Source organism: Orbicella faveolata, unplaced genomic scaffold, assembly GCF_042242905.1.
Source record: "Orbicella faveolata isolate gen_17 unplaced genomic scaffold, um_ofav_v1 contig_1, whole genome shotgun sequence".
NCBI classification, from domain to species: Eukaryota; Metazoa; Cnidaria; class Anthozoa; order Scleractinia; family Merulinidae; genus Orbicella; species Orbicella faveolata.
Genome location: NW_028301536.1, coordinates 11,781,724 through 11,853,812, shown reverse-complemented (window position 1 = coordinate 11,853,812; position 72,089 = coordinate 11,781,724). Strand labels below are relative to the sequence as shown.

Here is a 72,089-nt window from a genome sequence, read left to right as displayed (position 1 = left end):
TCAAACCATAGTTAGTGGAGGTTCCCCTCCACAAACTATGCTCAAACTGAAGATGTTTTACATGTATCTATAGAGAACTTGCAGATATTCATTGGGTGGACATGTATACATCAATCTAGTAATTTTAAACAAGCAATAAACAAACACAAAGAAGTTTTTGCATGTTAATCACGAACGTTTTTTTCAAGTGTACTATACACACTGTATTTGTAGGACAGAGGTTGGTAGGTGTAGGCCAAGCACTCAACAACCACACAAGCCTCAAGCAACCCTGTTTTTCTTTTCTCAACCAAACTTCTTTGATTCATCTTAGCAACGCAGCGGTCACAGAGAGTACATTATTCGCCCTCTAAAGTAATACCAACCTTGCACAGTATTTCCAATTTCTGATGAAGGAAAGGGGATATGACTAGTGACAAACTTTACATCACCATCCTCAGAGTTTACATCTGAAAAGCAAATGAACTGTAACTGTAAACTATTACAATCTACAACGAAAACCAACTTTTGGATTTTCCCTTCTGGCTAGCCATACCAATGATGTACTAGCCTGACAATCATTATCACTACCGCACTACCCCCTCCCCACCCCCATCCCCGTCCCCATAGTTACATTATGATGTTGCTATCAACAACAATCAATGTTTGGGTACACCATGGCCTAAAAGTTCATGTGCTGGATTCTGGGTTGAGTACTCTGGGTTGAAGCCCTGGCCTGAATCACTGCATTCTAATCTAAAGGTTGTTCGTGCCCACTGTATCTGCGCATCCTTACTGCGCGCGTAATTCACGTTGCAACATCACGCCATTTCATACATCAGGCACCTGCACTAGGGAAGAAATATAAGCAAGTGTAGGGCTTGGTAAAAGTTCCATTAACTTCACCTGCAGTTTACCCTTTTACATGGTCAGTGAACCAGTCTTTTCTTTATACAGATCATTTCCTTCATTGATTTTCTCCATTTTAACAAGAAACAGACAAAATCTATATGCAAGAAGTAAAAAATATTTTGCCTTATCTGTATTTGTGGGACCGAAGTTTCTTCAAACATGGATGGGCAAGACTAGTATGGATTCTTTTCCGAGGCCTATCCTAACTCAAGGAATGAGTCAACTGCAAAGGTTTACTGTACTTCATAGACTTTGCTGTGTTGAATTGAGTATGTTTACCTGATCTAAATGTCACTAAATGTAGCTTCTTTTACTAGATTCCCTATAGTTGTAAGCTAAGATTGTCCTAAAATAATGAAAGCCTCTAAAAACGCATGGTCTTCAATGTGCCTTAGCTAAAAAATGGACCCGGTGATGACTCTCCCCCCTCCCCCCCCCCCTCCCCCCTCCCGTTTTATTGCCTTTTTGGCAAAAGTTGGTCTTTAACTAACTGCATGGCAAGTTTTAAAAAAATTTTGGGCACAAACGTCCTTAAGCAACACCCTTACACCTGTAGGTGTATGCACAGGGGAACAGCAAGTCAAATGCTGAGGTGCAGCATTAAAGATAAAACAATATTAATCAGCCCTGTCAAAATGTGTTAATGTAATTTTACTGAATTGAAGTCCTGGACAGAATCTCTAAGTTCTAATCTTAAGCAACACACCTTACACCTGTAGGTGTATAGACTGGAGAATGGCAAATCAAATACTTAAAGGTGCCGCATTAGAAATACATGTAAATATTAATCAGCCCTGTCAAAATGTGTAAAATAATGTACAGGAATGTAATTTTACTGACTACTGGGTGACATTAAATTATTTACTAACAACTTCACACAGTCCACAGTGTAAATATACTGTACAACTGAACATTATGATCCCAACTCAGAGCAAGAATTAAACCACCCCTCAGAAGTTAAAAAAAACAACAACAACTTGAATCTACACTGGACAACAGGACGAGTAGGATAACTTTTGGCTGAAAATGCCAACTTACAAATTTGTGGTTTTCATTGGTAATTTCATAGTACTCTGGATTCGTAACAACAACATTAATGTTTTGAAACATTTCTATTTCTCATGGTTTAGCTATGAAAGCATTGCCAGCTGTAAAAATGCACTTAATTAAAGCAAAAAAAGTCTAGTTATGTACTGTACCAGTATGTTGTGTGACAGAATACAGTTTGACTCCCCCTGATTCACCAACCACTAAAGATGGAGGACCTAAATTGTACAAAAAGGAAAAAAGTGTTATTCATTGCAGGCATGATAATATCTAACAATCTGACGCAAAAAACAAAAAAAGAATGACAGCAGCTCAAAGGACTAGACAATACAAGCCCTCTTAGCTGCTCTTATGATCTAACAAACAAGTATATAATTGGCATCTGTCAGTCTTAGAGACTATGGAGTGGTGCTTTGGATAGAGGTTGTGGTACAGCCCCATGTGTGGCTGGACAAACCAATGCAGGAATAGCAGTCCTTCCCACAGCAACTGCAGACAAAGACTGGTGGTGGTCTCCCTCCCTGTCTTCGACCTTTCCTTTTCTGCCTCTTCTCCTTGGACTGCTGGGCAGGCATTGCTTCAAGGCTGGAGAGGCCTTTCTGCACTGCACTGATGCTCAGGGCCTTAAGGTGCCTTTTGCAGACGTCCTTAAAACGCAGCTGTGACCTGCCTCTAGGGTAATTCTTGGGGATGCAGCCATCATCCGTGTACACTATACTGTACATGTACATTGCCCAGCCAGCGCATACCTGTCCTGCCAGGTAATATTTAGTATATTATAGCATATATAGTATACATAACGCATGTGGAAAGCATTAAGAAGGAATCCACCAGAAGTTCGAGTAACAAGTGGACAAAAACTTTGTACCAAGATTATTTGTAAACAATGTATTGCAAACTTCAGTGCGACAGTTTTAAATGTCTTCTCAAAAGAAATCACTTTTAACAACATCAAACATCAAAAACAAAGTTTGAAGTTCCTACGAAAAACACTTGAAAGTACTGGTGAAATGAAACTGATGATAGGATTGGAAACCCATTTGGATTGCCTTAAAAACAGTAAAACACCCTTTGATAACTCTTTTTAAACCTGCTGCAAACGCTTTTAAAAACCCTATGGAAACTCTTTAGAAGCCCGGTTTCAGAAGTTTGAAACCCTTTGAAAACACTTCAGAAACCCTTTAGAAACCCTTTGCAAACTCTTTAGAAACCCTTTGCAAAATCTTTGGAAACCCTCTGCAAACTCTTTAGAAACCCTCTGGAAACCCTTTAGAAACTCTTTAGAAACCCTTTGGAAACCCACTTTTATACAAATTGCCATGTTTCATAACGTGCTTTCATATTGAGGGTCACATTTTACCTGTGTTTATACAATTTCTCTGAACTTCAAAATCATTTAATTTATTTCCTCGAGTTCCCATGGGAAATTGTTTTTGGTGTTATTTCAGACAACTATTTATATCTTAAATAAACTTTTTGAATATGCAAAAAGGACTGAAATATACTTAAGTTATTCTGGTACAAGGTTTTTGTCCACTTAAAACTGAAAGTACTCGATTTCCTATCGGATTTTGTCTAAGCTTTCACTCTGCCAGGCTCAAAGGGTCCAGCACTCACTGCCATACAGGAGGGTGCTCACGATGTAGGCTTTGAAGACCTGTATTATAGTGTGTACCACCAGTTTCTTGTTTGACCATACTCTCTTTGTCAGCCTGGACAACGTGTTGGAGGCCTTATCAATTCATTTGTTGAGCTCCATGTCAACAGTAATGGAATCTGAGATTGTTGAGCCCAGATCCACAGATCAGATCCACATCTTGTCTCATGACTTACGTCTTCTTCAGGCTGATGGATAGCCTGAACTCTTGACATGCACTGCTGAAGTGGTTCATCTTGGGGCTGAAGATCTCTAGCAGAGTGGGCAGTAACTGCTGCGCAGTCAGCAAATAGAAAGTCATGCAGGCATTTCAGCTGGCCTTTAGACCTTGCTCTTAGTCTGAAGAAGTTGAAGAGCTTTCCGTTTGACCTGGCCAGCCCAGAGGTAGAAACCTGCTGTGGCACATCCAGAGGCACGTTTCTGCAAAACAGCAGAGAAGATACCAAACAGGAGGGGCGCTAGGACACAGCCCTGTTTCACTCCACTTTGGGTGTCAAAGGCATCTGATGTTGAACTGTCAACCACCATAGTGCCCTTCATGTCTTCATGGAAAGACCTGATGATTTTCAGGAGTCTCAATGGACATCCAGTCTTGAGGAGTATCTTGAAGAGTGCATCCCTGTCAACAAGATCAAAGACCTTTCTTAAGATCGCTACAAAGAGTGGCTGCCTCTGTTCCCTGCATTTCTCCTGTAGCTGTCTGATGGAAAAGACTAGGTCAATGGTGGACCTATCTGCATGGAATCCACACTCCATTTCGGGGTAAACTTTTGCTACAAGTACTGTCCTTAGAGCCTCATCAGTGCAACCCAAGTGAAGAGCTTCCCAATAATACTGAGGATAGTTGTTGCAATTGTTCATGTCATCCTTGTTAAAGCACAGTATGAAATTTTTGCCATTCCAGATGTCTACTGTAAATTAACATGAATCCTGGGTACCGGTACTTCATATAATAAATGGCGGATGTAAAGTAAAATCTGCTCTGGATTTCAAAATAATGTTTGAGTGGTTAATTGTTAAAGTGATGCAAGATATATATCATTCTCATTTTTCAGACTTTGTTTGCACAGATATTCTCAAAATGCTGTTGGCTTGTTCACTCTCTAAGTAAACACATGTCACCTGTTGCATCCTTATTGCTGACAAAACACAATTTTGCAATAACTGTCTAATTTCTCGTGCGCTGACTGGCTAATTTTATCACCAATAAGAGTACAGATGGATAAAATTTTAATTTATGCAAGCTTTCAGCTGCCAAACTGTCAACTTTTTAACCAATGAGATTTTATGGACTTTTTTAAGTAGCCAATCAAAAAGCGAGAAAAGCTATTGACAATGTTTGCGTCATTTTGATTAAAATTCACTTTGTTTATGGTAAGTTTATGGAATCTTTTCCCCTCATTTGTTCCCAGCATTTAACCATTTTGTGGTCTTGTTATTGTAAAAAAAAACAAGTTTTTTATGCATCTGTCCTCTTATTGATGATCAATTTTGTCATAGCATTGTCAAAGTTTACTGTGGAACCACTCACCTGCGGCTCGTGGTTCCTCAGCTACTTTGACAATGTTATGACACAATTTATCATCAATAAGAGGACAGACATATAAAAAACTGATCTCAATTTGTTAATTTTGAAAAGCAGCTAAGAGGTCTTGGAAAACAAAATAAACCAAGAAATACATGTGGAAATGTCTTTCAAGGAATTACAGTGTACTTATTAGACGCTAGTAAGATTGCAACATACATGCACAAGTAATTAACCTACAGAAATGAAAGCTATGGACATCTCATAACTAACTGATTAGAAATGCTTCACTTCTGTTTTAAATTTTATACTAACATGTAAATGTTCAATTATCAAAAGTACCTTTCTTTGAAGTGTTTTCATCCAGCACAAATGCAATGTCTTGAATGGTCATAGATGACTTCATCACAGAAACTAATTCAAGGGTGATTGTTAGATTTTCTACCTGTAGAGGAAGATATTTGGAATAAAATATCACGCACTAATGCTCACAGTGCAAGGGTTGACCTATGACACCACCCACTCACCCTCACTCCACTACTACAGTAGTACAAGAAAAGCAACACAGAAGCACAAAATACATGTACCAGCACAGCATTGCTTCACCAATATTCTACTCTGCTTTCATTATTAATAAATCATCAACAAGCAAAGCAATTTATATGATCTACATACAGATGTACATGTATATCACGTTACACTACAGTACCTAGTAAAAAGAGAAGCATTTGGTTACCTTTCTACATTTCCATAAAATAATCAATCCTGATGAGATAGCTACCGATACAAATTCCCTTACAAATGCAGTCTTTAAAGAGAAGTGTGTTCCTAGAGCCTCTGGAAGATTGACAACAGCTCTAAACAGAATAAGGACCACAAAAAGATGTACAGTAGTGAGTGTCTATTTTTCATCTTCTGCTCAGCTACATGTAAATTGTACATGTATACAACATACACCAGTTACACATGGAAAAAGTTTTATCCAACTTGCAGTCAAAACTTGATCATCCAGTTTTAATGTGTCAATATGGTTCAGCCTTTTCTCTATTAAGGTTACTTCCCACCTTTAAGGGCACAAAAAATCATTGTTTTTTTTTTTCATTCTTTGACAAAATCTCAAAAAGTGGGCAAGTTATTTAGAAAAAAAGGTATTTTCAAATAAAGTTTATAAACCTAGAAGATGTCATAATCGCTAAATGGATGAAACTGCAAGGGGAAATTTTGATGGCAAACACTCATCTTGGGGCTCATGTTTTATGTTATCTGGTATTTGCTCTTTTGCCTTTGGCTACTTTGCCCGTTTCAGTGTCTTTCTCTTCAATGCTACAGCTAGATAGAAAACATGCTTCAATACGATGCTTTTCCCAGGAAATCATGATCCATTGTCATTGACGCTAGGAGGTCCTGTTGTTCCATTGGTTTGCGGTTTCATAAGGCAAGATAATCTCCTGGTGAGGCGCGAGTTGTTTACAAATCTTAACAAGCTAAAATCTCGCATTTAATTTTGGGAGGAATACCTCCACTCTGAACAAATTTATAGGGTATGCAGAATTGACGGATTTTCACGAAATTTTGCCAGAACATTCCAGGGATAATGACAAACGAAAGTGCATCAGTAAATTTTGATATTTAACATATTTTTCCCGTGGTGTCCATTTATGCAACACGTCTTGTATATTTTTAGCTACTCCAACTTAAGATCCGGATATCTAGACAACCAATCAGAATATCGAAAAAGCCAGACACACTTTTGCTGATTGATGCCTTGTGAATAAGACTATGCAGCCATTTCGCTTGTGTGGAAGCATCTAATGGCCGATAAATTCAATGGAAGAACCTTCAGTCATTTCACGCCTTACCGGCTCCTGGCACTTCCTAAAAGAAAAACTCACTTAAATTGTATTTTTACCATAAACTACATGTAAGCTTTCTTCTGATATATAATTTGTTGGGGTTTTATTGAAACTGGCACACGTGAGATTTTTTTCCCAAAGTACACCCGCGAAGGTGGGAAGTAACCTTAAATTATATGTACTCATGAAGTACGACTCACTATAATTTGTGCAAAAGCAAGTTTCTTATGTACAGCCAAGAGAACAAAAGCAATTCTTAAGAAAAGTCTACAGTAACCTAAAAATGGTTACACTAGTATGGTACCATGCAGTTAAATATTAAATATTTTTTATCAACAGAATTCAGATTTCCAGCTGTGCGTCATAATACACGTTTTAAACAATGCCTGTGAGTCCTATTTCAACTCCAAGTTTACAAACTGAATAATAGCATTACAAAGAACATTTGCGTGAGCCTCGAACTTACAGTGTAGTGCAAATTAACTTACTTAAACTTGCCATCATTAACTGTATTCCTCTGAACATCTTGAGCTGTTATCTCCTTTGCAGTAAAACCAAGTGAGCTCATGACATCCCAAGCCCTGATTTCCAAACAACACTTTCCTTTCCCAGATTGAGATATCCCCAATAAGGACATCCCTCCATTTTCATGTGTTACAAATGCAGTGCTTACTCCCTCCTCCAGTGATAAAGGTGGGATCTCCCTCTGAGGTAAACAAAAATAATTTAAGATTAATAATATTTAGATTAAATATTAATTACAAAGTTGACTCCCATGCAAAAACAAGCAAAAACAGTCAATTTAAGGTGGCTCGTAAGTGCACACTGTAATAACAAATCAAAATGCAAAATAAATTCATAGGGGATATTAATACATAGGCTTGATTTCTGCCGCTCTCTCGTGTCTGGTCTACATTCCTCCCAGAGAAGAACGCCTAGACGCGTGAGCGGCAAAGCATGTCTGTGACATATACTCCTGATTTAATTCATGGGGCACTCCTGGTCACCGGAAATGTCATCTGATTACAACCTGGACAGGCCCACATGACACCTACAACTTGAATCATTTGTACATTTTCTGTTCTCATTTTTAAGACTTTGTTCTTCCAACCTAGTTTGTTCCACATTACTGCTGTGGAAGGGCACTATATGTGTAGACACTGTGTTCTGAAGAAGCAGCAGTGTTTGACTGTGTTGTAGCAAACTGGTCATGTCAAAGGTCACATGCTGGTCTGCATGGTTTCCATCATTAAGTTGTAATTTGCCATGTAAGTTTTGCTAGTCAGGTTTGCTTTACCCACACTTAAGCTCATCTAAAAATTTAATTTTGCCTGGCTTCACCAGAGACTGGAGTCGCTATCCTTAAAGAAGGCTATAGATCTATTTGAATGACTGTTTTGTCTCTTGAGCTCATTGTTTAGGTTCATCCCTCGCTTTGTTGACTTTGTTATCTGACGTTCCAGAACTCAAGATTCAAATGTTCTCAATCTTCTTGGCTGAATAAGGAACGCATCTTGGCCATTGACCAACTATTCCATCATTCCTCGTTGTGAATTTTTATACTTTCGACCTTAAACTTCTCTTAAGTTCTCTTGCAGGACATTTATCAAATACACATCGTCCGCCATCCTGGACCGCCATTGAACTGACAAGTCAGATAATTTATGCCCAACAAAATTCTGCGGGCAGTTATCTGACTGGCTAAGACTAACAAAAGAGTCCTCACGCGTACAATCGGGCCTTCTGGGGAGGAGCGTGGGCTCCTTTCCCTAACAGCAGCTTGTAAGATCAAGCCTAGATATTACATGGTGGCGGGAAGATATGACTTTTATGTTTGAGTGGCAAGAACAATATCTTACGAGTGAGCGCTCTGAACGAGTGAGATATTGTTCTTGCCACGAGAACACAAAATTCATATATCTTCAAGCTAACATGTAATGTTCTTTTTATAATATAGACTGATCACGATTTTCCGAAGATTTCCAACCAATTTCTGAAGATTTCAGAAGATTCTCCAAAACTTGTCCAAAGGTCACACAAACGTTGCCGAACATTTTCCGATAATGTCCAAAGATTTCCAAAGATTGCCAAAGACTTTTGAGGAAGACCCAAAGATGTTTCGATCGAGACAAACTTGATATCAATGAAATCATCGATCTTCTTCACTAGTGAGGATATGGAAAATATGCCACCTGAGTCCTGGACGTGTTTTCAAATGAATTTTACAAGTGGTGTATTTTCCAGTAAAACATTCATGTCTATATAATAAAGGAAAATAATAGATTCTGTGTTGCTGTGTATCTGTTTAATAATTGATCTCAGATGACATCAAAATGTGGTAAGTGCAAAAACAGTGGCACACAAGGTAATAGCCAAGTGTGTCACTGAATGTTCTTAGTACCACATTTTGAGGTCTTCTGTGACAAACAGACAAAATGCACCATGGAATCTACTTGATGTTAATCTGAGTAATGTTTTATGCCAATATCTGTAAAGTTATGTACCCAATCAATTTTTGTAAAGTATGGAATTTAAAAAATAATATCATTTGTAAAATTGTATGTTCATGTATGTCTAATTTAGTTAGCGACATTCCCTAATTTTTAAACATGAATGTGTTGTGAAAAATATTTGGAGGATAATAAACACATTTAGCTTCCATTTGGTATGAAAGTATGAACTGATATTTGTCCTTGGACATTATCTGTTCCTCAAAGCTCACAGTTTTTCTTGAGCTATGTTCTTGGAAAACTGTTCACTTCTCAGAACAGATAACGACCTTGGACAAATATCCAAACATGTGTTTGTAGTGTGTTTTTTTTTCTGTAAGTTTTTTATTCTTTAATTTGTAATTTATTGGTGTTTAATGAATTTCATATGTAATCATTTTTAAAAAATGGAATCTACTTGTTCTATTTAATAACAAAACAAAAAAATGTTATGTAGATGTCCTCCACCAGATCATAAGTGAGAACCAATTAAAATGCCAGTTAGAATACGTAATTATATATTTCTGACCGGATTCGCAAAAACATAGCCATAGAATTTTACTTGTCACTGATAACCTTGATCCAATTCTGTCCTAGAACTAGCTTTCCACGAGGCTTATCGTAGCTCAAATAACAGCAAATAACTCTCCTGTATGCCTTTTGAGGCCAGGAAGACTAAATTCACCATCTTTTTGTTGAATCATGAATTGTACAATTAAATTAAGAGTGCTTTCAACATAAAATTGGAGTCTAAATCAACACGAACGTACAGATATCAAAACCGCGGCGGAGAGCTAATCTATCGCTTCCTAAAGGCCTGCATCGTCCTAAATGGACTGAACAAGAGCTTCCTACATCGAGAATTGATTGATCTTCAAACAAACTAGGCCATAGTTAGCAGTAAGCGAACACTCAACATGTTCTCATTATGTCAATTATCGCTGAAAGCCACACAAATAAATTTCTTCCAGGCTAGCGAATCACAGACAGTTCTGCTAGTTAGCTACGCTGAGAACGCCTAAAATTGATAAAACAAGGAAATTCTACTCATGATCAGCACTTGAACTCATGTTCTTCTCTCTGCTCGTGGCCATGTTTTGCTCGCAAATAGCAATGTCCCGGATGTACTTCAATTTTGTCAAGTGCAGAATGGCACATCCAGATTTCAACAGATTTTTTTTCTTTAGCTACATCAAAGTTCAGAGCAAATGACGCCAACAGCAGCTAGAAATGTCTAGTCCATTGCACGTCTAAGTCCTAAATTGATGTGGCTAAAGATTTTTGCTGTCTATAGCAAGCACAACATTATCACCACAGGGCAAACGGCCTACTGTTACGGGACTAAATGTGACCCGAACAGTTTACACATCTCCTCAGGCCTGCCTCACGTACGATAATGGATGACGCTTACTAGCAAATCATTAGAAGTGGGCCTTCATTGGACTTAATGATGTCCTCGGGCAGACTTCCTTTAGACAGCAAATACAGAATGCTAATCGGTCGCTCCTTGTCAGAGTCACAGCGTGAACTGAATTCAGACGAGTGTAGCCTAGGCTAAACTTAATGCAAATTGAAAAGGGGTTGGAGGGGGTGGTCGATAAATAATGAAAAAAATACCTAAATTAAACATGCGGCAAGGAGTTTCTACATTTCACGCTAGGTAAGATTTACAAGCTGCTGTCATAGCGAAAGCGGGAAAAAAAAATGAAAAAAACAGATAAATCAAAAACACTTGATTCAGTCTTTAACACCATTTTCATAAATCCAGACATATATTTCAACTGCATGACCCAGAATGGTCGAAAAACGAGCATGTCTAATTTCTGTTGATCTTTCTAAAGTATTTAGAGTCAAACTAGGGAATTCCCTGCGCAGTTTAGGACATTCTGTGCCAATATATGTCTGAATTTATGAAAACCGTGTTGAAGACTTTGCACCAAAATAGCGGGCATGTTTTTGGAAAATCGGTTAGATATTAAACAGGACTTAAATCTATAAAACTCTTCATCTCAGGTCTGGTGCCCTTACTAGTGATTCAACAAAACCCTGAACACTTTGAAATAGTTGTCATTTATCTGAGAGGCATCCTTTAGACCACACCATGGCTACCGACCCAGGGCTGTCAATAAGGGCCGTAACCAGTAACACCTGTTACGGCTGAGTCTGTTTGATGGACCCTTGATGTTACGGGTGAACTGGCCTATAATTAATACAATTCACACATCAATAAAGTAACAAGTTTGCTGCGGGTGTGAAGATCAAGGCTACAGGTGAATTAAAATTCAATGACAGCCCTGGCTACCACAGACATCAATTTTAACGTTGGCATGCACTAGTGAACATGTAACTTTGATTAGTCCCCACATCAAGTCCCTTGATCTAGTTTCTACTAGGGGACTAGTTGCAAAGGACTAGTCCCTTTTAGTATCACCCAACTAGTGTACTAATGCAAATCCTGCATTTTAATTGGCTACACTACTAGAAGGCTATTAGTAATAGTCCATGAGTAGCAAAATTTGTGCACTCAAGTGTAAAGCTTTCTTTCGTTTTATTCTCAAGTAAATATTTCTTCAACTTGCATCAGCTAACTTTATTATTGCCTTTTCTGTCCGACTAGTTAGGTGATACTAAAACAACTAGACCCCTTGCCCTCAAGGGCCACGGGTCAATAGCCCATTTGGCATTGCCTCATGGGCTATTGGCCTGTGGCCCTTGCAGACTACGGGTCTAATTGTTAAGTAGCATTCACATGCAGGGGGTAACCTGAAAACACTGACGCCTGGTCCACGGACCCCCACTACGGACCCACTCTATGGACCACCCCCCAAAATATAATAAAAATAACAAATAAATATTTCAGTTACAGGTTGTCTAATAGATTACTCGTGACAGCGAAATTTCGAACGTTACATTGTGCAAATGTAACAGACCCAGATTCAGGCTCGGGTGCAATTTAAATCATTACACATTGCCATTTCCTTTGCTGTGGCAAGGAAGTATACGAAAGACGCATACAGGGAAGCCTTCGGAAAGCCTCGAAATTTGTGTTCTTTCCCCTCTGCCATTTTGTTCAGCCCATTCTCCCATGGGTTTATGAACTCGTTCCAGGCTTCACAATTTGCTCAGCGGAATAACAGTTACAACAACAATTAACAGCCTAAAAATATATCTTCCAAAGCCAGATTGAGCCACGAATGGAAGGTAAGAACTTTCCTCCTTACCATTGGCATCTCCTTATGCTGAAAACAGCTTTCAGGCATTTTTTTTTTTTGAGAGGCAGGGACGGGGACGGCGTGTTAAAAACCCAAGTCTGTTACATTTGCACGGTGTAACACTCGAAAAAGCACCGACATGAGTCTGAATCTATTAGACAACCCATAAGTGAAATCTTTATTTATCATTTTTACACTATTTTAGGGTGGTACATAGAGGGGGTCTGTAGGAGTAGTCCATGGACCGGTCCGTAGGGTAGTCTGCGGACCCGGTCCGTTGTGGGGGTCCGCGGACCGGGGCTCAGTGTTTTCGGGTCACCCACACGCGGGGACTAATGGCAGCATTTTTTCACTTTGTTGCTTTCCCAATGTGAAACCGAAATTATTAAGCTTAAATTAACAATGCGGCATTGAAATAAGTCAGAAGTACGGTATCATGGTAGCACTCCAAGCTGTTTCTTCGACATAAATGCCATCTTTGCAATCGCTTTGTTACTATGTCTTGATCATTTTCTAGCTGAGAATGAACTGTTTTAGCTTGTCCACTAAAGCAGCATGTATATGAAACAATTTCTTTAGGTGATATATAATCACAATTGGTTATTGCTCCCAGGGTTTCTCACCTTCAGAGCGTGAATTTCTGTTTTCCTGTCCGTGTATTCAAGGCCAGCCACAAGCCCTTGGCTGTTTTCCGTTGTAAAAGCACGCACAGAGTGTCTTGCTTTTAACGTCTGAAACCACATTTTCATTTCCAATAGCACTAAAAACTAGAGGGTCATGTCTCCAAAAAGAAAACACAGTAAACTTTCAAATCATTCCGCCGCCATTACGAGAAACTTTGTAACCAAGCTCGGAGAGACCGGAGAGACCGGAGCCCGCGGAGGTTGGCTAGGTGGGGCATGGGGCGGATGTGGGGCGCTCCTTTGACATTTTTTCTCGTGTTTCTTCAAAAAGAGTCTTCCTAATTCCTGACCGGAGTGCATAAAACAGACCTTATTAAACGCATGGAGCAGGTTTAGACCAAAATCACTCCAGAACTATACTATTTAGTTGATTTTTTGTCGTGGGGAAAGAATAGATAAATGCACTCAGTTGGTGTTGCACATACCATATGGCCTATACTGATAATGAAATATCTAGGATAAGTAAGGAAGCAAGAAAATATTTTTAAAATCAGTAGGTTAGCAAGAAAGCAAACTGGGAGGTGGGTAAGAAAACAAACAAGTAAGCGGGAAACACAGGCAGACTGACTGTACAGGCTGGCTAGCTTGCTGGCTGGTGAGTTGCTGGCTGGATAACTGGCTGGCTGGCTGGCTGGCTGGCTGGCTGGCTGGCTGGCTGGCTGGCTGGCTGGCTGGCTGGCTGGCTGGTTGACAGTGAGTCACGCAGGCAGGTAGATAGCCTGCGAGGTAGGTTTGTAGGTGGGTAAAAGAAAAGTATACCGTTCTATGATAATCCAATTACGGCTAAGCCTGTCCAGATTGCCTCGGCAACTTTTGAGCAACTTTAGGCGTTTGCAGCAACTTTTTGCGTTTCTAGCAACTTCGAGAAAGTTTTGCCTTTCTGAACAACTTTTGAGCAAAATATAGGTTTAGAGCACATATCAAGCACGAAAAAGTCAACGATTTCATAGAAAACTTCAATTTATGCCGATTTCTTGAATATTTATCTACCTTTCGAAGATTGAACACACAGCCCGTCATAGCCTTGACAACGTTTCTCATGCCTATTGTTTTATTCTGTTAGACTTTAGAGTATCCTTAAATTTCGCCCATATTTAAGCTAAGATTCAAGCTATTTTCCTTGATCGATGTTAGCAATTATTTTGAAGAACGAAAAACAAAGCTTTCAATTAACTTTTATATAAAAATATCATAAAATTTAGATAGCAACTTTTTGGATTTTTGGCAAATTTTTAGCAACTTTTTTGCATTCCAGGGAGCAACTTTCCAGCGATTTACGAGCACAATCCGGAGAGGCCTAATTACGGCCGCGCAGGAGACTGGGCGCTCGTGGAGATGATTAGACCGATTAGACAATATTAACCCACGTCATAAAAGTAATCTGTCAGATCTTTTCTCTCTTCGGTGAGCTAAGGAAGAGCTTGCTCTCATGATTGATCGATATTATCAAAACATGCATCACGCCAATGCTTGGAGCCAAAGGTTAGTTAGCATATAGCTGACACCACCACATGAAAGATCACGTTGAGAGTAGTCATTTGACCAAGTTTGAAGCTTTTAGAGTAAACAGAGACCAAGTTATAGACCTTGAAACATGGTTCAACATCCATACAACGGTCTCTTAGTTGAGCCAGAAACTGCAAGGGAACGCATACGATAAACGCTACCAACGTAGGATCTACAAGAGATCTGATCAGCCAAAAATATATGGATATATATAACGCAGAACCGATAAAGTAGGATCGCAACAGTGGATAGCTGTTTCGTCCTTCTTGGGACTCGTCAGCACTGTGTAGCGAAGATATGTAAGGCCAGCCCAAGAGCCAGCGCACATAAATTGCAAAATGACCCGTTTTTTATGCTGTCACCAGAGGTTTTTGAGAAAGACCTCAGCTGATCTAACAGTTCATTGACAGATATCGAAGATCCAAAGGGATAATGAAGGCTATCAATCAAGTAGCTAGGGGATTCACCTTAAGCGACTTATAAATTATTAATAAAACCTTAAAAATATTGCGATAATTGACTGCATCGCATGGAAGCCAATGAAGGCCAATCAAAACAGGGGTAATCTTAGATTCAACCCGTGCAGGTGTGTTCTGAACATACTGAAATCTATCGCAATACGAAATCGACTCAGTCAAAAGTCAGTTGACTCGCTTTCGTATTTTTTTCTCTCTCTCTCTCGGAGCAGGTGGTCTCAAAGGATTGACCGCGGCGAAATATTCAGGTGTAAAACCGCGCGGGAGACTGGGCTTTACCGCCACGCGCAGGTAATCAGGCAATATTTACCTACGTCATAAAAGAAATCTTTCAGACGGCCATTTCAGACAGAGAGAGACAAATCTTATCCTTGGAGAGAAATTCGAATTGCTGGAAAAATGTATCAAGCTAAACAATCCACGCGAACCGCGAAAGCGCAAGGTAAGTCAGCATACGTTTATATGGCGGTTGTATTTTCTGGTCTTGGTCAGAGGAATTTGTGCATCGAACAAATAATTTTGAACAAGACAAAAGTCTGCCTAACACATGCCTGCGACACTGAGGGATTGTGTGCATCTGTTTCATTAGTCTCTGAAGTGATTTTTGAAAGTTCTGGAGTAGTTAAATTATATATCCTACTATTTGTTGTTGTTGTGTTTTGTTTTCCCGCGTTGTTTTGATAATCCTTCTTATAGATTAAAAAGAACTACTTATATCTTTTAAAAGAAAAATAAAAGAACTTATAACAAAAAAAAAATCGCGACAAACGCAGAAGTACTGGCTGCTAACGAGATTACAATATCCATAAAATTCGACAAGAAAAGAAACAGAAGATAATACGTTTTGCTCAATTTTCCGAAAACCGAGCGGCCATTATCTTTGTTTTGCTACGTGGGCGAACTTGAAACCATAACAACGCACCATGGCAACAATTACTCTTCGCGCAGTCCAGAACCCAGACTTCCGCAGAATACTTATACAGTAGCCAACCTCCTTTCAGACAGCCCCCCAGTTGCGTCCTCACATGATCGATGCCTCGTTCAAAATAAAAAAAATGCAATTGTTCGCAACCATTCCGTTTTCTCAAAATGAAGAGAAGAGGTTCTCAGAGAGTCCTCAGTAAGCCTAAACTCGAACCGCGAGTGCCAGTCGGAGCGTTAGAGACTGGAAGAAATACAGACTGCCGAGAGTGAAGCTGTATTACACATGCGAATCTTTAAAGTACGTTAAAGCCGCCCTAAAAAAAACTCAGTACTCGTAAGCCGGCATCATAATCCAGTGATACGTACTTATGGCGTGAGCACAGTCACCTTCGTTTCACCAAAGAAATTGTTCTCGTGCTAGAAGGCCGACTAAGCGGACGGAAAAAGAAGATTTTACCACGATCATGGGCCGAGCCCGTCAGCCACTGAGTACATGCATGTACTTGATGATTGCTCACTCTTACATTAGAGTTGCTAAACAATAAATTAACAAGAAAAAAAACTCTCTATCAACGTGTCCTAAAAACTGTCACTCTTACACGCGATTATCGTTCGTGTAACTTACAAATTCAAAATGTCTCTGAGCGCGCGCCAATCGCGCGTTATGCCACTTCCGACACTTACGTTAAGAATTTGAATAAAAGATAAACTGAACTTTATTGTTTGTGTCTTGTGTTTTAATTTGTGGCGGCCATTTTGAATTTTAAATAAGCGGTCCGAAAGCGCAAGCTCTGGCAACGAAAAATTAGGTAGTTTCGACGGCCGGGAAAATAAGCAAATGCTCGGAGGAACCGATCAGTCACCGAGAATAATTATGTGGCAAAGGAGAAAACCTCTGACTAGCTTTCGGCGTATCTCTCCGCCAACTTTTGTGAACAGAAGTAAGATGTGAAAAAAACCGCCCGAAAAAAGGGACTAGCCGTTCGTGACGCGTGCAGTGCTCCAACATGGCGGACCAGTGGCGTCTTCTTGCTGCAGAAGAATTGTTATGTGAGACTCGAGGAAAGAATTAAATAACAGAATGGTGAGTACAAAAATTCGCTACTTCACTTTTAAAACACTGTCCCGTCAGTCAGGCAGTGAAAACACTTTTTCCCGGCTAAAACTAGGTTGCTTGAGAACTAGAGTGAACTACAGTGCACTACGTTGAAGCGCACGAGACAAACTGAGTGCCATGTACCAAGACTTGAAGCCAGTAGGTACACAGTCATTTGGTCATATGATTAAAAAAGCAGAACTGAAAGAGGGAAGCCACCTACTGGAGGCTAACTTGGGCTAGAATAACGACCCCACCAGCTGTGCACGTTTCTCGTTCTGACAAATCTGTTTGGCTGAGAATACAATACAAGTACAGCTCTGCAGTTTTGTTTGTACAAATATTTAATAAATGGCCGCTTGTCGATGAAAAAGAGAGTCCGCCGATGCGTGTTTTGCAGGTAAACATGACAAGTTGGACTTCCTCTCTTTCGCATAAAAACGTACATCGGACTCAAACAATATCTCTAGCTTTTAAATACCAGGTTTAAGACTGATAAATGTTTGAGAACATATTGAAGTTTAGCTAGAAATAGGGAGTATAAGAAACCAGGATGCGGCGCCGAGGACAACGTCCATTATAAAAAAATGAGTTTATATTTTTACCTGCGAATCTCGCGATACTCTAAAGTCATTTTCCTTTGTTTCTTCGTGTCAAAATTATCACGGAATTGAATCTGGGACAGGGCGAAATATTTAAAAAACATTTAAAAAAATAGCCGTCGTGGTTCACGGTCTCAGGACAACGCAGAATTTGGTCATTTCACGTTGTTGTTTTGCAAAGGACGGCAAAGAAATGTAGCAAGAATTATAACGCACGTGCAGAACCATTGTTTTGCTCATTAAACCTTTTGTTTAGCGACGTTCCCGTTGCCGTCGTGGTTTTCTTAAAGTCCCTAATATGTGAAGACAGCAAACATAATCAGCAAAGTTACGGTAGCACTTTCTTTAATCAACCCCAATAACAAATTCGATTTTGTTGTTTGAGTTCTCAAAACTCCTTGCCGATTTCATTTCGTAATCTGAAATTTCAATTTGTTGAAGAACCACACATGATGTCAATAGCCTATTAGCGTTGGGGAAAATTGTTGAAGCATCTCAGCAAAAAAAGAAAAAAAAACTGGGAAAAAAGTCTTTCACTTGAAAGTGCACGCGCTGCACAATGTAAATTAGATACTTGTACCACAGATCACCCAAGTATGAGAGTTTGTATGGAGAAATGTCGCTAAAATATAAGAGTTTCTATGGAGATCAGGAGTTGACATTAAATTCGTTCAATGTATGGATAATTTACCAAATAAAGACTCTTGAACATTCAATGATGTCATTTTTTCTCATCCTGGAGAGTTAAAACGAGATTTGAGCGAATTTTGATATGTTTATCCTACGGTGTTAAAATAGGAGACAAGGTAGGAAACTTTGGCCAGTTTGACGACAAAACACCCTTCGAAAACGAGTCAAATTTGCACACAAAAATAGCATTTACTCACAATATTTCTCCCTGAACTCACGATGTAAGGCCTGTAGTTTCTCTCTGCAGTCCAATGAAGTACACATTCAGTTTTCACCGTGTTAGCTGGGCAAAAACTTGAAATATGACGGCCAAAATAGCGGTAATTTATGCTTGACGCGGCTAAGTTGATCAGTTTGCTGTCGTCACCGCTCGGTCGAGACTGGGAACGTGGTCAATTTCTCACCTCACGGGTGGAGGGCAAGAAATTTTTAATCTAAGACTTACAAACTTATGGCGTTTCGTTGCGGACAAAAATCCCCCTAACAAAAAGAAGTGACTAATGAGAAATAAACAGTGAGAAATAAAAAAATGAGGTCGATTAAATAAATTTTACTTCAAAAAAATAGTAATGGTCCACGATTAAAATAGATGTAGTTTTAAGTCTAAAAACTGAGCCGAGTTTCGAAAAAATATGGCTGACGCAAAAATTGCAGTCAACCGGAAAAATTACCTTCGAAAGAAAAAAAAACAGTCAAGAGGAAGTGGAAACTGATTTGCCCCTCAAATGGATGTAAGGGGCATGTCCTTATATTGAACGAATTTAATGTCAACTCCTGATGTCCATACAAACTCTTATACTTTAGCACAGTTCTCTATACAAACTCTTATATTACGCTTGGGTGACCTGTGCTTGTACGTGGCAGATTTTACTTCCAAAAACTTCTGCAAACTCACCAAACAAGTAGAAATAGTAAGAAACTATCGACAACATGCTCTGAGAAACTCACAAATTAATTCGACGCAAGAATAGAGAGTTTTTTTGCATAAGCCTTATTTTTAAGTCAGAAGAAATGCAAAAGCTTAAGCGAACAACTAGTGCTAGCAGATATTATACATTCACAGCGAGATTTGAAGTCCTGTTTTCAATCCTGAAAAACTCACCTTTTCCCATTGCCTCACTCACACAAAAATGCACCAGAAATGTTACAGCTTCATACAGAAGGGAGTTTCGTGGAATCTCTTTGGAAATCCAGGCCCGAATGTAAAAGAGGAATCTGCTCGTTTTAGTAGACCCTAGTCTACTTTTTGCTCGGACCCGCTCGCTTCACCGCCCAGCCTTTTTCCGCCCTCAAGCGTCCCGCCGCATGCCTCGATCATTACTGATTATATATGCATGTCGGATGAACGGATACGAGTTTTATTATCCAGAGAGGCATTGTAACTTCGACGGGGACGCTCGAGACGTCAGGGAATAAATTCTAAAAAGGTTTGGACGTTCACTCACGAATTCTGTACCAATGCTTGACTTTCAACAAGACCACTAAACTTTCTAGAGAAACTGTCTTTGACGTAAAAGCCTCAGCTGTTTCGTCATGACCCTAGCCTCGCGAAATGAGAAATGGCAATAGGACTTCGTGTCGTCAAATTTGGTCTATAATCGTACGAGTGATGACAAATCGGACGACCGCGCGGCGGTAGTCCGATTTGTTTATCAATCTTATGATTGCAGGCCGAATTGAACAACACAAAGTCTTATAACCAGTTAATCATAAAAATTACATTTCCAAGAAATCACTACTGTCTTCTGAAATATTCTTATTGTTCAAGGGAAAACAATTCTCCATTTTGAAGAAAGCCCCAGATTAGGACCGTACACCGTTTCCCAATGGTGATCGAAACCAAGGTTGTGATTAGTTGATTTAAACTACAACTTTGAACGTGATTGGCTTACTGAACTGTTCGATAACAACTTGCAAGTGAATTAGTGGAAAATAGGAGTTTTTTTGAACCAATCACAATCGAGGAAATTGTAATTTTTATGATAAACTTTGAAATTGCCGCCTTTTGGGGGAAGACGTAACAGGCACCCGATTTTATTGACTAGATTCTTAAAGTAAGAGTTTTCCACGAGCCTTGTAACCGCTCGGCTAAGGAGGCAGGTGGTTCTGTAGACGAGGATGGTTTTCGCACAGAGAGCGTTTCAGTCATGGAAGTAAAACAAACCGTTTTGAGAGTATATGGCAATATTTCCGTATATCAAACTGCCTAGTATAGACATAACTCAACCTCGTTCCCAGGGTCTTTTCCCGCCCCACCCCCAAGCCAGGGAAAAGACCCTGGGAACGAGGTTGGACATAACTTTGTGAGCTTCAAATCATGGCTATTGAGGTTCTTTAAAGGTGATCTTACACGAGCCGATTTTTAACTACGATTTTTAATCCATGTTACAAGAGACAACTTTTGACGCAACTTTGTTGCGGCAACGGTCGGCAATGGTATGTTATAGTACATGAGACGATTATAACGCAACATGCAAAATTCGGGCAATAATGTTGCAAGTTTCTGAATTGCTTTCAAAAACCTGCAACATGTTGCCGCAACGAAATGTTGCGTTAAAAGTCACACTGTGCGCCATGTTACACGACATCGATTTTTAACACAACATTGTTGCGTTAAAAATCGAAAGTGAATTTTACTAACCTGACGAGGAAAATGTTCTTCAAGAGAACAAATATTTTGGAAAACACAAGCAACGGCAGTGCAGCATACTAACGATAATATGTAACTCTTATGTTATGACATTAAATTAAATTGTCTTATTTTTGTTTGGATCATGCTCTAATGCGCCTGCCATTTTTACAATCTGTAGGACCATCTATATCTCTTCTCCACTTAACGTTATCGTTTAAAATTATGCGACTGCAAAAAGAACGAGAGGTGAGTCTTGAGAGATCTTTTACCCCAATATAGTAATATATAGATTTAGCCAATGCTAAAAGCGAAGCTCCTGGGTCGGGTTGTTCAAAGCCCGATGAAGCTAACCCAGGATAAGCAAAAATTTTGATTTGAGTTTTGTAATTTTACAGTGAGATTTTCTGCTTATGTTGTTTGGCCTTCTGTTTTGAGTTTGAATAATTTCAAAATACACAAAACATAAGCAGTGAAAAACGTTTGTATGGAAGAATACTTCGGTTAACTTTTAATCCTGGGTTGGCGTTAACCAGCTTCCGAACAACCTGGTCCTGATTACGGCAAGTCACAAGCAAGTTACCTTACACGAGCCCGCGATCCAATCTAAAACCAGCAGTTGGTCAGCGGTCAACGTCGAAAAAAACACGTGATCTCGATGAGCTCTAAACTTGAGCCCGCGATATGGTCATGTGATACTGGTTAGCGAATATCTTAATTTGACAGGTGTCAATTGACCTTAACATTCATGTCCAATATCAAAGAGGGACGCTACAAACCGAGGCTGCAAGTCTCTGTCAACCCCTTAGGTGGAGTATGTCCGCCATTTTGCGCGACTCCGCCGCCGTCGTGCGTACGCGCCCACGAGTAATACCGCTAGCCAAGATAACCACGAGAAAATCAATTCATGGGTTTCCTTTTCTTTCCTATATGAGTATGGGGCTCCGCTATATGAGTACGGAGCTCCGCTATAAATCAAATCAAGAAAACAATCAAATGTTTTGTTCGTAACTGGCAAACCTTTTTTCAGGACGTTAGTCCGAGTTAACTGCTATTGTTTCTCTCGCTAGTTCTCCCTTTTCACCCTTTTATTAGTGTGCATTTCTACTGGCAGGTGGCTCCTGCCTGTCATCCACCTCAATTTATGAGACGGGACAAGCTAAAATTCACTGATTGAAATATTTCGTTAGCAATGTAAGAATCATAAAGATGATTTTGATAATATTTGTTGATATAGCCTACTTCAAACCTAACAAAGGTTTGTTTTAAATTGTAGGAGCTTTTAGAATCTAACGCTTCTCTCATGAGGTAAGTAATTATCAGACATGGTTAATCGAGGAGAAACGGATAGTTCATACTCCCTTCCATTAATCCTCCAACTACAATAAGAATAGTAGAAATAACACATGAAACGAATGTAATGATACTCACCATAGGTGTACTTTAAGAGATCATTTGGCCAGTTTGTTTCACATGTACATAGCTTTAGTTGTTCTTCCTTGTGAGCTTTAAATCAGTAAAAGTGTTTGTTTTTAAATATTGGATGAAAAATCTCTATTTAGACATTTCAGCGCACAGCTTCCATGTAAATTTTAATTTTAAAATCATTTGAATTTTGACAAATCCGATGGGCATACCAAACTAATAGAAGATTATTGATGTCATGTGACGTGATGTAACGTGACGTGATGTGATATGAAGTGCGTTATCAAGTTAGCATCGTATTATTTTAAGTCTACCACTATTTTGATTAGAAAAGAAACAAGATATAAATAAAGGAAAAATACAAGTTTCTAGACGTTTTACAGTGATTGCTTTCATTTGAGTTGAGTCACGTTATAGAATATTCATCAACGTTATGGTTTTCCTTTTTTAGCGAATTGACGAACAGCAAGAGACTCGAGACGGTAAGTGAAATTGAGGCCCCGTCCACACGTATCCGGATATTTTTGAATCCGCAACTCTTTCTCTCCGAATTCAAAAATTTCCCCGTCCACAAGTAGCGTATTCGAATCGAATTCGCCTGTCCACAGGTATCCGATGGTATCCGCATTCACTTTAGAGAAACTAGGCCTATACGTTGTGCCGCCATATTGGTTTATTGTTCGGTGGGAGACTGGACACGATTTTGCTACGTCATCGGATTCGAAAATATCCGGATTCACCGTCCACACGTTATTGGATTCGTTGCGGATTTATTTTTTTCCACTCTGGAGAGCGGATTAAAAGACATCCGGATTCGCTGCCGAATTCGAATTCGCCGGATGCGTGTGGACGGAAGCCGGTATCCGGAAAGAAAATGTTACTGATTCAAAAATATCCGGTTACGTGTGGACGGGGCCTTAATCCACAGTATATTTACACTGTTCATGGTTGAATCCAATACCAAAATGATCATTCAATTCAAATTGCTTATCTCCAAGGGGATAATTAATGAACAGACTGAAAAGCTTCTTGACGACGTGGATCAGGGGGTACTAGCCTGACCATAACCTTGAACAGCCAATTCGTAAAAGACAAACGGTCGAAATTCCATTCAGCGACCACCACCTAGGTGGTTGCTTGCGGGAGGTGGTCACCTACGAGAGTTTAGACCATATTGGGTCAAAATTTTGTCTCATTAGCAGATGGTAACCGCAGAGACTTACCCTACACATCAATGCACTTCTATATCCATGTAATAAACATAAACTTGACGTTTCGTATGTTTAATATACCACACAAACTATTTAACTCTTTAATTTGTAGCCACATAAACTAATTCAGCTTCCAAAATTATTTAAAAGCCAATTTCGAGTAAAAAATCCAGTACTTCCCATTAAAAATTCCTGTCTCTTGTACTCATGTGTACTGCCCAGGAACGCGAAAATGTTACAACACCTTATTATCCAATTTCCGCTCTATTATCCTTCAAGTCACGTACGGGAGGTTAAGAGGGAATATCCACTAAGACCGAGCCATATTGAAAACATGTGGCACATGATGAAAAATTAAAACTTTTCATATTTCGCCCAGCGATAGCCTATGATAAGCCCCCCCGGGGGGGACTCCCATATGGAATGGACGGGGATGCTCGTCGTCTCGCTTAGGGGTGTAAATTTCGAATTTGGTCTCGCTTAGGGTGTTCTGGGCAAAATGTCATTATTTTTAGCCGTCAAGGTCTCGTTAAGGGTTGCACGCGAAGAAATAACAAAACAGAAAGAATTTTGATTCTTTATATTTACTCAATTCATATAAACAAATTCGCCATCATTAAAAGTCACTGTACTTTTTATCTGTCTGTTTTATAAACTGGTCTCTTTTAGGAGTCTGCATAAGCTTCGGCCACGCCCAGATTGGTCTCTTTTAGGGGTTAAATTCAAAATTTCCGACGAGCATCCCCGTCCACTCCATATGGGAGTCCCCCCCCCCCCCGGGGATAAGCCTAGGAACGTGGTGGATTTTTTTCTTCTTGAAGTAGTTTTTACGCCCGCCAAAAAGTCACAAATTCGTTACGGCCCCACGTCTGGTCGAAAACACGCAAAATTTATAAGTGACTCATACCTTATCATGAGCCTAACTCTGTTCAATCCGCATCACAATAGCATTCCGCAGTTTGAGCCTGGAAATTTATTGTTGAGGGGTTTACTAATGGGATGTTGGAAGAACACGAGAAAAGCTTGTAAATCACGAGCCGTTAGGCGAGTGATTTACGAGCTCTTGAAGTTTATTGCGTCAGTAAACCCATAGAAAGAGTGGTCTATCGCTTTTATGAAATAGCTGTCGAAAAAGTCTGTCAATGATGTCCTCTACTAACTATGATGAGAGGGAAATTTATTGTACTTTGGTGATCAAGTTGCTTATTCTCATGAAATTCATGAGATGACGCGAGAAACCAATCACAGCGACTGAAAGAATGAAAGCAGACTCCGCGCGGGACACGAAATCCGCAGAGCAAAGCGACGAAAACATTTCACGCAAAGAAAGCGTTAAGAAAGGATAGGAAAAGCCATTTAAAGGTTATCGGTGAAAGGCAAAAAGTATATTAATTAACTCAAAAGTATTCTGACGGGGAAATTCAGGGATTCGTAGGTGGAATCGGTCATCGCGAAAGTAAAAGGCTGTACGAAAAGTGTGCAAGTAGTCCAAACTTCATGTGCTTGGCGAAGCGATTCAACGCAGTGTTAAACGACAACTTTCCAAAGTTTTGCGAGTGGAATAAAGTTTAGTTACAGAAACGCTGCTTCCGAAATTTATTCAGAATTTATTTACTTACGCTGAAGGCTATGAAGTCCGTGTTTCTCTGTATTTTGCTAAATGAAAGCTATTGCTTGAAAGCTAAGCTTATGGAAACCAAATTCATTTATCGTGTTAGGTGTGCATGCATTTAGTTTAAACTCAAAATTTCTGATAGAAGGAAATCTTTTCCCTGCTTTTTTGGCAACCCAAATTGATCAGTCAGGCCCAGCTGACTTCGTCCTCCACGGACCGTGCCGTGGAAGGAAAGATAAACTTAAAGCTTTATATGACAACCAACTTCTGGTCCTTTTTTTCCTTGCAAATTTCCATGTAAGCTTGTATGTTGAATGAAAATTAAGATATTCATCTTACTGATATCTCAGCCAGTGAAAGTCAAAACTGTTTATTACATTTGTTATCGCTAGAGTTCCGAGTTCTCTAGTTCCCACGTAGAGCTGCCACAGATCAAGAACCTTGGTTTACCGGTACAATGGAACACAGGTTTAGCAACTCTATTGACCAATCAGAGCGTGTGTAGTATCTCAGTTATTTTATAAAAGTCTTTTGAGGCCAATTATACTTCTGAGGGTTAATTTTCAAGGTCATGTTGAGCCGGTTAAAAACACTAAAATTCGCTTCCTCAAAATTCTTAATTATGCACACTTTTTCTAGCAGCAAATTCACTACTTGGTAAAACACGGAAACACCTAAAATTCTGACTTTTCGAAAGAGGAAATGTCAGTGTAAAACCTGGTATAACTATTTTTTACCGGGCTCTTCATTAGTGCTGAGTACTGACACTCTCAAAATCGTGATAATCAAAACACTAACCTGCTAGAAAGGAAAACAATAGGCAAATGCCTGTGACTAGATAATCAAAAGGAATGTGAAAATGTCTTCCTCGGTATTTGGACTTAAACTATGGCAGAAAAGTAATGTTTAGCTCACCTTCTGTAAGATATTACATTCACATATTAAGTACTGGTGTATTCAGAATCCTACACGATAACACTTGTGACGCGTGGAGTTCGGCAAAGTACATCATCTTGCTATTGACATTAACAAATGACTCCAAGATAATCCACCATATTGCTATCCCTTGTTTGACTTATTTGCATCATCTTTTAAGTCATTAAGATGACTGAATTGTGCGATATCATTTCCTTAGACAACCATTCAATCTGTGCAGTTATCATGCGATTTCTGGCGCTGCAATATTATACAGGTCATGCTTGGATTCTTCAGTTAAAATTTTCCTTATCGAAACCCACCAATGACCGATGACAAACTTTACATGAGTCTTTCAGCCAATACCATCATGGCTAAACTGACCAATTACGTTCAACGGACGAGACTTATAACATCATCAACTGATGAACACTATTCCCTAACTCTGAAGATGACTTCTGCTCAGGTTGTCGAAACGTCAGTCACCAACAACAGTTCTTTTCAGAACTATCCTTACCTGGACGATCACACCATACAAACTAATGATACTCCTGGGTTCAAACCATTTACTTCGTTTTCATAATGTTAATCCAACAAGTTTGTTTGGTTAAGATACACAGCGCAAAAAAAGAAGAAAAGAAAAAAGAACTGTTGTTGGTGACTGACATTTTGACAACCTGAGCAGAAGTCATCTTCAGAGTCAAGTGAATAGTGCTTGTCAGTCGATGGTGTTACAAGTCTGGTCGGCTGAAGGTGACTGGTCAGTTTAGCCTTAATGCTATTGGCTGTAAGACTCGCGTAAAGTTTGTCATCGGTTTGGTCAGTTTCGATCCGCCTATTGTTAGTAAAATTGGTCTGTTAGAGGTCCGTCTAGTGTTAGTTGAATTAAGTAAGTCTGTTAGAAGTCCGTTTGTCGGTTTCATTTACGTCATGGAGGCGCCAGTCCTTGTTGACATATAGTTTGTACCGTAGGTTTTCGCTGAAACGCTTCTCATATCATTGTTTATTAATTTGAAGTGGTTTTTGATGGCAAAGGTGACAACAGAATAAGAACGCGCTATTCGGTGACTCAACATGCCAGACGTGACTATCTGATAATTAGATTAGTTTTTGTTTATCTGTGAATAGCGTTTTGAAAAAAATTGTTGTTCTTCTATTTTTCCCCAGATATTTAACTTAAGACCATTTATCTCCAGCACTGAAGAAAAAGTGTTTGTCGTTCGGTAACACATTCAAAACTGAATTTATTAAGTTGCTGCAAGTAATAAATACATGCTATCTGGATACGTGCGTGACAATGTTGTATAGTGCAATTAAGGTGCAAGTGCATATGATTAAAACATACAAAGGTGCAAGCGAATGTGCATAACACCTTTCCCTTTTTGGAAGATAAAATCAATAATAGAATGTCCATTATATAGTGGACCTAAACATGATTTCTCTGAACTGTTCATGAGTAAACAAAGTTCTTACATCTCCGCAAGAAAGTCATTAAACTAAAGTGTTCATGTAAACAAAGTCTTTACATCTCCGCAAGAAAGTCATTAAAGTGTTCATTCCATAAGGAAGTCGTTGAATCGTGAGGGAAGTCTACGTTCTCTTGTTGAACGGCGAGGTGGCGGTGTAGGCTCTTGGTCCAACGGCTGATCCGTTTCCTCTGTTTGTCCACTTTCAGATGGTAGGGATGCAGTTTCCAATCGGTCCAATTTTTCATCATAGTTGCCCACTGCAGGTTCTGCCTTTGCCTCCCTGATTTGTGCGTGGTTTCGCCGGACTGGTCCCATTGCTGTGCTCATGAGGCAGGACCTTGGTGCAGGTCTTCCAATTACCTCCCCATAGATCCAGGGTTGGTGTTTGTTCGTAGGCCTAGGTTTCACATACACTTTTTCTCCTTTTGAGAACTCGGTTAGCGGCGCCGACACCCGCTTGTCGTACTGAGCCTTAGATCTCCGTCTTCTTTCCGCAATTTTTTCTTGTACTGGACTTGGGGACACTGTCTGTGGAACAAGTTGACGCGGAGCTGTGGGAATGATGTCCTGCAGTCTTCTAGACATTAGGCGTTGTGCTGGTGAGTAATTGTATCCCTGCTGGGGTGTGTTTCGGTATGCTAGGAGGGCCAGATAGGGGTCCTCATGGCGAGACTTTTTCAGAATGTTCTTTGCAATTTTGACTGCGAACTCCGCCTTTCCGTTCCCTCGGCTGTGGTATGGTGATGATTTGCGTATGATGAAACTGTATTCTCGAGCAAAACGTGAATATTCATGGCTTTCAAACTGTGGGCCGTTATCGGTTATGCACTTGTCTGGAATTCCATGTCGAACAAATTGTCTTTTCATGGCTCGAATAACTGTGTTAGCTGATGTGTTCCCGCTGAGGGGGTCTAGTTCAAAGAAGTCGCTGTAATGGTCGACCATAACGAGGTAGTTGCTTCCATCCAGCTGAAAAAGGTCGGCACTTATTTTGGACCACGGTCTAGTGGGTATCTCATGGGATTTCATTGGTTCTTGCGGTCGCTCAGTTAGGTATTGGGCACAAAGTCCACATGATAAACATTTCTCTCTGATTGCAGCTTGCATTCCTGGCCAGAACAGGGACTCGCGTGCCCGTCTTATACTGCTGTCAGCTCCCTGGTGTGCTTTGTGTATTTTCTGTAACATCTCGTCTCATAGAGTGGCTGGAACAATAACTTGATGGGACCTGTAGAGGACACCATCATAAACTGAAATTTCATCTCTGAAATTCCAGTACAGTCTCAGGTGCTCTGGGGTTTCCTTTCTTTCTGAAGGCCACCCATTCAATACCACCGTGTGTAGGGCTGCTAGAACTGGGTCTTTGGCGGTTTCTCGTCTTATTCGTTTGAGTGTGTCGGGTGTAACTCGGTTTGGTTCAAGATCCATCTCAGCTATTTCCAAACGGAACACTTTGCATTCTTGCTTGGCAGTGGAGGAGGGCTGACCAGTGACGGCTGCACGAGACAGGGTGTCCGCAACGTAGAGTTCCTTTCCTTTCTTGTATCGGACAGTGAACTGATATCTTTGCAACTTCAGCATCATTCTTTGCAGTCTGCAAGGAGCTTTGTTGAGAGGCTTCTTGAATATTGTCTCAAGCGGCTGAAAACTGCCAGGAACACACAACAGGAACAAGTGAATTTTACGAGCAAATCAGCATTTGCAAATCCGCGGCAAAATCTGAAGCCGGTACAGCAATTGTCACAGTGTTTCTGGTGTGGCGGCAACCATCAACAGCCCCGTCAACAGAACTGCCCAGCATTTGGCAAAAGATGTGGAAAGTGTGGGATCTCTGGTCATTTCGCGTGCGTCTGTAGAGGTGGAGCAAGGCGACAAGGACGACAGCAGCAATCAAATTTTGTCGATGAAGACAACGGTGAAGAAGCATTTGTGGTGGATTGCGAGACACCCTCACAACCTGCAAGGAAATTCTTTGCCCATTTACATCTCATACATGGAGAAAAAACAAAAGTAGTGAAAGCACAAATCGACTCGGCATCCACGTGTAACACCATACCCATCAGTCTACTAAGCGAGGTGTTTCCTGACGTAAAGATTTTGCGGACCAGAAGCAGGATTAACACGTATGGAAGCGAAACTATGCGCCCTGAAGGCTAAGTAACTTTGTGTTGTGACAGAAGGGGCAAGATTCACACCATAGATTTTCTTGTGGTCAACGTGCCTAATGAGAAACCACCACTTCTCAGCGGAAGAGATGCACAAGCCCTGGGTTATTTGAAGATGTATGCTGATGAAGCAAACGCAGTTGAAGAAGAAATTCCGCGCAATATGCAGTCACCTCCACCACTAGGAAAACTGACAAAGGAAGACTTGCTTCACCACTACTCAAACGTATTTAAGCCAGGCTGTATTTATAAACCGTTCTCGCTGCCGGAGATAGAGATGCCTGGAGACATGCCATGGCTTTATCAGGCTTGGTCCATTTCAGTGCGTCAGTTTCTTTCGATGGATCGAACCAATTTTGCATGATGCAGTAATCTGTCAAATCTTCTATGTATGTTTCCAGGTCGTGCTCGTCATCTCCTGTTGTCTTAAACTCGGGAAACGGGGTGTTCGAAGCCATATCGCTGTAGACTGAAGAATAGTTGAGTCGGTAAAGCGCTAGATCCGTTAGATTACTAAAAATATCCCACCGTTGCCACCATGTTTGTCGTTCGGTAACACATTCAAAACTGAATTTATTAAGTTGCTGCAAGTAATAAATACATGCTATCTGGATACGTGCGTGACAATGTGCATAGTGTAACAAAAGCATATCGCCCTTAAGTTTTCGAGAAAACAAGGGGATCGTGTTGTGTACCCTTACGAGGAAAACAAAAGTGTCAAGTTACAAAAGTTCGCGTGAAAAGTAACATTGTCATGTCATAGTGTAGAATGGCTATTGTTCTTTTGACATTTACTTCCAGTTATATAGGTCTGTCATGATGCTTGTTACTATTCATAGATGCCCAAAAGGAGCTCATTCATTGGTTGCTATGAACACACGGCAATGCTGCCAACATAAAATTGTATTTTACTCACTTTATAACAAGACCCAATTTAGCATGTTCTGTTGCCAGCTATAATCGTAGATTTTTTTTCGGTTTTGATATTCCACAAAACCACTTCAAATTAATATCGATATCAAAACCCATGGCACATGATAAAAAAAGTGTTCATAGCCAATTCCAAGAGGTCATTAGAAAGTCGCCAAGTCATTAGAATTTTCCCATAGACCTGTTTGAATGCGGGAAGTTAGTCGAACCTGACTTGTTGGGTTTTTGATTGAAAAGTCCTTACTTATCTGACTGGAGTGCTGCAATATTTTGTTTAAATATTAAGTCTTAAAATCTGATTAATTAGTTTACTTTTATATGGATTCCATTTACTGCATTGCTATGTAACATTTTAACCTGGTTTACTGTTTAATTGCAGCAAAAGAATTGCGAAATTGAAGACCTTACTCGGTAAAGAATTTGTTGAGATGGATTCTTCATTATATTAAAGGTTTTAAGTAAAGGCAACGCATTGAATGGTTTAGTGTAATGTAGATATGTGTCCAGTAATGACAATATTGGGCTATTATTGGTGATCAATCGAATAGGTGGACAAGTATCAGAATGAATGTGAGTTTCTATGATGTTGTTCAGTAGTTGATTTCATTTGAACTTAGTCGCCTTGCAGGGTCTGTAAATGTTTAGCGCACTTCTCAGCAATCAGTTTACTCTCCAAATCTCAAGTGTCAGCTGAAAGTTACAACCTTGAGTAACGCGCCACTATCGGTTAGAACACGTTTAGACTCTCTTCTGCTGTGCAATACAATTCAGTGGCCATTTATGTGTTTTATGAAGTAGACTGTCTCTGGTAATTGGTAGAATGTTTAGGATTTTTGAACTACTGTTTTGTCTTATTACTAATAACAAAGAAATATGCATTAACGATGTGGAATTTTTTTTTTCAGACAACTGGGTAAATCTCAGGAAGTCATTGATGTAAGAGAGCGTATTAAGTATATTGATCATTGTCTATTTCCTGGGGTTTATATACGTAATTAAACCGATACAAGACAACTCCAATTTCTTTTGTTGAATTGTTTTCGTTAAGCAAAATTTGAATAGTCAAACTTCAAAGTAGCATTTTGGTGTACTTAAGCCACAACATCTTGTTAATTCGAAGTTATGCAGAAAATCTTGCAAAGAGCAAAAAATAAATTTCATGGAACTAAAATTATCGTGAGAGGCTAAGGTTTTCCTCTTCGGTGATGAGGGTTTTGTTTAAAAAAAAAATGGACTAACGATTGCTCAATTATTTACTATGTACTAATATTTGATTGACAGTTTGTAATTTCTTTAACTCTGCTGACTGAATTAAGCCTGCATTAATGAAGAGATTTTCACTGTTTTAAATATGCTTTATTGGGATGGTGTTAAAGTGCACCTAACCCCAAAAATTTTTTTTCGCTAGAACGAACCTACTTATTATTTGAAATAGTTCTGCGAAAAAATTTTTGGATTCCGTTAAATCCTTAATTTTCTGTGCCATGACGAAATCTCGAAAACAGCTCCAAAACACCGCCATTTTGTTTCACGACCGAGTTTGAGAATGGGTCCAGCGGCTCTTGTGACGTTTACCCAGGAAGGTTGGATATCTCATTTCCTCTCATCTCCTTCAGGATGGTGCAATACACATTCGAAAAGTGCGCAGAAACGCCTTCAAGAGGTGCTATCGGCTGTTGCAGCAATATTCCAGATTTAAAGAAAGGTAAACTGTACAATTTACTGGCGATGATCGGCTAATGGTGCAATAAAGACGTAAACGATGGTTGATTTTGTCGAACTGAAACAAGCGAACTGAATCTGTGAGAACCATTGAAGAACTCTCACTGGAATTTGTTCCGCAGACTTTCGAACGCTGTTTTCATAAATTTTCTGCTTAAAGCTAACCAGCAATTTGTAGAAATACCACCGACAACCTATATCTTCCAATCCCACAGTATTTATAACATAACCGGCAAAGCTGTGTGATCCGGTCATGATCAAGAAGCGTTATACTGATACGTAAATAGATCGCAACTGTACGCCGCTAACCAACACTTATTTCTCTTTCGATTTAGATGAAAGTCGAAGATTGATCCTCTAGAATTACATGATAACAAAATTGTTAGACTCACAGAGTTTTTCGAAGGTTTGGAAATCAGCAGTGTGACAAAGATTCTGTGCAATAGCGTCGAAAATATGACCGCGTAACATTATCTGCGGACCGCTTAGGGAACACATCCTTTTCGCTTATCCGACGAATTTCACTGCAAACTTTGAGAACAATTTACATTGGTTATTTGGAGTTACGACTTAAAACGTGTGACAATGTGAAATCGGTAATTGTATGAAATGTTTCCTTCCGCCTTGCTTCCCGCAGCTTCAAAAATACAGGTCCAAACAATACGATTTTCAATCGATCGAAGCCAATGTTTTGGAGGTCATCAAGTCTCAAAAACTGCAACACGTACGTCGCTCTTATAAACATGAAGCATTCAACTGAAAGTAAAACACAAACTGGATTTAACAGAACCTTGACAAAATACATTCTCGGTAAGGACAAATGTAAACGGGCTATAAACACGCGTGGGAATCTTATGTTTAGTTGACGAAATTACCATCCAAAGCAGTCCTTGAGTTTTCTTTCCTGCTGTTCGTTTGCCTGCTCCTCCACTTCGTATCTAGCTTTCCATTCCTAATATACAAGCAGCTCGTCCGCAAAGACGTCTTCCCCGTCGTCGCTTGAAATATTGCAAATTGCTCTCAAAGCTTTAAGCAGTGAGTTCACAGTTGTCGAACGTGCTCGATCGAAGTTTATTTCGGAGCCTTCCGAATCGAAACTTAACTCTGACTCCAGTGACGAAAAAGAAATGATTCTGAGACAAAACTTGTACGTTTTAGTCCCAAAATACATCGGAACGATTAGTTTTGCATTCTATTTTCTCGAGCAAATACAGTGAGTTGACTGAGGCGCTATTGTGTTTGGTTCCTGGGTAGACGTCATCAGGTACCGCCGCCCCAGACTCCCTAAAACGCGGTCGTGAAACACTTAATCGCGACTTTTAAAGGGCATAGGAAATCGAGGATTCAACCAAATTCAAAAATTTCTTCGCCCAAATGCTTCAAATAAAGTCTAGATTTGTTTTAGCGAAAAAAAAATTTTGGGGTTAGGTGCACTTTAATAGCCAATTTCCACAGGTCATTTGAAAGACACCAAATTATTAGAATTTTGCTATACACCTGTTGTAATTTAGGAAGTTAGTCAAACCTCATTTGCTTGGTTTTTAACGAGAAAAGCCTTTGATGTGTTACTGGCACTTTTTTAAAATATTAACTCCGAAAATCTGATCAATTAGATAATTACTTTTATATTGATCCCGTTCACTAAATTTCTATATAATTTTAACATTGTTTACTTTCTTATTGCAGGATCAAAATGTCAAGATCGAAACTTCATTCAAGTAAAGAATTTCTTGAGATATATTCTACATTAAAATATTTATGCTTAGTGCATGTGTGATGTAGTTTTACCACTATTTTTGCTAGAGAAGAGACAAGATATAAGTAAAGGAAAAATGCAAGTTTCTAGACACTTTACTGTGATTGCTTTCATTGGAATTGAGTCACATTACAGAGTCTGTCACATTGTTATTTGTCACTAGGAAAAAATTTTCATTAACTTTATGGTTTTCCTTTTCAGCAAATTGAAGACAAGCGAGAGGCTCGTGATAGTAAGTGAAATTAAGTAGAACAAGATTTTTTTAAAGAAACGAGCTACCAATCGATTGCCCATTAGTAATTGCCAACGAGACAGGCGAGTGAAAATGTGAGCCTGTTGAGGCAGCAGGATATAGAGCCGTGAGTAGTTTGATGGCTAAGCAGAAAAAATCTCAGATCTTTCAGCTCAATTTATGTGTAATCCAGTTCCGTCAGTGATATTTTTTAGGCCATATTAGGATGTAGCTGGATGTTGTCAATATATCGCATGAACCAATTAGAACACTATTTTTCTTTGTGACGTGACAAGGCTTTGATATTTGTTCAGCTCATTGGGTGATTATGTTGGCTACCATTCTACTTTTTGATGCGTATATATCTTACTGAAATAATTCGTCAAACAGATGGCAAACAAATCCCGAGCATTACCCTGCATCAAATAAACAACACTCGAATTCATTCCAGAAAACAACTCGGGTCGTGTTCAGCTTTAACAATTGTACGATTCAATCACAACAAATCCAAGATGTATACCAAAATAATCGCTGAACGAGGGAAAAGAAATTGATTTTAACACCTGTTATACTGGAAGTATAACACGTATGATCTTTAAAAATACAAAAAAAGTGTTCAGCGTTTTGTTCACTTACTGAGTTGAAAAATAAACAACGTTGTGTTCAATTACAGCAATAATTTGAAACATTAACTGAAATAAATTGATTTTAACACCTGGTATACTAGAAGTATCCCAAATAAATATTACAAAATTCAATTGACTCTTGTTTACTAACTCATTTCACTCGTTGGCACTTACTGATAGGTACAACTAGTATAATGTACTAATATGTGATGGAAAGTTTGGATTTTCTTTAACTCTGTCCATTAATAAGCCTGCATTTATGAAGGGAATTTTCTGTTCACTGATAAGCCTGCATTTACAAAGGGAATTTCATTGTCATAAATACGTTTTCTTGGGATGGTGGTAACAGCCCATCTTAACAGGTCATTAGAAAGTCACTAAGTCATTAGATGTTTCCTATGCACAGTCAAACCTTAGTAGCAGGGTTTTTAACCAGAATGCCCTTTCCTATCCGACTGGATTGCTGCAGTATGTTTTTTAAATATTAACTCTTAAGACCTGATTAATTAGTTTACTTTTGTATGGAACCCCTTTACTGTATTTCTGTAAAATTTTTTCTTTCTAATTTTGTGGTCTGAACTGCTGGGTAGCAACAATGATGTAAACATGTTAACCAAATCCATGTTTAGTGTTGGAGTGAAGGTATTTAGTCATAATTTTAACACCCAAGTTTTAACAAATTTGTAAGACAGCCACATTCGCACTGAACAGACGCACTGCAAAATGGAATATACTTGTTTTAGATAATAAAGAAACAAATTGCCAGTCATGTGATCTACGCATCTGTCAAGTTCTCCAATAGATTTTACGTAAAAAACAATCAACAATGAACATGCGAGAAAACTCAACATACATATATTAAGTAGAGTCAACATATTGTTTACTTTTTTATTGCAGGAACGTGAATATTCACTCCAAAATCTCTGGAGGTAAACATTTGTTGAGTTACATTCTGCATACAAATTTCTATCTATAAGCAATGCATTTTATGATTTAGTGTAATGCAGCAAAGAACTGAGGGTATTGAAGGCGTTTCTCGGTAAAGAATTTGTTGAGATGTATTCTTCATTACACTTTTTATGTAAAGGTGAGGCATTGGATTGTTTAGTGTAATGAAGAAATGTGTCCAATAATGATGGTATTGGATCATTATTTGTGATCAATTGAATAGGCGCAGACAAGTATCAGAATGAATGCAAGTTTCAAGACGTTGTTTAGTGGTTGATTTCATTTCAGCTGAGTCACCTTGCAGGGTCTGCAGGGGTGCTGGAATCTTAGTTATCAGTAAAATGCTTAGCCCACTTCTCAGCAATTAGTACACTTTCCAAATCTCAAGTGTCAGCGGACAGTTACAACTTTGAGCAACTCGCAGCTATCGGTTAAATTACATTTACATTACACTCTTTCCTGCTCACAGAGTAATACAATTCAGTGACCATTTACTTGTTCTTTGAGGTAAAACATCTGTGATAGTTGGTAGAATGTTTAGGAATTTTTAACTACTCTTTTGATTAATCACTAAGTATAATTAACTAAGAAATATTCATTAATGATATGGATATCTTTTTCAGGCTCTTGCATGAAGCCGCAGACTACTCTGATGTAAGACAGCCTAAGTAGATTAATCAGAGTCTATATATTTAGTAGACCGATACAAGACAATTCCAATTTCTTAGTTTTGTTGAATTGTTTTTCAAATGGGAACTATTGAAAAATCACTAAGCAATTAACTTTTAAGAGTCAAACCTCAAAAGACAGAGAAAACAAACCATTGATGTCTATGATTGATAATAAGTAGCATTTTTGTACACTGAAGCTAAAACATCTGGTTAATTTGCAGTTATGAGACAAATCCTACACGGAAAATAAGAAATGAATAGCATGCAATTAAAATATCTTGAAAGGCTAGTTGTTTTCCACTTTGATGAACAAGATATTTTTAAAGAAATGGACTAAAATGGACTAAAATGAACATTAGTGATGTACTAATATTTGATGTAAAGTTTGGAATTTCTTTAACTCATTTGCGAAGAGAATTTCACTGTTATAAATATGTTTTCTTCGGATGGAGTTAATAGCCAATTCCAGCAGGTCATTAGAAACCTGATCATTTAGTTTAGTCTTATATTGATCTCCTTTACTGCATTCAGTAAAATTGTAACATGGTTTATTTTCTTAACTTATTGCAGCAAAAAGAGGGCGAGATTGAAAACCTTTCTCGGTAAGGAATTTGTTGAGATATATTCTTTATTAAACGTTTTACATATAGGAAATGCATTGAGTGGTTTAGTATAATGTAGATATGTGTCCAATAATGACGGTATTGGGCTATAATTTGTGATTAATTGAATAGGTGGAGAAGTAGCAGAATGAATACAAGTTTCTAGACGTTGCTCAGTGGTTGATTTCACCTTGCAGGGTCTGCAAGGGGTGCTGCAATCTTAGTTATCAGTAAAATGTTCACCCACTTCTCAGCAATCAGTTTACTTTCCAAATCTCAAGACTCAGCTGACAGTTACAACTTTGAGCAACTTGCAGCTATTGGTTGAAACACATTTAGACTCTCTCCTGCTGAGCAATACAATTCAGTGACCATTTATGATTTTTATGAAGTAAAATGTCTCTGATAGTTGGTAGAATGTTTAGGAATTTTGAACTGCTGTTTTGATTACCAGTAATCACTAATTAACAAAGAAATACTCATTAACCATATGGTTTTTTTTTCAGCCAACTCTGTGAATCAAAAGAAGACCTTGAAGTAAGAGAGCTTATGTATATTAATCACAATCTATTTATTTAATTAGACCGATACAAGACAATTCCCATTGCTCACTTTTGTTGAATTGTTTTTTAAAATGGAACTATAGAAAAATCACTAAGCATAACTTTGAAAAGTCAAACCTCAAAAGACATAGAAAAAACCATTAATGGCTATGATTCGTAATAAGTACCATTCAGTTTAAGTGCACTGAAGCAAAAACATCTTGTTAATTTGCAGTTATGAGACGATTCCTACAAAGAACATATGAACTGAATATCGTGTAATAAAAATATCTCAACAGACTAGAGTTTACCTCTTTGATGAACATGATTTTGTTTTAAAAAAAAGGACTAACAATTGATTGCTCTTTAGTAATATACAAATATTTGACGTAAAGTTTGGAATTACTTTAACTCTGTTCACTAATAAGCCTGCATTTTCGAAGAGAATTTCACTGTTATAAATACGTTTTATTGGGATGGTGTTAATAGCCAATTCCAACAGGCCATTAGAAAGTTACCAAGTCATTAGAATTTTCCCATGGACCAGTTTGAATTTGGGAAATTAGTGAAGCCTGACTTGCTGGATTTTTAAGTCAAAAGTCCTTACTTATCTGACTGGAATGCTGCAGTATTTTGTTCAAAAATTAACTCTGAAAACCATCCCATTTACTGCATTGCTATAAAACATTTTAACATGGTTTACTTTTTAATTGCAGCAAAAGAATTGCAAAATTGAAGACCTTACTCGGTAAAGAATTTGTTGAGATGGATTCTTCATATAGTAAACGTTTTATGTAAAGGCAATGCATTGAATGGTTTAGTGTAATGTAGATATGTGTTTACTAATGACGGTATTGGGCTATTTTTTGTGATCAGTTGAATAGGCGGAGAAGTACCAGAATGAATGCTAGTTTTAGACGTTGTTTAGGGGTTGATTTCATTTGAACTGGGTCACTTTGCAGGGTCTGCAGAGGGTGCTTGAATCTTAGTCATCCTTACTTTCCAAATCTCGTCTCAGCGGACAGTTGAAATATTGAGCAACTCACAGCTATCGATTAGAGCACAATTAGACTCTCTTCTTCTGAGCAATACAATTCAGTGGCCATTTATGTGTTTTATAAAGTAAAACGTCTCTGATAGTTGGTAGAGTGTTTAGGATTTTTTAACTACTGTTTTGTCTAATTACTAATTAACAAAGAAATATGCATTAACGATGTGGACTTTTTTTCCAGCCAACTGGGTAAATCTCAGGAAGTCATTGATGTAAGAGAGCTTACTAAGTATATTGATCATTGTCTATTTCCTGAGTTTTATATACATAATTAAACTGATACAAGACAACTCCAATTTCTTTTGTTGAATTGTTTTTGTAAATGGGAGCTATTGCAAAATCGCTAAGCAAAGTTTGAAAAGTCAGACCTCAAAGGACAGAAATAGACCATTAATTGCTATGATTGATTATAAGTAGCATTTTGGTGTACTTAAGCCACAACATCTTGTTAATTTGAAGTTATGCAGAAAATCCTACAAAGAGCAAAAAATTAATTTCATGCAACTAAAATTATCTTGAGAGGCTAAGGTTTTCCTCTTCGGTGATGAGGGTTTTTTTTTAAAATGGACTAACGATTGCTCTCTTAATTACTGTGTACTAATATTTGATTGACTGTTTGTAATTTCTTTAACTCTGCTAACTGAATTAAGCCTACATTAACAAAAAGATTTTCACTGTTTTAAATAAGTTTTACTGGGATGGTGTTAATAGCCAATTTCCACAGGTCATTTGAAAGACACTATATTATTAGAATTTTGCTATACACCTGTTGCAATGTAGGAAGTTAGTCAAACCTCATTTGCTCGGTTTTTAACGAGAAAAGCCTTTGATGTGTTACTGGCACTTCTTTAAAATATTAACTCTGAAAATCTGATCAATTAGGTAATTACTTTTATATTGATCCCGTTCACTAAATTTCTATATAATTTTCACATGGTTTACTTTTTTATTGCAGGATCAAAATATCAAGATCGAAACTTCTTTCAAGTAAAGAATTTCTTGAGATATATTCTACATTAAAATATTTATGCTTAGTGCATGTGTGATGTAGTTTTATCACTATTTTTGCTAGAGAGGAAACAAAATATAAGTAAAGGAAAAATGCAAGTTTCTAGACACTTTACTCTGATTGCATTCATAGGAGTTGAGTAGCGTTACAGAGTCTGTTACGTTATTAGTCACTAGGAAACAATTTTCATTAACTTTATGGTTTTCCTTTTCAGCAAATTGAAGACAAGCGAGAGGCTTGTGACAGTAAGTGAAATTAAGTAGAACAAGATGTTTTTAAAGTGCCACTGAAATGAAATTTTCGTATGTGAGATTTTTGCTTAGTAATAAAGTTTCAACCTTACTTGGAAACACTGTGGACTTTTTTCCGCATACGGTAAGCGAAAACTGCTTTTTCAGCTGTTCGAAGTTGGCTGGTTAAGTCCAAAATTGGTGGCCATCTTAGCGCGGCCAAAACAGCCTAGTGACGTCACTGGTTGTATTACTCTCATGCCGCGCTGAAAATTTGGAGTGATTATGGGAGAAGAGAATACTGTTCGAAGCCCCCCAAAAAACATCTTCAGGACATCTCAGGGCTGTAAAGCAGATAATAACAGTAGCCTCAGACATGAAGAGGTGGAGAGTCGATCCTGGGGCTTTTCAGTCTATTTAATTGGATATTTGCAGGATATTTTATGTAAGCAAGCAAACGAGCGGGAGTTCTTAAATCGCAAAAAGATTGGGACTCTTGGTGAAATGGCCAGCACTCAATTAAACAATATCTACACTCATAAAGTAAAATAGACATGAAAACAAGAGAAAGCGGCTTTTGAAAATATTATCCGAAGTGCTGCTGCACGAATCGCTGCAACAACGCTTTGAGTTTTCGAGTCGCTTCACTTCAAGGAAACCGGACGCTTTGTGAGTTTCACCTCGGACAAAATTGTGCCACGGTGACCTTTAGTCTAGTTGACCTAAGTTAGTGATTCGTTTCACTCAGGATTTTGGTATGTCACATTTAACCTTGTTATTATGTCTAAAGTTTAGGTTTTAAGTTCAAAACTACAGTCAACTTGTACTTATCTTAAACCAATTGTTTAATCTTTGCTTGAATCCTCTGTTGATTCATGTCCAAATTGTATCTAGGATTCATTGTATGTGTAGTTTCCAAAACATTGTATTTGTCTCTACATAAGACTCATTTTAGTGCTGAGTTCATTGTTGAAATTAGATATTTCACTGTTAGTCTAGCTTTGTTTAACCCAGCTATGATGACAGATGTTGTCCTGACACAAAGTAACAAGTTTACAGTTTTCTTAGTTTTATGTCGGACAATTATTCAAATTGCTAGCAAGATCAGTTTATTTCATTGTTTTGCTGTTTTGAGCTATTATTTGGTTTATGTTTCACTTGTTTTCAGTTAATTCACATTTAGTTCTAAGAATAGCTTTTTATTAGTGCCAGATAAGAGGATTAATATTTTACTCAGTGTCATGCAATGCTTTGTAGGAATTTAGTGAATGCTCATTGTAACACTCAAGTTTTACTATTATTTCTGTATTATATTTTGATTATGTTATTGTAATATTTTTAGTGATTTGCTATTTTAATTTATTCTTTTCAGTTTGCAATCACCCTTTCTTTCCTTTTGTATAATTTCTGTATTCCTGCATAAATAAATTTTATTGTGGCTACAAGTCTGTTTCGTTGTTCACTAACAACACCAGAACCTGCCTCGGTCACATTTGGCGCTGCGAGCAGGGTACAAAAAAAAAGAAGTCGAAAAAAGTCAGCAATTTTATAAAAAGGGTGGTTGCAATAATAGCACAAGGATCAAATCACCATGACTACAGAGGAGCTATCAACAAAAGTGGATGAATTGACCCAGATGTACAAGGAGGCAATGGAAGAACTAAAAGCCCTGAAGGAATCCACCAATCCGACTCAAGTGTCATCCTTAGTACCAGCAACAACAAATGGTGCAAAGCAAATTGTTGTCTTTCCCCGCGACAAGAAGATAAAGAACTTCACTGGGAGGAAAACAGAAGGTGACCAACCAGTTGAAGACTTTATAGAAGAACTGAAGACAACATTTGAGGCACGAGAAATGACCCCACCCGAGAAAGTGGACTTCATAATGTCTCACCTGGATGGACCAGCAAAAGAAGAGGTACGAATGTACAGCGAAAAGGAGCGAAGTAACCCAAGCTTCCTTCTGGATGTTCTCGCACGAGCATTTGGAGAGAAACGTTCCAGCTCTCAACTCCTGAAGATGTTCTACGAGCGTAAGCAGAAAGAAAATGAAACACTTCGAGGGTACTCGTACAGCTTGAATGAACTACTCAAGCGCGTCACCAAAGCAGATCCAAAGGCAGTCCCTGACCCAGAGAAGACTCTACGGGACCAATTTGCAGACAATGTAAGGGACCCCTTTCTTAGAAAGGAACTGAAGAAGTTCATCCGAGAGCATCAGCCCGCATTCTTAGATTTAAGGGAGGAAGCCTTACGCTGGTCAGAAGAGGAGGAAAGACCACAGCGTGCAAGGCCCCCATTATCACAGGAAGTAGCAGCTGACATCCCAGATGAGAGTTCTCAGTGTAGTGCTGCTAGCTCCGTCGTCACCCCCATGGATAAGGTATTGGAGGTCCTGCTCAAGCAGCAGAAGTCCTTAGAAGAACTGACGAGTTCAATTAGAGACCTCAAGCAGCCAAGGACCCAAATCCCGCCCAAGGAATGGAGTAGACAGCGCCCTAATATTGTTTGCTTCAAATGCAACAAGAATGGACACATTGCCAGGAACTGCAGGGTAAATGATGACCGCCTTGTCAGGAAGGGACCACCACAAGGTAGACAGCGCCCTGACAAGCCGTCAAACTAACTCCCTCTGCCACAAGGAGCCAAGTGACAGTAGGGGACAACAGTGGCTCAAATATGGATGTGTCAAGAATGTATGAGAAGGCAGTTGGAGAGTGCCCAGTGGCGACAGTACGACTGGGTGAAGTGGACGTACCTTGCCTCTTGGACTCAGGATCTGAAGTATCCACAATTACAGAAGAGTTTTTCAATGAACACTTTCGCCCTCAAGGGAAAACACTTTTACCTACCGGCGATTGGTTAAGACTTACAGCAGCAAATGGACTAGAGATACCATATGTCGGATACCTAGAACTGGATATTGAAGCCCTGGGAGTCATGATCCCACAAAGGGGAATTTTAGTCGTTAAGAGTCCAGCGAGTGAAGAGGCCAGGCAACGTAAGAAGATAACCCCTGGATTAATTGGAATGAACATTATTACCCAACTGCAAGAACCTTACAAAAATGGAAAAACGGACATTTTACCTGAATGGAGTGAAGTGTTGAAGATTGTTTCAAGTGCCAAATCTATTTCAGCACGTGGTTTTGCAAAAGTAGCCGGTAAGACCAAGGTTAGAATTCCGGCTGGATCTGTTTCTGTTGTCAAAATAACTGGATGGCATGGACCTCAAACAAGTAACACTGCTGCTCTTGTGGAACCATTAAGTGGACAGACTCCGGGAAACCTGATTGTCATAAATACAGTTACCGGTGTAGTTAATGGACAGCTTCATGTAAGAGTTGCGAACATTACTGATGAAGATGTCTGGCTTCAACCCCATACAAGAATAGGAGTACTTCACGAGATTAATAATGTTATGGATACTAAAAACACTGTTGACTTCAAGAGAGTTTCAGTCAATGAAGAGATGGTGTTTGTCAGAGAATCCACAACAGAAGAAGACCAAACACAACCTTTGGCATATCCAATTGATCTATCAGCCGTAGAATGTACACCTGAGCAAAGAGAGAAGCTTGAGACTCTCTTCCAGAAACATGCCAGCGTCTTTACAGAGAATGAGAATGACCTTGGATACACAGAAACAGTCAAGCACAAGATCCCAACTATCGATCAAGTACCAGTTGCACAGCCTTACAGAAGAATCCCACCAAACCAGTTTCAAGAGGCAAAGGATCACATACGAAAACTCCTGGATGGTGGCATCATTCGAGAAAGCCATAGCCCTTACGCCGCACCTATTGTGCTTGTCAGAAAAAAGGATGGATCCCTGAGACTATGCGTTGATTAAAGACGTCTTAACTCCAAGACAGTAAGAGACCAGTTCCCTTTACCAAGAATTGAGGAATCTATTGATGCCATTGGAGGTGCAAGATGGTTTTCAACGATGGACCTCGCAAGTGGGTTCAACCAGGTTGCCATGGACGACGAAGACAGGCACAAGACTGCCTTCACAACGCCGTTCGGAATCTTCGAGTACAACAGAATGCCGATGGGTTTGACCAACAGTCCCGCGACCTTTCAGAGGCTTATGCAAACCTGTTTGAACGATTACATCTTTCAGATACTGCTTGTGTACCTGGATGACATCATCGTGTATTCCAATACCTTTGATGAGCACATAGAGAGACTTGACAGAGTCTTTACACGACTCCGAGAACATGGATTAAAACTCAAACCAGAGAAGTGTCACTTCCTTAGACGTAAAGTCACATATGTTGGTCATCAGATCTCTTCTGATGGTATCACAACGGATCCTGAGAAGACTCAAGCTGTATCAGAATGGAAACTGCCAACAACTGTTAAAGAACTGAGATCATTCCTTGGATTCTGCAGTTACTATCGCAGATTCGTCAAAGACTTTGCAAGGATTGCTGGACCATTACACCAACTAGTTAACAACTGCCTGCATGAGCTGAAAGTGGAGAAGAAACTTAAAGTCCCATTTGTGAAAAGGTGGAATCCAGAATGTCAGACTGCATTTGATGCATTGAAGAAAGAATTGACTCATCCCCCAATACTTGGATTTGCAGACTACAGCAAGCCATTCATCGTAGAAACAGATGCCAGTCATGTGGGACTTGGAGCAGTCTTATCACAAGATCAGGATGGCCAGCGCAAAGTCATTGCTTATGCCAGTAGAAGATTGAGGCCAAGTGAAAGGAACCCAAGAAATTACAGCTCCATGAAGCTTGAACTGTTGGCATTGAAGTGGGCAGTAACTGAGAAATTCAGAACCTATCTCCTTGGTTCAAAATTCGAAGTTTACACCGACAACAACCCCTTAAAGTACTGATATGTATGTGGCGATAAAGCAAACCCTGCTGCGGATCACAATTTTCAAAGATACATTTTGTCTACCACAAGAACTCTCACTTATTAGTATCATAAAAGGATGCTCTCTGTGTGCAAAGAAGTACTCGACTCAAAGCTTATGGACCGTTAATAACTTCGTGATTGTGTGGATGGCTGATGCACTTACGGCTTTTGATGCAGTAAAGTTGCCGAGGATACTAGTATATTCAAACCTTGTTAATAGACCTTGTTAATAGATAAACGTGAGAATCCAAATTTCAGAACCAGGCTAAAAACAGATGACGAAATATCGTGTTTAGGCTTCAGGACATGATACAAAAGTTCCCACACTCGTCTTCGAAATCTCCAATCGAGTACTCAAGATGTTCGAAAAGTATTCTGAGCTGTTCTAATCTGTAGCATTCATTCTGGTGAATCTACATTCTTTGGCGCCCTCCAACATTTATGATGTGTATTTACTGTCAAGGTTGGACTGAAATTACAAGGTAGAAAACTAGTAGGTATTGACAATATGAAGAATAAACTTAAATAAATCAAGTGAAAACAAGAGAGAATCTATAGCGCTTCTTGCGTGAATACAACCAGTGACGTCACAAGGTCCTTAAACTCGGTTCCAGAGCCCAGACACAGTTTTGCTCCAAAAAGTCAATTTCAGCAGCTAAAATAAGCACTTACCATTAGGACTTGACAGAAGTAAAGTTCACCATTATTTTAAGCACGTTTGAAAGTGTAAATTGGGCTAATAAAAGAGAGTACGAAAATTTCATTTCAGTGGCACTTTAAAGAAACGAGATACCAATCGATTGCCCATTAGTAATATAATGTACTAATATTTGATGGAAAGTTTGGCTTTTCTTTTACTCAGTTCACTGATAAGCCTGCATTTACAAGGGAATTTTCTCTTCACTGATAAGCCTGCATTTACAAAGGGAATTTCATTGTCATAAATACGTTTTCTTGGGATGGTGGTAACAGCCCATCTTAACAGGTCATTAGAAAGTCACTAAGTCATTACATGTTTCCTGTGCATGGTCAAACCTTACTAGCAGGGTTTTTAACCAGAATGCCCTTTCCTACATGTATCTGACTGGATTGCTGCAGTATGTTTTTTAAATATTAACTCTTAAGACCTGATTAATTAGTTTACTTTTATATGGAACCCCTTTACAGCATTTGTGTAAAGTTTTTTTTTTTTAATTTTGTGGTCTGAACTGCTTGGTAGCAACAGCGATGTAAACATGGTAACCAAATCCATGTATTGTGCTGGAATGAAGGTATTTAGTCATTATTTTAACACCCAAGTTTTAGCAAATTCGTAAGACAGCCACATTCGCACTGAACAGACGCACTGCAAAATGGAATATACTTGTTTTAGATAATAAAGAAACAAATTGCCAGTCATGTGATCTACGCATCTGTCAAGTTCTTCAATAGATTTACGTAAAAAACAATCAACAATGAACATGCGAGAAAACTCAACATACATATATTAATTAGAACATATTGTTTACTTTTTTATTGCAGGAACGTGAATATTCACTCCAAAATCTCTGGAGGTAAACATTTGCTGAGTTACATTCTGCATACAAATTTCTATCTATAGGCAACACATTTTATGATTTAGTGTAATGCAGCAAAGAACTGAGGGCATTTAAAGCGTTTCTTGGTAAAGAATTTGTTGAGATGTATTCTTCATTACACTGTTTATGTAAAGGCAATGCATTGGATGGTTTACTGTAAATATGTAGATATGTGTCCAATAATGATGGTATTGGGCTATTATTTGTGATCAGTTGAATAGGCGGACAAGTATCAGAATGAATGCAAGTTTCAAGACATTGTTCAGTGGTTGATTTCATTTGAACTGAGTCACTTTGCAGGGTCTGCAGGGGGTGCTGGAATCTTAGTTACTGTAACTGACTCCAGGCGCGATTACCGCAAGTTGAAAATTACAAATTGAAGGACTTTGAAGCACTGATCAAGAGCACTGGACTTCGTGTTGATTGCAACGATTATCTTTATTACAATGATCCAGTGCTCAAAACTGCCAAACTGAAATACAAGTAAAACATCTAGTCTAAGCGACACGAAATGACAAAGCCGAACAATAATCGGATATGATAAACGCACGAACGCAGAAAAAGGCAAAAACAACTAAATTACAAATAAACCGACGAAAGGTGCAGGGTGCCAGGTGCAGGTTGCAGGTTGAAATTTAATTATAACTGGAAAACCGCTGGCACTAAAAATAATTAATAACCTATATACTCGTCAGGGGTTCTTACATAAATCAGTGCACCTCTTTCACATAGTGAAAACACGATCGATGCGCTATAATTACTTATCGATCAATACGCTGAGACAAGTGACATCTCTTCAAAGCCATCTGAATGGCCGCTCCACAGATGTTTCCATCGATTCCAGAATTGGCTCGGTTCTTCCTGTAGGACCCCACGTGCGAATTTTTATTTTAGCTTGCCATTTATGTATGCGAATTAGGACCATACTTAAACACTACGGTTTCCTAGCGTGCCAATCTTTTCAACCTTTTCTATAGCTTCAAGTTAATATTGTTGCGGAATCTATACTCTACCTAGCTTCACCATCATCGCTACAGTCAGGAAACATTTGTAAGCCTTTATATTCTGTCCTGTATTTTTCTTATTGCTTCGCTCTTCTTCACATGTAGTTTTGTTTATTTTTCTAGTCGAACCTCGCTCAATCTTTTAATACTTGACAGGCTCCTCGAGTCTCTTCAACAGAGTGTGAGTTCGAATTCTCTAGGCGTAGCGTCAACAAGAAGTGTAACCCACACTTCCCTTAACAACAGAAGATTGCCATCACAAATGAAGCAAATAAATAAAGAAATGGAATAATATAAGATTTTAACCTTCGGAATATACTAGCACAAGCTCAGTGTGCTTTCATTTTGGTACTCACAAGGAAGAAACCAAATTCAGCAGATATTTCAGCTGATATTTCAGATGTTTCTTCAAAAACAAGAATTCATTGCAGGCTTAAAATCATAGGAATATACTCTCCTCCCATCGCTTCGGCGGGTTTGGCACTTAGGTGGAAGCCACCTTTCTGAGCGATCGTAAACAGCATCATGTAACAGTCACGGTAAGTCTACCACCTGTACATCTTCTTTTAAGTGCCAGCAGTTTTCCAGTTATAATTAAGTTTCAACCTGCAACCTGCACCCTGCAAAAAAGACCTGCCGAAACGCAATTAACTTAGGCACACAGACAAATAGTAAAACTGACGCATAAGGTTCTGAAATATGATCCAACAGAAACGTCACTAATATCTAACCCAGACAGTTACAGATACAGTATCAGTAAAATGCTCAGTCCAGTCCTCAGCAATCAATACACTTTCTAAATCTCAAGTGTCAGCTGACAGTTACAACTTTGAGCAATTCGCAGCTATCAGTTAAAGTACATTTAGACTCTCTCCTGCTCGCAGAGTAATACAATTCAGTGACCATTTACTTGTTCTTTGAGATAAGACATCTGTGATAGTTGGTAGAATGTTTAGGAATTTTTAACTACTCTTTTGATTAATCACTAATTGTAATTAACTAAGAAATATTCATTAATGATATGGATATCTTTTTCAGGCTCTTGCATGAAGCCGCAGACTACTCTGACGTAAGACAGCTTAAGTAGATTAATCAGAGTCTATTTATATATTAGTAGACCGATACAAGACAATTCCAATTTCTCAGTTTTGTTGAATTGTTTTTCAAATGGGAACTATTGAAACATCACTAAGCAATTAGCTTTCAAAAGTCAAACCTCAGAAGACATAGGAAAGAAACCATTAATGTCTATGATTGATAATAAGTAGCATTTTTGTACATTGAAGCTAAAACATCTGGTTAATTTGCAGTTATGAGACAAATCCTACAAAGAACATAAGAAATGAATAGTGTGCGATTAAAATATCTTGAAAGGCTAGTCGTTTTCCACTTTGGTGAACAAGATATTTTTAAAGAAATGGACTAACAATTGATTGCACATTAGTATTGTACTAAAATTTGATGTAAAGTTTGGAATTTCTTTAACTCTGTTCACTGATAAGCCTACATTTGTGAAGAGAATTTCACTGTTATAAATATGTTCCTTCAGATGGTGTTAATAGCCAATTCCAACAGGTCATTAGAAACCTGATCAATTAGTTTAGTCTTGTATCAATCTCCTTTACTGCATTCTGTAAAATTGTAACATGGTTTATTTTCTTAACTTATTGCAGCAAAAAGAGGGCGAGATTGAAAACCTTTCTCGGTAAAGAATTTGTTGAGATGTATTCTATATTAAACGTTTTACATATAGGAAATGCACTGAATGGTTTAGTATAATGTAGATATGTGTCCAATAATGACGGTATTAGGCTATTATTTGTGATTAATTGAATAGGTGGAGAAGTAGCAGAATGAATGCAAGTTTCTAGACGTTCAGTGGTTGATTCCATTTGAACTGAGTCACCTTGCAGGGTCTGCAAGGGGTGCTGGAATCTTAGTTATCTGTAAAATGTTCACCCACTTCTCAGCAATCAGTTTACTTTCCAAATTAAATCTCAACTCTCAGCTGACAGTTAAAATCTTTAACAACTCGTCGCAATCGGTTAAAACACATTTAGACTCTCTCCTGTTGAGCAATGCAATTCAGTGACAATTTAGGATTTTTATGAAGTAAAATGTCTCTGATAGTTGGTAGAGAGTTTAGGAATTTTGAACTGCTGTTTTGATTAATCACTAATAAACAAAAAAATGTTCATTAATGATATGTTTTTTTTTTTCAGGCAACTCCATGATACAAGAGAAGATCTTGAGGTAAGAGAGCTTAAGTATATTAAGTATATTAATCGCAACTTATTTATTTACTTAGACCGATACAAGACAATTCCCATCGCTCACTTTTGTTGAATTGTTTTTTAAATGGGAACTATAGAAAAATCACTAAGCATAACTTTGAAAAGTCAAACCTCAAAAGACATAGAAAACAACCATTAATGTCTATGATTTTATAATAAGTACCATTCAGTTTAAGTGCACTGAAGCAAAAACATATTGTTAATTTGCTGTTATGAGACAAATCCTACAAAGAGCATAAGAAACGAATATCGTGTAGTAAAAATATCTCGACAGACTAGAGTTTGCCTTTTTGGTGAACATGATTTCGCTTTTAGAAAAAGGACTATCGATTGATCGCTCTTTAGTAATATACAAATAAATGACATAAAGTTTGGAATTACTTTAACTGTGTTCACTAATAAGCCTGCATTTTCGAAGAGAATTTCACTGTTATAAATACGTTTTATTGGGATGGTGTCAACAGCCAATTCCAACAGGTCATTAGAAAGTCACCAAGTCATTAGAATTTTCCCATGGACCTGTTTGAATTTGGGAAGATAGTGAAGCCTGACTTGCTGGATTTTTAAGTCAAAAGTCCTTACTTATCTGACTGGAATGCTGCAGTATTTTGTTTAAATGTTAACTCTGAAAACCTGATTAATTAGTTGACCTTTATATGGATCCCATTTGCTGCATTGCTATATAACATTTTAACATGGTTTACTTTTTAATTGCAGCAAAAGAATTGCAAAATTGAAGACCTTACTCGGTAAAGAATTTGTTGAGATGGATTCTTCATATAGTAAACGTTTTATGTAAAGGCAATGCATTGAATGGTTTAGTGTAATGTAGATGTGTCCAATAATTACGGTATTGGATCATTATTTGAGATCAATCGAATAGGTGGAGAACTATTAGAATGAATGCAAGTTTCTAGATGTTGTTCAGGGGTTGATTTTATTTTAACTGAGTCACCTTGCAGGGTCTGCAGGGGTGCTGGAATCTTAGTTATCAGTAAAATGTTTAGCCTACTTCTCAGCAATCAGTACACTTCCCAAATCTTGTCTGAGCTGACAGTTGAAATATTGAGCAACTCACAGCTATCTGTTGGAACACATTTAGACTCTCTTCTTCTGAGCAATACAATTCAGTGCCCATTTATGTGTTTTATGAAGTAAAACGTCTCTGATAGTTGGTAGAGTGTTTAGGATTTTTTAACTACTGTTTTGTCTAATTACTAATTAACAAAGAAATATGCATTAATGATGTGGACTTTTTTTTTTCAGCCAACTGGGTAAATCTCAGGAAGTCATTGATGTAAGAGAGCTTATATTAAGTATATTGATCATTGTCTCTATCCCGGGGTATATATATGTAATTAAACTGATACAAGACAACTCCGATTTCTTTTGTTGAATTGTTTTTGTAAATGTGAACTATGGCAAAATCGCTAAGCAAAGTTTGAAAAGTCAAACCCCAAAGGACAGAAATAGACCATTTATTGCTATGATTGATTATAAGGAGCATTTTGGTGTACTTAAGGGCCCATTAACCGATTTATGCGCGCGCTCGCGCGCGTTGCTTCCGGTTACTTACGTCAGCCTGAGCGCGGAAAATAAAAATAACTCAATAACTTCCAAATTCGCTTACATTTTAGATGTTTTTCTTTGTGTTTCACAAAATGCAAAGTAAAAAAAGTACAAGCAGAGACAAAATAAGAAAAAGACAGAAAACCAAGAGCAATAGAAAGAGAAAAACTAACTCCTTGTGGCTTTGTTTGATCTTACCGAAGTGTGCTGGTAGTGTAAATTGCGCACGCGCTGATGGGGTAACTTCCAATATATATCGGGTGCACTTCCGGTTTCTTAAAATACTAAAGGAAACGCGGTTTTTCATTAAATCCAGCCTTTTTCGATGGATTTCAATCAAAGCCAATGTTGGAAAGATAGCTATGCATTCCTTTTTAAAGATCGTGCTTTTTTCAGAAAACTATGAATTTTTTAATATTTTGAAATTCTCTCAAAATCTGACCTTTTAGAAATGAAACAAAATCTATGCATAGCGTAATGAGGATTTAAATTAAAATATTAAATCAATGAAAAAAATGCCGATAAAGTAATTTGCCTGGGAGCCTTTGCATTTTTTCAGTATTAGTCACATGACCATGGGCGTGGCCTGATGACGTCATCACTAGTGTTACTAATCATGAAAAAGTTAAAACACATGAAATAACTCTGAACTAACTAAAAATGATCAGATTATATGAGAATAAATTTTCCTTAGCAACGGCTCGAAAAGATCAGTTAATGGGCCCTTAAGCCTAAACTTCTTGTTCATTTGAAGTTATGTGAAAAATCCTACAAAGAGCAAAAAACAAATTTCTTGCAACTAGAATTATCTTGAGACGCTAAGGTTTTCCTCTTCGGTGATAAGGATTTAAAAAAAAAATGGACCAGCGATTGATTGGTTAATTACTAAGTACTAATATTTGATTGACTGTTTGTAATTTCTTTAACTCTGCTGACTGAATTAAACCTGCATTAACAAAGAGATTTTCACTGTTTTAAATACGTTTTATTGGGATGGTGTTAATAGCCAATTTCCACAGGTCATGTGAAAGACACCAAGTTATTAGAATTTTGCTATACACCTGTTGCAATTTAGGAAGTTAGTCAAACCTCATTTGCTCGGTCTTTAACGAGAAAAGCCTTTGATGTGTTACTGGCATTTCTTTAAAATATTAACTCCGAAAATCTCATCAATTAGATAATTACTTTTACATTGATCCCGTTCACTAAATTTCTATATAATTTTAACATGGTTTACTTCCTTATTGCAGGATCAAAATGTCAAGATCGAAACTTCTTTCAAGTAAAGAATTTCTTGAGATATATTCTACATTAAAATATTTATGCTTAGTGCATGTGTGATGTAGTTTTACCACTATTTTTGCTAGAGAAGAAACAAGATATAAGTAATGGAAAAAAGCAAGTTTCTAGAAGCTTTACAGTGATTGCTTTCATTGGAATAAAGTCTTGTTACAAAATCTGTTTTTATTGGTCACCAGGAAAAAATCTTCATTAACTTTATGGTTTTCCTTTTCAGCAAATTGACGAAAAGCAAGGCGCTCGTGGCAGTAAGTGACATTAAGTAGAACAAGATTTTTTTAAAGAAATGGACTACCAATCTATTGCCTATTAGTAATATAATGTGCTAATATTTGATGGAAAGTTTGGATTTTCTTTAACTCTGTTGACTGTCATAAATACGTTTTTCTTGGGATAGTGGTAACAGCCCATCTTAACAGGTCATTAGAAAGTCACTAAGTCATTAGATGTTTCCTATGCACCGTCAAACCTTACTGGCAGGGTTTTTAACCAGAACGTCCTTTCCCATCTGACTGGAATGCTGCAGTATGTTTTGTAAATATTAACTCTTTAAAGCTGATTAATAATTTTTTTTTGGTATTGATCCCCTTTACTGCATTTCTTTAAAATTTTGACATGGTTTACTTTATTTTTTTTATTGCAGCACAAGACAATCGTCATTGAAGACCTTACTCGGTAAAGAATTTGTTGAGATATATTCTTTATCAAATGCTTTATTTGAAGGCAACGCATTGAATGGTTTAGTGTAATGTAGATATATGTCCAATAATGACGGTATTGGGCTATTATTTGTGATTAATTGAATAGGCGGACAAGTACCAGAATGAATGCAAGTTTCTAGACGTTGTTCAGTGGTTGATTCCATTTGAACTAAGTCACCTTGCAGGGTCTGCAGGGGGTGGTGGAATCTAATTTATCAGTAAAATGTTAGCCCAATCAGTAAAGTTTCCAAAGTCTCAGCTGACAGTTACAATCTTGAGCAACTCGCAGCTATCGGTGAAAACACATTTAGATTCTCTCTTGCTCAGCAATACAATTCAGCGAACATTTGTATATGTGCTTTATAAAGTGAAATGTCTCTGATAGTTGATAGAATGTCTACTGAAGAAATATCAAGATTGAAACTTTTTTCAAGTAAAGAATTTCTTGAGATAATATTCTGCATTAAAATATTTATGCTTAGACCATGTATTGGGTGGTTCAGTGTGATATAGTTTTACCACTATTTTTACTAGAGAAGAAACAAGCTCTAAGTAATGGAAAAATGCAAGTTTTTAGACGCTTTACTGTGATTGCTTTCATTAAAGTTGAGTCACGTTACAGAGTCTGTTGGTATTAGTCACTAGCAAAAAATTTTCATTAACCTTATGGTTTTCCTTTTCAGAGAATTGACGAAAAGCAAGAAACTCTTCTCAGTAAGTGAAACTAAGTAGATCAAGATTTGTTTAAAGAAGTGGACTAACAATCGATTGTCCATTAGTAATGTAATGTACTAATATTTGATGCAAAGTTTGGATTTTCTTTAACTCTGTTAAGTAATATGCCTGCATTCAGGAAGAGAATTTCACTGTTATAAATACGTTTTTGGGGATGGTGGTAACAGCCCATTATAGGTCATTAGAAAGTCACTAAGTCATTAGAAGTTTACCATGCACCGTCAAACCTTACTGGCGGGATTTTTAACCAGAACGCCCTTTCGGCTATCTGACTGGAATGCTGCAGTATTTTGTTTAAATATCAACTCTTAAAACCTGATTAATTACATGTAGTTTACTTTTATATCGATCCCCTTTACTGCATTTCTATAAAATTTTGACATGGTTTACTTTTTTATTACAGCAAAGATATGACAGCATTGAAGGCCTTTCTCGGTAAAGAATTTTTTGAGATATATTCTTCGTTACACTTTTTATGTAAAGGCGACGCATTGGATGGCTTAGTGTAATGTAGATATGTGTCCAATAATGACGGTATTGGGCTGTTATTCGTGATCGATTGAATAGGCGGACAAGTATCAGAATGAATGCAAGTTTCCACATGTTTTTCAGTGGTTGATTTCATTTGAACTCAGTCACGTTGCAGGGTCTGCATTAGGGGCTGGAATCTTAGTTATCTATAAAATGTTCAGCTTACATCTCAGTAATCACTACACTTTCCAAAGTCTCAACTGACAGTTGAAATCTTGAGCAACTCGCGGCTATCGGTTAAAACACATTTATACTCTCTCCTGCTGAGCGATACAATTCAGTGACCATTTATGTGTTTTATGAAGTAACCACTTTTTTGGCTAATCAATAATTTAAAAAAAAATATTCATTAACAATATGGATTTCTTTTTCAGCCTACTCCGTGTATCCAATGAAGACCTAAAGGTAAGAGCGCTTAAGTATACTAATCACAGTCTATTTATTTATTTAGACCGATACAATACAATTTCAATTTCTCACTTTTGTTGAGTTGTTTTTTAAATGGGAACCACAGAAAATCACAAAGGATAACTTTGAAAAGTCAAACCTTAAAAGAAAAAATAATGGACTAATGATAGATTGCTCATTAGTAATGTACTAATATGTGATGTAAAGTTTGGAATTTCTTTAAGTCGACTCACTGATAAGCCTGCATTTACGAAGACAATTTCACTGTTATAAATACGTCTTTTTGGGATGGTGTTAATAGCCAATTCCAGCAGGTCATTAGAAAGTCACCAAGTCATTAGAATTTTCCTATGCACCTGTTGCAATTCGGGGAGTTAGTCAAAACTGACTTGCTGTTTTTTAACCCTTTCCTATCTGACTGGAATGCTGCGATATTTTTTTTAAAATATTAACTATCAAAACTTCATTAATTAGTTTACGTTTATATCGATCCCCTTTACTGCATTTCTATAAAATTTTAACATGGTTTACTTTTTCATTGCAGGAAAAATATGACGACGTTGAAAACCTTTCTCGGTAAAGAATTTGTTGAGATTTAACGTTTTATGTATAGGCAACGCATTGAATGGTTTAGTGTAATGTAGATATGTGTCCGATAATGATGGTATTGGATCATTATTTGTGATCAGTTGAATAGGCGGACAAGTATCAGAATGAATGCAAGTTTGTAGACGTTGTTCAGTAGTTGATTTCATTTGAAATGAGTCAGCTTGCAGGGTCTGTAGGGGGTGCTGTAATCTTAGTTATCAGTAAAATGTTTAGCCTACTTCTCAGCAATCAGTACACTTTCCAAATCTCAAGACTCGGCTGACAGTTACAACTTTGAGCAACTCACAGCTATCGGTTAAAACACATTTAGACTCTCTCCTGCAGAGCAATACAATTCAGTGACCATTTATGTGTTTTATGAAGTAAAACGTCTCTGATAGTTGGTAGAATGTTTAGGAATTTTGAACTGCTGTTTTGATTAATCACTAATTAACAAAGAAATATTCATTAACGATATGGTTTTTTTTTCAGCCAACTACGTGAATCAAGAGAAGACCTTGAGGTAAGAGAACTTAAGTATATTAATCACAGTCTATTTATTTACTTAGACCGATACAAGACAATTCCAATCTCTCAGTTTTGTTGGGAACTATCGTATACAAGAAGTCACTAAGCATAACTTTGAAAAGTCAACCTTTGAAAGACAGAGAAAAAAACCCTTAATGTCTGTGATTGATCATAAGTAGCATTTAGGTGCACGGAAGCAAAAACATCTTGTTAATTTGCAGTTATAAGACAAATGCTATAAAGAACATAAGAAATGAATATCGTGTAATAAAAATATCTTGAAAGGCTAATCGTTTTCCACGTTGGTTAACACAATTTTGTTTTAGAAAAAGGGACTGATGATCGATCGCGTTTTAGTAACATACAAATATTTGACTTAAAGTTTGGATTTTCTTTAAGTGTGTTCACCGATAAGCCTGCATTTACGAAGAGAATTTCGCTGTTATAAATACGGTTTATTGGGATGGTGTTAAAAGCCAATTCCAACAGGTATTAGAAAGTCACCAAGTCATTAGAATTTTCCCATGGACCTGTTTGAATTTGGGAAGTTAGTGAAGCCTGACTTGCTGGATTTTTAATTCAAAAGTCCTTACTTATCTGACTGGAATGCTGCAGTATTTTGTTTAAATATTAACTCTGAAAACCTGATTAATTAGTTGACTTTTATTATGGATTCCATTTACTGCATTGCTATATAGCATTTAAACATGGTTTACTTTTTAATTGCAGCAAAAGAATTGGGACATTGAAGACCTTTCTCGGTAAGGAATTTCTTGAATGGTTTAGTGTAAAGCCCTGGTCAAACGGACTCGCAAGTAGTCGCAAGTAGCCGCAAGTTGAACTTGCGTAGAGACTTGCGTTGGGTGGCCAAACGGACTCCCAAGTTTCCTCGCAAGTACACGCAGGTCGCAAAAAAAAAAAAAACCATTTCAAGGCAGACATATCCTGTATTTCATTGGCTAATAAGAGGTTAATAGACGTCACTCAACTTGCGTTGACTTGGGTTGGGGGACCAAACGGTGAAAAACTTGCGTCGACTTGCGTGCAAATTTGATCTCGACCAAAGTGAGCACAAGTCATCACAAGTCATCGCAAGTCAACGCAAGTGCACGTAAGGCCTGGCCAAACGGAGTCGCAAATAGACGCAAATTTAGAACTTGCGTCTCCTTGCGTCTCCTTGCGACTCCGTTTGGCCAGGGCTTAATGTAGATATGTGTTCACGAATGACGGTATTGGGCTATTTGTGATCAGAATGAATGCTAGTTTTTAGACATTTTTCAGTGGTTGATTTCATTTGAACTGAGTCACCTTGCAGGGTCTGCAAGGGGTGCTGGAATCTTATTTATCAATAAAATGTTCAGCACACCTCTGAGCAACCAGTTTACTTTCCAAATCTCAAGACTCGACTCAACTATCGGTTAAAACTTATTTTTTTTATCGTACCAACTAGAAAACAACACTTTGGTGTATTTACCTTAATACTCATTATGTAACTCAGTTACTCTGTCGATCTGAAAATCGGATTCTACCTTGCATTTGCATACATTCAGAGATCACATGAGATAGGAAGTCACATGACTTCAAGCCCAGTGCGAGTTTCGATTTCGGGCTAGTCGCTACGTATGTGAACGACTCCGTATTATTTTTCTGGAATCGTTACTTATCAAGACTGATGGAGCATTAAATGTCATACGAAGGGCATTGTTAATAACGTTACAGCAGCAGAGAACAGATTTCTACTAGTATCTAATAATATGTAACAAGACTAATAGTTAATAACAAACAGATGAGTGAAAAAAAAAAATTACCATAATAATAATAACAATACAAAACGCTAGTAAAGAAAAAGTTTTTCACTGCCAACGTTGACGTTTCGTATGTACAACAGACATCTTCAGAAGTGACCGTTAACTAGATTACAATCGAAATTTAAACGCGAAGAGAAAGAAAAAGACTGGTATCTAATAATATGTAACAAGACTAATAGTTAATAACAAACAGATGAGTCTGCGGGAGAGAAAAAAAAAATTACCATAATAATAACAATACAAAATGCTAGTAAAGAAAAAGTTTTTCACTGCCAGCGTTGACGTTTCGTATGTACAACATACATCTTACATCTATTAGTCTTGTTACATATTATTAGATACCAGTCTTTTTCTTTCTCTTCGCGTTTAAATTTCGATTGTAATCTAGTTAACGGTCACTTCTGAAGATGTATGTTGTACATACGAAACGTCAACGTTGGCAGTGAAAAACTTTTTCTTTACTAGCATTTTGTATTGTTATTATTATTATGGTAATTTTTTTTTTTTTCACTTATCTGTTTGTTATTAACTATTAGTCTTGTTACATATTATTAGATACCAGTCTTTTTTCTTTCTCTTCGCGTTTAGATTTCTACTAGTTGAATACTGGTTCTGTAACAAAAATATTTTGAATAAATTGTCTTTGAAGACACGTGCTATTATGCTAGCTGAAGTCCACAATTATTTTGCAACTTAACAATTTATTGTGTTATTCAGGAACCCTACATTGCGTTGTGTTTCTAAGGAACTTTTTGGCCTAGTGGGCGTATTATCAGTCTCACATAATATTGTCTCTAGTGATTTAATTAATACAAACACCTTATGTTACTACACCACTTCAAGACCGAATGTGTTACTAAGCAACTTACCACGTAACCTCAAACCTAACTGTGTTGCTTGGTTACTTCAACACCTCAATTCCTAAATTAATCTACAATTTGGAATGTACCAGAATATTTTTTGGCTCATTAGTGTTTCCCCTTTTTTCTATTTTCAGTGAGAACAAAGAGTTGAAAGAGCAGCTTGCTCAACTGGCTGAGAAGAAGGTAAGAATGATTGCATAACTGCGTTCGAGAGAACACAGTTCTAATCGGGTGATGCGGAAAAATTCGAGTTTTTGTGTATGTATCCTTCTATGGACACCAATTTGGACCCCCCTCCCCCAAAAATTCTTGAGAGGCGAATGACATCATCTCCGTGCTCGTCCATGTGCTTTCTTTAGAGTGTTAGGCAATATTGCGGACTTTCGAGCGTCGAGGCAGCTAATGGTGGACTGTGGTGGATGAATTGTTTATTTAAAGTTCGAAGTCAGTGTTAATAGCATTTAAAAACCTTACAGACATGTCTTCACGAAATGTGTACAACTATCCGTACGAACAGAAAGCTGTAGTTTGGCTGCGTGTTGTGTACCCTCTTCTCTTCGACCAAAACCAACGCTGCTTTCTGCAGAATAAATCGAAGGAGGAAATGTGTAGTTTCACTTCGCTGACCTAGATTTCTGTGTGCAAAATATGTAACATAAACCCAACGAAAGTGTTAACATAGGAAAAGAGTTTAACTTCCACAGGATTGCTTTGGTACACCAACATGTTTTCCGTTTCATTGTTTTGGAAGAGAAAATGCCCTGTAGCTGTTCCCCCAAAGCCAAGGCGATTCAAAGTCGTGTTCGGAAACAGAATAATTGCCCTAATTTTGGTAATAAAAGCACGTCGTCTCGCATACCGACGGAACAGGCATCGTTTGTGCCGATTTACGCGGTCAGTATAAAACACGGACTGCGGACTGCGGACTGCGGACTACAGACTAGGTATAAAACACGGACTTGGGTATAAATTGCGGACTAAGCATTACGGACTGAGTATAAAACACGGACTCAGGTATAAAACGCAGACTGCGGACCAAAGACGGCCTACCAAATACAGTCCGTGTTTTTTACTGACAGATCGTAACTAATAATACGTAATACATGTATAAACGAGAACAAACCCTCTCGGATGCACGTGCTTTGCGATCAATTCATTTGTCTTCGCCCCTGCTGGAGAGAGGCCAATTTCACGTCTACCTAACTGCTCAGGCACAAAATGCTGTTCCTAGAATTTTTGCTTTTTTAACATACCAAACCCACCCGAACGCACTCTTTAATCTACAATTACTACTAGTATTGATAATAATTGCTGTCAGATCCAGTCAAACGGTGACAATGATGATTTTTCTTAAATTGACCGTGTCACTGAACTTTACAGACGCAATATCGTTCTCGAAGGCAAGGAGCAGAATGTGTGGATAATTATTAACATTACAGTGCAAGCCTGTTAAGAAGACATCTATCTATTTATCTATCTATGATTTAGTTGAAGTCTAGTCGCTCACTTGTCACTTATGCAAATGCTGCAATCTTATTGGCTGAGCTGTTGTGCATTATCAGCTATCCATGTACAATGAGTGGAGCTATATGTTGTCACGTTTTTTGGAAGTTTCAGAGAAAAGGTTGCAAGCATTACTGGATAATTAAAGATGGACATTCTCTCGTTTCCTGCTTTAACAAACTGAATCGTTGAAAAAATGAAAACAGAAAACGCACTCAAGCAACCTCAAGTGTTAAATAACAATTTAGTCCATGCAAATTTTGCTAACCCGTGAAATTGAATACCTGTTAGTCAAGGTAAATTAAATAAGAATTCCATTAGAACAATTGGATTAAGACGTCGAGATTTCTATGAAGTGATAGTTAATTCCATTCATCATCACTATCACTTTGAGGAATTTTCATAGATATCTCGTTTTAAATACATGAAGATGCATTCTGTATAACATGCACCGTATTTCTTTACCGTCAGAAAATCCAGAAGAGACAGCCAGGGTTTCGGAAAAGGCTGACAGCATTTTTTAGCCGTATATTCAGAAGACGCGGAGGCAATTAAAAAGAAATTGGAAAATGTTACTTTTATAATTATTTATTTATTCAGTTATTTATTTATTATTTAATTAATTTTATTTTATTTAATTAACATGCGTTACTGTCAGGTCAGGTCAGGTGACCTGCTACTGGTACTATGTAACCCAGTACAACCTGCCGCATAGCAACAGCAACTCATAAGTATCAGACTTTTTCTGATTCCTAATCAAAATCAGCCACCTCTGTCAAAACTATTTCAGTAGAATTTTCTTAATTTGTAATAATCATTTTCTTTCTGTACAAAACGTCTTTCTCTACACTTTTGTTATCATAGAAATGCCGATAATTTTATCTAATTAACTATCTGACTGTTTACATTCAGTCAAAATCAACCACCTCTGTCAAAACTATTTTAGCAGCATTCTCTTAATTTGTAATAATCGTTTCTTTCTGTACAAACCTTCTTTCTACTGCACTTTTGTATTCCTATAAATGTTGACAATTTTACTTTATCTGCCTGACCGTTTAGGATGAAAATCAGCGACCTTTGTCATAACTATTTTGCAAGCATTTTTTCATTCATAGTCAAGTATTAAGTTAAGGCATGAAATTTTATGAAGTGTGAATTAGCGGGTGTATTTTTCAATCCTTCTTTTCCTTTTTGTCGTTTTCAAGAACTTGTTTTACAAAATTGAAAATCTTTACAAATTTGACAAGTCTTTTTCAGAAAAACTGCCTTTTCAACTTGTTCGTGAGTAAGTTGTTTTCTCCTTCAGATGTTTTCCAGTGGCAGACCTCTTCAAATGTTTAGCTTTGACTGGTATTTCAGTGTAGAATGATTTGGCCTGTGGCAAGTTGAATTAAGCCCACAAAGTCAGTTGTATTAAGTCCTGTTTACCATCTCAGGCTCCGCTGTGCCAGTTCTAATCCACCACCCAAAAACTACGTTAGCTTGACAACCACAACCGACTCTAATGCCTCAGCTAGTGGAACCAGCTATCCTGCCTCCACCAGCATATTACTAACCAGACTACCTCGACCAGCACAACCGAGCTAGCCGCGTTGACCAACACAGTCAACTAAAGAGACTGTCTCAACCAACAGCAACTGACAAGACTGCAACAACCTGGACACTGAACCGACGACTGCTTCAAGCAGCACTTATGACTAGGCTGCTCTAATCATAATAACCAACTGGACTGACACCACTGACGCAACTTGCTATACTGCCTCGACCAAAACAGACCTGACTGCCTCCACCAGCTCCACCCCATCAACGTATCCACTAGACTGACTCAACCCAAACAATGGTCTTGACTGCTACAGTCAATACAACAGTTGAGATGGGTTGATCTCCATAAAAAAAAACCAACTGTGCGGCCTTAATAAACACAACAGGCTTGATTGCAACATCAAAAATCAACCTCCTGGACTTCATCAAACAACACAACCAATTTGACGGCCTCGAGCATAGCAGTCAACTAGACGGCCGTTACCAACACAACATTGTAATGTTTGTTAGAAAAACGAGTATGAGACAGAATAGAACAACAACACCAACAACAACAACAACACGTTTAATCGAGCAACATGGCAGCGAGCACACGGAATGTCGCAAGGGCCTCTAGGAAACAATGGCTTACGTAACAGCCTACATCACATCTCCCTTCTAAGCAATAAGCAGTTCAAAAGTTCAGAGAGGAACTATCAGTTCAACCTATGAACTATAGGTTTCTATCAACTACAACAAATGACCAAGTCTGCTTGATAACAAAGTGAAAAAGCAAATAAACAGTCCAAAGGCAACTATTCTTGGAAATGTTATGGGACTCTTATTTCTCTACCACTTCGGGTACTTCTTCTTGGGTCAACAAGTGGGGTAGTGCACACTGGGGGAGGGTTCTCCACAAGGTGTGCTCTCCATTTCGCTGGGCGTTTCAGGGAGGAGGTTTAGGTGGCGTCTGTTTCTCCTTAGCTGGCCATTTGGCGTTGCGACTGTGTAGGATCGAGGAGTACCAGCTTTATCTACCGCAGTCCCCTCAACCTTTTTGCTGAGTAGCCAGACAGCATCTCCTGGCAAGAGGTCTGGGAGGCTCGTAGCAGAGTGTTGTCTATCAAAGTTCTTCTTCTGTGTGGCTGTTAGCGCAGAATCCTTCTCCCTGAACTGCTCTAAGTAAGGCCAGCTAGGTTCCAGGCAGGTGGCTTGGCAGGATAGGAACCGCGGTAGGGATTTTCCTTGCCATCAGAAGTTCAGCGGGGCTGAGGCCGCTTTCAAGGGGAGTGGCATGATATGCCATCAGGGCTTTGTATGGGTCTGATGCCTTCTTTAGTACGTTTTTCACAGTCTGAACAGCACGCTCTACCTCGCCAGTTACTTGGGGGAAATTGGGGCTTGAGGTAATGTGCGTGAATCCAAACTCTTTTTGAAACTTGGCAAATGTGTTCGCTGAGAACTGCGGGGCATTGTCTGACAGTAGCTGGTCTGGGATGCCGTGTCGTGCAAACGTGAACTTGAGGTCCACTATTATGTCAGGTGAAGTCGTGCGGGACAGCTTGAATACCTTAACATATCAAGAGAAGTAGTCTATGACAAGTAGGTACTGTTGATCTTTCAGCTCAAATGAGTCAGCAGCAACTTTCTGCCAGGTCCGGTCAGGGAGTTCAGAAGGAATCGCTGGCTCCGCTTTGTTAACATGCCGTTTTATGCAGGTTGGAAATTTCTTTACCACTTCCTCCAGTTTTCTGCTCAGACCTGGCCACCATACTGAGGTTCTTGCTCTGTCTCTGCATTTGGCGATACTTTGGTGGGCTTCATGAATTCTCTCCAGGACACCTAGTCACATGGACACAGGGATGAAAAGACGATTGCCCTTCATCAGTAAGCCGTGTTGTATTGTCAGTTCATTTCTCTCTGGCTAGTATGGTTCCAGCTGTCCTGGGAGTTGAGATCTCTCAGGCCATTGGGTCCAGGAATACTCCACGATCTGCTTGGTAACTTCATCTTCCTGTTGTAGGCACCTTGGCTCTTCTAGTCGATCCTCCGTTGCGGGCAGGTAGCTGATAACCGAGTCAATATAGGCCTTAACATCATTTTCCAGCTTCTCTTCCTGCTGGTTCAGAGGTTTTACAAGATGTGCACGGGATAATGTGTCAGCAGTATACAGGGTTTTCCCAGGTACATGTGAGATGCTGTAGGAGAATCGCATCATACCGATCCGGGAATGCTGTACCCTAGCTGGAAGTTCTTCGAGGTTCTTGGTACTGAGCAAAGGGACTAGTGGCTTGTGGTCCGTCTCGATGTGAAACTTGAGTCCAGTGAGATAATCTGCAAAGCGTTCACTTGTCCAAGTTATGCTCAGTGCTTCCTTATCAATTTGTGCATGGCGCTGTTCTGTAGGAATTACAGCTCTTGGGGCATAAGCGACTGGGCGCCATTGGTCATCATGGTTTTGCAGTAGACCCGTTCCTAGGCGGTAGGAAGATGCACCTGTAGAGAGTTGTCTGACGGCTTGCATCATAGAGAGCAAGGGTAGGAGTGGAAGCGAGGCTGTCTTTGACAGCAGAAAAGGCCTGCTGCTGAATTTCACCCCATGTCCAGTGGTTCTTGGCACTAAGGAGATCTCTTAGTGGTTTGGGGAGCAGAGCTATATGGGACTGAGATTTGCTCAACTGATTAACCATTCCAAGGGACCTTCTTAATTCTAATGGGTCTTTAGGGGCTGCCATCTTCGTTATAGCTTCCCCTTTCTTGGGGTCAACTTGTATGCCCTCGGCATTGACAGTGCTACTTAAGAATTCCACTGATGGTTTGGCGAATTCACACTTTTCCTCATTTAAGGTATGGTTCGCCTCTTGTAGCTTGCATAGAGTTTCTTTCAGATGCTCATCATGTTCTTTGAATAATTTACCGCAGACCAGGATATCATCCATCTGGCACAGAGATCCTTCCGTTTCTTTCAAGACTTGTGAGATTCACTTATGGAAATGTTTGGTTGCCGAACTGATTCCAAATGGCAGACGGTTACAGCAAAGCCGGCCGAATGGTGTTATGAAGGCGGTGAACTTGGACGACTCTGGTGACAAGCCAATTTGCCAGAGTCCTGAATTTGCATCTAGCTGGCTAAATACTTTCACTCTAGCTAGTTGAGCTAGTGTCTGGTCAACACAGGGTAAGGGGTGGAATTCCCTCAAGATGTTTTCGTTTAGTCTTGTTAGACCCACACAGATTCGAGCCTTGGGGACTACGACCATCCCAGCGCACCATTCTGTTGGTTCATCAACTTTGGAAATGCTGTGCATTTGCTCCATCTGGGCAAGTTCTTTGACTTTCGAAAGGCGCGGAACAGGCACTCTCCTGGGTGTGGTGAGAGCGAATGGCTTGGCGTGTGGCTTCAGTTTTATGACATAGCTAGGTCCATCTAGTTTTCCGAGTCCAGTGAACAGTTTTGGGAACTGTGCTTTGTAATCTTTGTTTACCTCTATGGCATTAATCGTCTCAACAAGTTTGAGTCACTCTATTGCTGGGCAACTGAGGAGGGCTTGCCGTGCTCCGGTTACAACAGATATTTCCTGGTCTGTGGCCTTTTCACCTTGAGTGATTTTTCCCATAAAGTAGCCATGGGTAGGGAGGGCTGTATCTGCTGGCCCAAACAAAGTCTTGCTTGATTTGATCAGAGTTGTGAATGGATGCAGTGAATTATAAATACTCTCAGGGATTATCGTCACATCCGCTCCAGTATCTATCTTGAAGGAAAACAGGGGAGTTGTTTGAGGAGAGCTTTGCTGACCAGATGTTTTCGCCTGCCTCGGTTCCAACTGCTCCTAAGAAGGCGTAGTCTTCTTCCTCAACTGAACCAACTGTTCTCGAAGACTTGTAAAAGATTCCCTGATGACGTCGCTTTGAGCACTTGTGGCAAGTCGCTTCCTTAGCTGGGCAGTTTTGTCGAATATGTCGGGATTTTTCTGCAGTATTCACAACGTTTCAGTGCTGGGGGATCTTTACCTTGATTCTTGAATTCTTTTGATTTTGGCGGCATCCTAAAGTTGACAGCGTCCACCTCGGTGGGTTCTTTGAAGTCATTTTTCATCAGGGTTTACTTTCTCTTCCCGGCTTCGCTTTGCCGGGCCTGGTGCAACGGTTTTGAAAGCGTAAACTCGGGGTCAAGTTGGAGTTTTCGGCGAGTTTAGAGTCAAGCAAGCCAACAACGATCCGGTCCCTAATCAATTCATCCTGTAGTGTCCCAACGGCGCAATGTTTGGCCAAGGCGTGTAAATCTGTGACGAAACTATCGACTGTCTCACCTTCCCTTGTCGGCGTCGGTTGACTTTGGGGCGCTCGAAAATAACATTTCTGCGTACTACGAAATGTCCGTCAAACTTGTCTTCACAGTGTGATGCTGTTTCAGTTGAGTAGTTGATGACTTGAAGGAGCTGAGGATATCATCGGCTTTCTTCCTCTTCTTTCACAAGGCCTGATTCTTGGTAAAAGTGTTCGAATCGTTGGCTCCATTTAGGCCGGTCGTCTGGATGGCTGAAGTGGTAATTTTCCGGCAACGGAACTCGGAAGGACGTCATTGTCGTTCGCCGCTTCTGACACCATGTAATGCTAGCTAGATAAGCGAGTATGAGACAGAACTGGACACAACAACAACACGTCTAATCCAGCAACATGGCGGCGAGCACATGGCATGTCGAAAGGGCCTCTGGGAAACAATGACTTACGTAACCGCCTACATCATAAGCATGACTTCCTCAGCCAACACCACTGATAAGACTTGCTCAATCAAAATGTTTGGTTGACATAGTTAAGTCAGTTACTTTGGTTCAAGTGGTCAAGTTGTGTTGGTTCTAGAAGTCCAGGTCTAGCTGGTTGTGTTGATGCAGCCATCAAATCGGTTGTGTAAGTCGAGACAGTCCAGTAGGTTGAACAATCAACCTGTTGGATTAGACAAGGCAGTGCAGTCGGTTGGATGGTTGCGCCTGTCGCGTTAGTTGAATTCACTGTGGTAGTGAAGTCGGTTGTAGTGGTTGAGACGTAGTTTAAAGTTCTGATCCAACAGTCTAGTTGGTTGTTGATGGAGGTGGTCCACTTAGTAGTAGTACTAGTAGTAGTAGTAGTAGTAGTAGGCAGTTTAATCTGTCACGTTGGTCGAGGCAGTTTTGTTTAGTTTGGCTGTGCAAGTCAGCACAACTACCTTTGCTACCTGCATCAGCACAATGTAATGTTTTGCTGGTGAACGTTGTTATGTTGGTTGTGTTGATTATACTTTTATGGTGCTCTTGTCTACTATGTTGACTGTTCTAGTTTGTTAGTACCATGTTCATTATCATTAATCTAGGTATTCGTACCGTTGTTTTTGTTTTTGTTCATTTGAGACGTTATATATCTCATCTCATCTCATCTCATCTCATCTCATCTCATCTCATCTCATCTCATACGTAATGCTTATTCTTGTAGTTATGTAGTTCTGCAACTGAAAAACCCTCGTAGGGAGTTGCAATAAAGTATGTATGTAGTATGCTGCATGCATGCATATAGCTATCGTATCGAATCTTAACGTAACTGAATAATTATCTCATCGTATCTTAATCTTATTGTATCTTATCGTATAGTATCGTAACTTAATTTATATTTCCTAACTGAACCATGTTATCATATCTTATCTTATCCTACCATACCTTATCCTACCCTATCCTATTCTGTCCCATTCCATTCCATCCCATCCTATCTTATCTTCACATGCTATTACATCCCATCCTATCCCACCCTGTCCCATTCCTATCCTACCCTATTTTATCTTATCCTAACTTATCCTATCCTGTCTTATCGTCCCATCCCATCCTATCCTATCCTAGCCTAACCTATCCTGTTCTATCTTATCTTCTCTCATCCCCTCCCATCCCATCCCATTCCTTCCCTTCCCATCCTATCCCATCTTATCTTCTCTTCTCTTCTCTTCTCTTGCCTCACCTTATCTTATCCTTTCCTTTCCGTCACATCCTATCCTCATCTCATCTCGTTTTTCCTCATCTCATCTCATCTCATTTTCTTAATTATCTTATCGTATGGTATTTTAACTTATCTCATCTAATCTCATCTCCTTTCGTCTCATCTCATCTCATCTCATCTTGTGTCATCTTTACTTATAAATCTGCTAGTCAGCTGTTATAATCTGCCGTGATAGTTAATATTACTTACGTTAGCTAGTCTCGCAGCAGCATTTTGTTGCATTAAGCGTTGCCTAAATAGGAATCAAGCTCGACTTTAGGCAACGTTTACTGCAACAAAAATGTTGTGAGGCATGTTTGTTTTAAGGGACGTTGTTACACTACAAGCGAGATCTCATGAAATTTGTCAGCAAGGGCGCAACAGAAGTGCAAGACAAGTTACATGAAACTCTGCGGCCAGTGCAACAGCGCCTTATGTCCTGTGTGTTAAGTTCTGTGTGTTGGAGTATTTGTTCTTCGAGTCAACTTTACTGACTTGGTTACCTCCACAAGCACATGCATGTTTGTTGTGTCTGTTGAGGCTGTTGAGTCAGTTCCGTTGGTTTGGTTGCGAGTGGTGGTTAGTTGAGTTGGTGGAAGCGATTCTGTCGGTTGAAGCAGAATAGTCGGTTGTGTTGTTTGACGTAGGTCAGTCGGTTTGCTCAGGTGTTAGCAGTCAAGTCGGTGCTGTTGGTTGAAGCAGTCCAGTTGGCTGTGTAGGTCAAGGCGGCCAGGTCGGTTGAGTTAGTCGAGGTAGCCTGGTCATGCAGTATTGTTGGTGGGGGCAAGATGGCTACCGTGTTATCACCAGTATGATTGCTACGCGATTTTCAAACCTCTTTGGGGCGGTTTGCAATCCATGTAAAGGCTTGTAATCCAAACCGCCCTGAAGAGTTTTGCAAAGGGTGCGTGGCAATGAAACTGGTGATAGATATATCGCTTGAGGCATTTAGTTCGGTTTTGGTGGTCAAGCTAACGTAATATTTAGGAGGGGGTGGGGTAGATTAGAGATCTATCTGGTACAGTGGAGCTGGAAGTCCTCGTTGCGTCAGCTGACTGTGTTGGTTTGATTCAACATGGCACAGGTCTAATCATTCTTCACTGAAACTATCAATCAATGCCACACTTTTCAAGGGGTCTGCCGCTGGGAAAAATCTGAACGAGAAGCAGCCTACCAGCAAGCATCTTGGGAAGGCAGTCCTCATGTGCGAATATCAAATAGAAAATCCTATCATTCCAGTCGTCTATCCTTGTCGAATTGAAATTTAGAGATGTTAGTTTTTGTTCGCTTTGACTAATTCACACTTCATTCTTTGACCAAAATCTGACTCAATTAAAACCTAACTAGGGGAGAGTATTTGATAGAATTCTGCTCAATTCAATTGTCAGTCTAGACTTGTATCTTCGTTGTATCATTTTTCTTTATGACAAATAAAAATAAAAACAAAAGCAAAAAAATAATTTTCCATCTTTTCGCTGATTTTCATCCAGAATTACAATATAAATGCTGCTAATTGTCAGTCTATTTTAGTTTTGTCTTCGATTTTCATATATGACAAAAAAATATATTGAAACAAAGCGCTATTTTCTGTTAGTTATGAACTGTTCATTGTACCTATATTAGTGTTGCTAAAGTATTACAGAAACGTCTATCTCGAACATTTCTTTCACAAGTTATTGTGACCGTTATTGAACTAAATGCACTGTAACCAAAATTTTCAAAATTCGCGTTTATAATTAATATTATTATAAGTATTATTATGTATTTAATTAAGTAAGTATTTAATTAAGTATCATTAAAATTTGGCAGCAATTAATGTGATGCTGTTATTGTTACTAACTAAATGCACTGTAACAACCGAATGTATACCGAATATATACCAATATTAGTCTTGTTAAAAGTATCACAGAAACGTCTATCCCGAACATTTCTTTCACAAGTTATTGTGACTGTTATTTAACAAAATGCACTGTAACAACCAAAATTTTCAAAATTCGTATCCATAATTAATGTTATCAAAAGTATTATTATTATGTATTTATTTAAGTAATTATTTAATTAAGCAAGTGTCATTAAAATTTGGCAGTAATTGATGTGATGTTGTTAATTGTTGCTGTTTGTGGTAACACTTGGAATTGCTATTGTGCATTCATTTCACTTTAAGAGAGTTTAGAGGATCTTAGTCAGCCTCTGCCATTTTCGATGCTATGAAAATTATTGATATTGCATGGTGAAGCGAAATATTATTGCTTTACTGTAAGTCTTGTTCCTGAAAGTATGTTTAATTATCTTTAGTAGTTTCACAGTGATTTCCTTCGTTGGGACATGCTCTCTATAAAATATAATAGCCAAACTCTCGCGTGTAAACAAAAAGGTGTGGCTGACTAGGGTCCTTTAAGGGGAACTGTGATCTGCCGTCATTAAAGAAAGAGCTCTCGCGAGCTAATGAGGCACGCTGATCGGCTCATATTAAAAAAATTCCTATGCAACAAACTGAAGAGTGGTTGTTACACAATAGCCTACTTTTCTTGCCTCTCGTAACTGAACAATTTTAGGGTACAAAATTGGATATTAGACCAATCTCGTTCCCAGGGCCTTTTCCCTGGCGGATATTACACGTAAAACTTTCCTTGCAATTTTCAACGTAACATGCAAGAAACATTGCTTCGTGTAACATGATTTTGAGTAAAGTAGGTAATGTGATGTGCTCAGGGCGGAAGAAGTTTGAGAGATGAAATGGGTGGTGTGGTCTGCTATGCGTGCAATGTTATAATAAAGTGTATTATCGTTTGTCTCACGATGTAGTCACTTGAGATGTAGATCGCGACGTTTCGACTGCTTATTGCTAGTCTTCTTCAGGCGATAAGGTCGACTGATTGCACGGTATCATTTATATCACAAAGGTCGGCTGTGATTGGTGCATTTCGATCCTCCTATTGTTCCATTGTTCCGGCGAGTAGCTGTTCCCTCAGTGGTCCGCTGTTGTACCGTTCTCCTGTTGTTGTGTTTCTTGATCGTGGGTATCCATGCTTCAGGAATTTCAATTCCACTATCCCTGTTGATGTTATTAGGGTGAAGTCTTATGTGAATAGCTTCCTTGACCCTACGTGTGTACCAGTGAGGATCTCGATCAATAAACTTGACCTCATTCCAGATAGGATAGTGGCCGGTCTCTTGGGTGTGTTCAGAAACGGCGGAGGTCTGGGTACGGGCGAGTCGTATATCCCTGTCGTGTTCTTTGATCCTCTCCTGCATAGATCTCCCTGTTTCCCCGATGTAGACTTTGCCGTACTCACAGGGAATCCTGTAGACAACACCATCTTGTTTAGCCGGGTTGACGGTGTCCTTTGGTCGCACTAAGTGTGACCGTCGGACTTAAAGACGGTGCGAATGCCTTGTTGTTCTAGGCAGCGGCGGAGAGACTCCGAAACTCCTTGGACATAAGGTAAAACGGCGGAAACACAGGGAAATCTCGTTTGGAGAGATCATTTATCGAGATCGTATCAGTTAAGATGTAACAGTTGTAAATATCTGGTTACTTTTGATGAGTATATGCCATGTCCGGGCTACTGTGAGCAATAAGAGTGATCTAATGGGTCATTTAAGAAAGAAGGTCAAAAGAGTTTAAAAATTAATATATAGATTTAGCCAAGCCTAAAAGCGGAGCTCCTAGGCCGGCGCTCTAAACTTGAGCCCGTGATACGGTCACGTGATACTGGTCAGCGGATACCTTGATTTGACAGCTGTCAGTTGACCATAACATGGATGTTTAATATCAAAAATGTACTCTTTAAACCAAGGCTGTATATCGCGGTCAACCTATTAGCTAGGGTATGGCCGCCATGTTGCGCGACTCTGTCGTCGTCGTGCGTCCGCGCCCTTAA

General features: G+C 38.8%; 3 protein-coding genes, 1 long non-coding RNA gene and 1 pseudogene across 4 annotated transcripts in view; 4 read left to right on the top strand and 1 right to left on the bottom strand.

The window, feature by feature from the left end:
- LOC110046837 (uncharacterized) overlaps positions 1 to 13,536 on the bottom strand; it is a 15,442-nt gene extending 1,906 nt beyond the window's left edge. The window contains exons 1-6 of the mRNA XM_089289318.1: positions 13,298 to 13,536; positions 7,462 to 7,679; positions 5,857 to 5,977; positions 5,463 to 5,565; positions 2,091 to 2,156; positions 366 to 449 (exon numbers count right to left, since the gene is read on the bottom strand). Of these exons, the coding sequence (XP_089145444.1) occupies positions 366 to 449; positions 2,091 to 2,156; positions 5,463 to 5,565; positions 5,857 to 5,977; positions 7,462 to 7,679; positions 13,298 to 13,423 (718 nt within the window). The 5' untranslated portion in view covers positions 13,424 to 13,536. The remainder of the gene's footprint in view (positions 1 to 365; positions 450 to 2,090; positions 2,157 to 5,462; positions 5,566 to 5,856; positions 5,978 to 7,461; positions 7,680 to 13,297) is intronic.
- Positions 13,537 to 29,136: 15,600 nt separating this feature from the next.
- Positions 29,137 to 30,494, top strand: LOC149118102 (uncharacterized; annotated as a pseudogene).
- A 705-nt stretch (positions 30,495 to 31,199) lies between these two features.
- Positions 31,200 to 37,198, top strand: LOC110046847 (uncharacterized). Its single transcript, XR_016202237.1, has 7 exons — positions 31,200 to 31,208; positions 31,390 to 31,421; positions 31,916 to 31,946; positions 34,419 to 34,450; positions 34,690 to 34,720; positions 36,244 to 36,275; positions 36,918 to 37,198. It is a non-coding gene; the product is annotated as an uncharacterized LOC110046847 (long non-coding RNA).
- A 79-nt stretch (positions 37,199 to 37,277) lies between these two features.
- Positions 37,278 to 70,298, top strand: LOC110046844 (uncharacterized). Its single transcript, XM_089289300.1, has 23 exons — positions 37,278 to 37,567; positions 38,074 to 38,104; positions 38,826 to 38,857; positions 39,342 to 39,372; positions 40,116 to 40,147; positions 40,384 to 40,414; positions 46,801 to 46,832; positions 48,899 to 48,929; positions 49,534 to 49,565; positions 50,083 to 50,113; positions 50,872 to 50,903; positions 51,421 to 51,451; positions 52,974 to 53,005; positions 53,240 to 53,270; positions 53,666 to 53,697; positions 54,407 to 54,437; positions 54,862 to 54,893; positions 55,364 to 55,394; positions 55,942 to 55,973; positions 56,478 to 56,508; positions 57,243 to 57,274; positions 59,319 to 59,367; positions 61,159 to 70,298. The coding sequence occupies exons 1-23, from the start codon at positions 37,509 to 37,511 to the stop codon at positions 61,240 to 61,242; spliced, it is 822 nt and encodes a 273-aa protein (XP_089145426.1). The 5' UTR covers positions 37,278 to 37,508; the 3' UTR covers positions 61,243 to 70,298.
- Positions 41,936 to 43,025, top strand: LOC149118101 (uncharacterized). Its single transcript, XM_089289293.1, has one exon. The coding sequence runs from the start codon at positions 41,991 to 41,993 to the stop codon at positions 43,023 to 43,025; it is 1,035 nt and encodes a 344-aa protein (XP_089145419.1). The 5' UTR covers positions 41,936 to 41,990.
- Positions 70,299 to 72,089: the final 1,791 nt, after the last annotated feature.

Excerpts from the sequence above, each read along its gene's own strand:
- LOC149118101 (XM_089289293.1), top strand. The coding sequence starts at position 41,991 with ATGACTACAGAGGAGCTATCAACAAAAGTGGATGAATTGACCCAGATG.
- LOC110046844 (XM_089289300.1), top strand. The coding sequence starts at position 37,509 with ATGGTTTATTTTCTTAACTTATTGCAGCAAAAAGAGGGCGAGATTGAA. Across the intron at positions 50,904-51,420 it reads AAAATTGAAGACCTTACTCG|CCAACTGGGTAAATCTCAGG; the intron begins GTAAAGAATTTG and ends TTTTTTTTTCAG. Across the intron at positions 55,974-56,477 it reads GACGTTGAAAACCTTTCTCG|CCAACTACGTGAATCAAGAG; the intron begins GTAAAGAATTTG and ends TTTTTTTTTCAG.